This window comes from Oryza brachyantha, chromosome 10 (assembly GCF_000231095.2).
Source record: "Oryza brachyantha chromosome 10, ObraRS2, whole genome shotgun sequence".
NCBI classification, from domain to species: Eukaryota; Viridiplantae; Streptophyta; class Magnoliopsida; order Poales; family Poaceae; genus Oryza; species Oryza brachyantha.
The window spans coordinates 2,695,221-2,767,309 of record NC_023172.2 but is presented as its reverse complement, the minus strand read 5'-3'; the positions used below and the strand labels follow the sequence as shown (position 1 = coordinate 2,767,309).

At 43.0% G+C, this 72,089-nt stretch overlaps 2 protein-coding genes across 2 annotated transcripts; one reads left to right on the top strand and one right to left on the bottom strand.

Annotated features, from left to right (window-relative positions):
* The first annotated feature begins 44,464 nt into the window (after positions 1-44,464).
* On the top strand, positions 44,465-48,811 carry LOC102719802 (geraniol 8-hydroxylase-like). The gene is made up of 2 exons (XM_040528234.1): positions 44,465-45,364; positions 48,209-48,811. The coding sequence occupies exons 1-2, from the start codon at positions 44,465-44,467 to the stop codon at positions 48,809-48,811; spliced, it is 1,503 nt and encodes a 500-aa protein (XP_040384168.1).
* Positions 48,812-53,128: 4,317 nt separating this feature from the next.
* On the bottom strand, positions 53,129-55,214 carry LOC102719521 (9-cis-epoxycarotenoid dioxygenase NCED2, chloroplastic-like). Its single transcript, XM_006662156.2, has one exon. The coding sequence runs from the start codon at positions 55,212-55,214 to the stop codon at positions 53,496-53,498; it is 1,719 nt and encodes a 572-aa protein (XP_006662219.1). The 3' UTR covers positions 53,129-53,495.
* Positions 55,215-72,089: the final 16,875 nt, after the last annotated feature.

The window sequence follows — 72,089 nt, the reverse complement described above, 5'->3', positions numbered from 1 at the left end:
GAGTATAGGTCAACTAAATAAACTAAATTTTATTTTATGATGAAACCTAATTTATTTTATTAAACTATAGCTCACCCTAAATTAACTACGGGTTGACCCATGACCATCCATAATGCAGAAGCAGCATACGCCATCACACGACCCAACCAAACTCTAAATCCCAACTCAGGCTGTGTTCGGTAAGGGTACGAGTAACTTACCCGACGCGGAAAACACAGTTATAAATTAGTATATAATTAATTAATTATTAATTAGTAAAAAAATAAAATAGATTAATATGATTTTTTAAAACAACTTTTCTATAGAATTTTTTTAAAAAAATACACCGTTTAGCAGCTCGAAAAGCGTACGCGCGAAACCAAGACTAAGTTAACTTGTATTCCCCGGTGAACACGGCCTCAGTAAGCATGGGCGTGAGCACGCGACTGGTGGCAACACGATAGGCACGGTTGCATAGTGCACGCGGCCGCAATGGCGACGGCACGCGGTGACGAGGCATGACATTGCGCGGCGTGAGGCGATGGGCGGGCCGCGGTGCGAGGCGTGGATGGCGACGGCGCGAGCACAGCTGGGTGCGTGCGCGGGCATGGCCCTGGGACTAGCGGGAGAGAGACAGCGCCAGGTGAAAATGAAGAAAGAAGAAAAAGAACTTCTTTTCGAACCCAAATTAATAAAACTTCAAAAATCCGATTTCTTATACGAGAAATGATTTCTAGGAAAACGTCATGCAGTTTCAACCGGTGATAATTATTCGAGATGGTCACACAGTCAATTATTTATTTTCTCGGGAGTTGACAGCGTCCAAATTCGAGATGTTACAGTTACTAAACCAAACAGAAGAACATGGCCATCGTAGTGGCGTAGGAGGGGATCTGGCAATAAGTCATTGCCAAGAGTCAAACCCAAATCCCAACTCTCAACGAAATTGATATTTATTTATTGGAGTACCGTTGAACGTTGAACTGGAGACGAAGTATGACAGCAACACGCTAACTGATTGACGCAGATAAACAAAAACAGAAATATTTATTTATGTGAACGTTTGGTTTATATATTTACATGTCGTCGAAAACTTACAACTGTAGTGTATAAATGGTACGGCCTGACGGGCACTTTCTTTGCTTAACATGACCAAACATATCATGTGGCGTGTGATCATCTCAATGAATGCGAGTATTTCTCTTTGCATTCTCGTGTTGCCGATGCAAGTGCTATGTGCCATTGCTGCCGGCATCGGCGCCGGCAAGATTACCCGGCAGGTGCCGGCAGTATTCGTGTTGGGCGACTCACTGGTGGACGCCGGCAACAACAACAACTTGGCCGGCGAAAACGTTCCCAGGGCCAATATGCACTACTTTGGCATCGACGACCCAACCTCTCGCCCAACCGGGCGGTTCAGCAATGGCTACAACATTGCCGACTTCATAGGTACTCCTTGCAGTTGTAAATTGATAACCCTGTGTTAATTAGTTGATTCTTGATATAATGTGTACATAGACTTCTGTCAAGAGATGAAACAGCAGTGATACATGAATTGGTGGCTTGAACAAGTTGATTTGACTCACCAAAATAATCCATTGCTAATCCACAAGTCAAGAATAGTTTGGATCAACAAAGGAAGATCCAGAATAATTGTCAAGAGATCAGCAGATTCAAGAATAGCTTCAACTTGCATAAACTGAATAATCAACAGATCTACGATAATCATCATCATACATACAATCATCAACAACTCCAGATTCAAGATAATCAACAAATTCACAGCAGATGACTAGATCCAGTCGAAAGCTAGAAGGACAGGGGTCATAGAAATTTGTTGTCGAGATTATAAATTATACCTGAACAAGCTTTGCAATCGATCTGACTAAGAGAAAAGCTACAAGGGGACTTAGCTAGTTGTAGGAGAGCGGGCATAATCACCCTCTCCTCAAGGCTAAATCCAATAGGCCATGTTGCTAATGGATCTGACAGTCGATAACTTTTGGGCACCACAGTCATTGGCGCTGACGTCTAACATTTAGGCACCATAATCGTTGGCGCCGAGACCTTGCGCATAGTAGTTAAGAGATAAAAAGTACGAAGCTAATGTCATTGGTGCCGAGTACCACCTCGCTGCCAATGACCATGGTGCGGAGTAAAAAGATTAATTTTTTGTTGAAGTTTTTTAAAGGTCTATATATGATTTAAGTTTTCTAAAATGGCTATAAGGTAAAAAATTCAGGTCCTCTATCGTCGTTCGGTATGGAAGGAGGAGATGGAAGATGGCGGCAGCAGGTCGAGGAAAACAGGTGTAGAGGACGACGGCGTTGGCACTGATGCTGTCGATGATCACAAGCCAGTGCTCGTGTACCGTAGAAGAATGGAACTGAGACAAAAAGCGGTTAGGCCGAACGATGATGCCAGCTTGAAGTATTCCATATTAGCTTTCAATATTTCAATATATTCATAATCTTTACCATTGGCTATCCTAACAGGTTGCTATCGTTCTTTCTACGCACTCCCATAGAAAACCTCAATATTATATCCTAATTACTAGCGATATATTTATAATACAAATATTATTGATGTGACAAATACTAACGTGATTGATGTGACAAATAATAGCGTGAATAATTGTATTTGTGGCCTTGTGGGACAAGATATAAATACTATAAATACTTATATTTTTAAACTAATGTACTATATCATAATTTGGCCTACTTCTGTGATTAAACTGATGAGTCATTTGTTCTTTGATATAACTAACAAAATTGCAGCGAAGGCTGTGGGGTTCAACGAGAGTCCTCCAGCATACCTCTCGCTCGCGGCAAACAGCAACGCTCTCGTTTCGGCCGCTGTTAGTGGAGGAATCAACTATGCCTCTGGTGCAGCCGGCATTCTGGATTCCACTGTAAGTGTACTTCCTCAATAACTCACGTGGATATTTATGATCTTTTAATAACTACAACTATATTAGATATATGGCACTAAAAAAATACACAAGAAAAATCACTACGAAATAAATACACATTCCTAATAGTGTATGTCTGTAAATGTAAGGGTCCGTCTCCGGCGTATTCTACTAGCAATATAATTTCCTCAACACCGTTAATCTATTTTTATTGGACGACTGTGATTAAATTATACTACCAACAATATTAGATGGAGTAAAAATTTAAAGGGGTGATATCATCCTTTTTATTGTGATCTTTATTGCAAAAAAAACAAAATTACAACATACTACTAATCAATTAATTAACAAAGTACAACAATACTATTTTTAGTCAATGGTTGAGATTAGTTCTGCTAGTAGTGCAGTACTACCAGTAAAATGCACCGTAAAAGACCCTGTAGGTAATACTATCTTTGTTTTATAATGTAAGATGTTTGACTTTTTCTTTAACTCTTGATCATTTGTCTTATTCAAAAATTTAGTACAAATATAAAAAATAACAAGTCATGCTTAAAGTTCTTTTGATAATAAAATAAGTCACAAACGAAATAAATGATATTTTCATAGTTTTTTCAATAAGACAAATGGTCAAATATTACAAGCAAAAATGTCAAACATCTTACATTATAAAACGGAGGGAGTATTTCTTAGAAATCGTCAATTTTATATGGGTGATCGAGGACTCTTTAGTGATTATATCTGCTGAGGTAGTTCAAGTCATGATGAACAGCCATAGGATTAGTAGTGGCGTCACAAAACATTGCAATGATCCAACTACAACGACTAATTAGTGTATATCTATGCAGAGTGCAGGAAGAACCATTCCGTTGAGGAAGCAGGTGCAGTACTTGGAAAGCACCAAGGTTCAGATTGAGACCAAATTAGGGTCTCGTGCGACTGCCAACCTTATCTCCACGTCCTTTTATCTTCTCGAAATAGGCCAAAACGATCTGTCCGTGTTCAGCCAGAGCCAATCCCGGGATGGCGATGACGTCGCTGCGTTCTACGCTACTGTCATCTCCAACTACTCGGCCGTCATAACGGTGCCAATACTTCCACATCTTGACCTTTTTTACATTGACCGACCCTTTACTGTATTTTTAACATTTTAGTCTTTTTTTTGAAAATTTATTTTACATATAGACCAGTAAAAAATTTATTACACGAATGTACTTTTCGACCGCTGTCACTGTATATTATTGGTGCCGTTCTCTACCACGACGGCACTAATAACGTTGGCATGGTCAAAAAGGTCCAAAAGGATCAAAATATTAAAATTCCAGGACCCTTTACGACATCGACTATTGTTTAATATTTGTTGTAAATTAGACAGGGCAGCATGCTCTTCCATTTGCTTGTCCTCATCAATTCGGTCATGTATATCCAGATTTAATTTAGCAATTGTTGTACCAAGTTCTATTTGTTTATAGTTTTTTGGGATTTACATGCATCCTCTATCATTATAATAGTAATATTACAGTGTTTGATATATGGGTCCAATTCTTGTACGGGACCACATGTTAACTATATTAATATAATATGGATTCGTTTTTGGGTAACATTTAGAACTCAATTCGCACTGTGTGTGTGATGTATGCACATTAGGATCTCTACAAGATGGGCGCAAGAAAGTTTGCCGTAATCAATGTGAGTCCGATCGGATGCTTGCCAGTGGCGCGACTGCTCAACAACACGGGCGGGTGCATCGGCAGCCTGAACAAGCTGTCTCTTGGCCTCGACCACAGCATCAAGACCATGCTTGAAAACCTGAGCTGCAAGCTGCGTAGCCTGGCTTACTCCCTTGGCGACATCTACAGTCATACTCTGGCTACCTTACAAGACCCCAAGGCATTTGGTAAAATCTCATTCGGTTTTGGTATCTACATGTTGACAGTTCTATTTTCTCGTTCCTCTAAATCTTCAAAAAAAGTTCGAACTAGTGATTAATTAATTTATTTTCTTTAACATTTTCGACGCGTTGAGTGTGGCCGTAATGCCTGGATTATATTTCATTGTAAAAGAACATGGGGGTGATGGTTTGGATGTTTCATTGAAAAATCCAACCGGCATATTTATAAATAAAAAATAATTTATATACATATTACTAGCGATCTCAAAGTCAGGGCTGTAAAATAAACTTTGATAAAAATACTTTAAATCAACTCTAAATCTAATGTTCAAAATTTAAATTTTGCCTTATAAGCATAAGCACACGTAGATCGGTGGATTTGATTTTTATGTGGCTTTCATCTAATTAAAATCCAGGTACGTTTACCACGGTAGATTATCACATCATACCCTTGGCGCCATCTATGATCTATTTGGGATTGAATTACTTGTGCCTGTTTGTGGGTGCAGGGTACGTGGACATCGGCAGTGCGTGCTGTGGGAACGGGAGGCTGAACGCAGAAAGTGTGTGTCTGCCCAACTCCACACTCTGCACTAACCGTGACGGTTTCTTCTATTGGGACCGTGTACATCCCTCCGAAAGGGCTGCACGCCTCGCTACCGCTGCCTTCTATGACGGCCCGTCCCGTTTCACCACTCCCATCAACTTCAAGCAGCTCGCCGCTGCAAAAAAAAAAGGTAATATATATATATTAAATGAATATACGGAGAACCAGACAGAAAGTGTTATAATATGCGATAGAGATAGTAGCATGCAATATATAGCTGTCGAAACTATTGTCATTGTCATGTAGTGATTAGACTTTTGTGCCGTGTTTATTGTCTATGACATAATTGTTATTAGTGTTATATTTCACCGTCAACAATAATCATCAACATTTGTGGCAAACAAAAAGTTATCACTATGTTATTTGTTGTGGCTCGATTAGTTCTGACGACTGAGAATGTTATATATAATGAACAGCTATCAACTTTTGGGTGATGATAAAAAAAGCACACTCATCTGTTTCACACGTGCATATCTAAATAAGTGAAAGGGTAATCCTTTCTCGCAAAATCATTGTGCTGTACGTGCGTTTGAAAATATGGTATGTTCAATATTTCGTTTATACGCCGCGAGCCGTCAGATCCTCCAAATGGGAAAAAACCTCTTCCTGGTCCATCAAGATACTTCCATCAAGATGCTTTTGAAAAACAAGTTCTTCCATTACAGTACTAAAAAAAAAGAATCATGTTGAGAGAGACAAGGAACGACATAGAAAGAGACGCAGTCAACAAGGTGGAGGACCAAGATAACACGAAAGGAGACGCAGTCACCAAAGTGTAGTACTATCTATTAGATATGCATCGATGATGGGGAAACAAAAGAAAAAATATAGTATCATATAGATCCTAATACAAGTCGTTGATATCAAGTCAACACCGGCACGCCGGCGGCGAGCCCATCCAACCAATCAATGGCAGGCCGAGTCTCCGCTCGGTGGGGCGACCGTTCCATCGTTCAACGGCAAGATCGTTCCGGCCAATGGCAAGCCGGCGAAGACGGCGTCCATCCATGCGAGATCAAGGGACAGCACCATCCATCATCAACAGCCGGCGGTAAGATTGTTCAGACCCACAGTTCGATCAATGGCAAGACGACGACCATGCGTCATCAGTTTTTAGCACAAATTCAATGCATGTTTTCTTCAATTAATTAGCTATCTCTATTAGATTTTCTCCAATAATTAGTATTACATTAATTTCTTTTTAGACACCATATATCATTTATACAGATTAGATTAGATTATATTGGTTTCTTCTGGCTATAAAATCCCCAAATCCAAACAGCAGAAGCAGAGGAGCGATGACATCGATCAAACAACAAGACAACGCTGCATCAAGCAACCGACGTCTTCACCAAGTCTTCACGTCCGCCATCAACATGCATTAAAGTAACACCGCCGATGGTCTACATCAACATGGGAAAAACACGAGCCGCTTCGTCCACAACGATGGACATTAATCTCGCGTCCTCTGACAGAAATCTCTGCAAGACGTTTCATCGACGCCGGCACCGACCGCGTCATCTACGACGGGAAAAGACTGCATCAACCTGGCATCACTCCGGTGGTGACCTCCTTCACGACGTATGAAGTACAACCAAAAATTGGTGACCCGACGTCAACAGCGTTATCTGACATTTGCAAGATGACCCAAGGGTATTCCCTGACATATGTAAAGACGCTTCCAACGACATCGTCTGACATCTGCAAGGTGCCTCATCTATGATCGCAGATCCGTCTTTAATTTTTTTTCGCCTTCAGCTATATGCGGCTACATCAACTACCATATCTACAATGACCACGACTATTACATGATCGGCTACCTCGACATACATTACAATAAATCATCTTTGACAACTCCAGTCAAAAACATCCGTGTCATCGCTGTCGTCCATGACACTCCCGCTATGACTGCGGGAGGGAATAGAGGAGAGAGACAAGGAACGACACAGAAGGAGATGTGGTCACCAAGGTGGAGCACCAAAATGACACGGAAGGAGATGTGGTCACCAAAGTGAAGGACTATACATCAAAGATGCAATCGATGATGGAGAAACAAAGAAGAAAAACATGGTGAAACACAAGATTTTAAATTCACTCGCAATCGTTCGCTTTGCTCCCGGTACGACTGAGCGGGAATGTTAGAGATATAGATGTATACGGTTAGAGATAACAGAGTCCAATATAAACTCTAGAGATAAATATAAAATCCTAGAGAGATACGATAGAATATTTATCTTGTACTCCAAGTTTCCATCTTCTATGTACCCTATAAATACACCTATGAGCGTCAGTGCAATATACAGCAGATCATAATATTTCTCCCATCTAATATTTTTTACACTTCCCCATCCAACTGTATAGCGTCCAGGAGATATGGGGCCTACTGATAGCGTACAAGACTATTTCTGGGCTTTTGCATGTATATTTTTGTAACTACTAAATGGTCTCTTCTTTAATTTAAAATATAGATAGAAGTTTATTATCTCCGTTCAAATTTCATTAAATCTAAAAAAATACCAAGAATCCATTAAAAAAGTTTCTTTTGCTATTTCAATAGAGTTTGTGCATGTTTATTTATTTTTATGCTTTGTCGCTTAGATTCGGAGCCCGTCGAAGCGCCGGTTTACTTCAATATTATCGTAGAGATACCTCCAGGGGCTGAGCAAGGCAAGTGACACTCCTCTTGACCATATTGATTCCATTTGTTATGCAAATTCTCGCTTTATTTATTCAAACATGTATTGCTTTACTTAAATTATTTACTTTATTTATATTATGTTGTTTTTCGGGTTTGACGTATTATTATGTCGTTGCTTATCCATTTGTTATTCATGTTATATCCAGGGTAATTGAAGTAGAGTTAGGTCTAAACCATGCGTAGCCCTACTTAGAGCAAGTAGCACATGAAATCCCTTAATCACTGCTAGACTGAATTAGCGGTTAAGGATTCATTGGTTGGTCATTGTTAATTTCAACTAAAATACTGCTAAAGGTGGGTTGTGGGTGCATGGTTTTGTCGCACCCGTGACAATTAAGTACCGGTTCGCAGGAAACCCTGAAAGTAATTTAGTGCTAACCACAAGCCAAAATGGACAAGTTAGGATTTGAAGTGTAGCTTTGAACTATTTGATGTACCCATGCAAGGGTGGGCGTGATGGAGTATGGACGGGAAATCGTGGTGTAACGATGGCCTTTGCTGTTTTCGGATCCACCTAGGCACAAGAGGGGACTGCCCGACTTGGTGTAAAGGGTGAAACCTGAAGTGCGGTGCTATTGAATAGGGAGGGTTATGTGACGGGTCCTATGATAGTTTTCTTTTCGGTGTGTCATAGTGGCACATCGGCGCATGTTCAAGTGTAGTGGAATTGTATCTTGTGGGTACAGTAGTACACCTCTGATCAGAGTAAAATCTATTCGAATAGTCATGCCCACGATCACGGGCGAATAGTCAGATTCACTGTGATTAGTTGAACGTTAATGACCTGAGTAAACTGGTACTAGGTTGGGACTATTACAACGTGGTGTAGTGTTGAGTAATGGTTGGGTCTGTTGCAACATGGTGCAACGTTGAACAGTGTTAAAGATACTTTTAAACAATGTTGACATACTTTACCAAATGCTTTTACTTACTTCTTTATGCTTGATCTATTTAAATCTCTGTTTTTACTTAATTATTGCTTTGTGCAATTAACCCCATCCTATTCTTGAGATTACTTGCATTTATTTATTATCTCTTTTTCCGTGCTTCTTGTTGAGTATGTAGTTGTACTCAGCCTTGCGTTAATTTCCCCTTTAGAGGTAAAGTATGATTCAGATGGAGACGACTCTGAGGTTTGAAGCTGTCCGTCGTCAAGGTATTGACTGTGGTGTAAAGCCAAGTTGCGTTGAAACCCGTGCCTTTATTTCTTTTCCGCTACATGTCGTTAGACTTTAATTCTATTTTATGTTGTTTCTAAGAACTATGATGATGTAATCAACAATTGTTTATTTGTGTACCCTGGTTGGTGCTGGATGGGAATTTCAATACACAATAAGGTCCAGAAATTCGTGTGAAGAATTTTTGGGCGTGACACGCACCCACACGTCGTGTGCGGTGAGCAGGCAGCGGGGGCGAACAGGCGGTGGGGTCAAACATGGATTGGCGTGGACGAGACTTTCAACTTCTAGAATGAAAATAACAGATTGTGGGCCTAATTTTAGTTTTGCCAACTGAAATACACCAAACAATTGGAGATTGAGTATAATTTTTCTTGCCATATTATTTGAAAGCTCGCCAAAACATCAGATTTAGGAAACAAAATTTATTTAGCTCTTGAAGATGCTTTTAGAAACCATTCGAGCCCATCTACATTGCCAAATCGTTTTCTTTGGATACGAGACCATTGCATCCCAATTTTAAAGCTTGTCCAATTAAAGAACCAACCCGTTTGGCCCGTTTGGTCCCAAAGCAGGCCTAGGGGCAACCACCTCTATACGATTTGGAGGCTTTATCTGCATCGGACCTCTGTATGACCTAGAGAATTCTTCAGTCGTTCATCGATGAAACAACTGGTTTGGATATTTTCGTCTCCATTAGTCGACGACGCATGCGACGGCGAGGCGGAGGCGGTGACGCAGTTGGACGGCGACGACCGGCGTCTGGCGGCGAGATTGAACGGTGGCGGCGAACGGCGACAGCGTGGCGGTGATTCGAGCGAAGAGGGGAAAGTGGGCGACGGCGTGCGGCGGCTCGGGATTTATAGGGTGGCGGCGCCAGCTAGGGCGGGCGGAGGTTGGAGACCGAGTCGGGCACGACGTGGTCTCGGCGGCGGCGGTTGCAGCGGCGGCGGTTACGGCGGCGGCGCGGAGTCGGACTCGGCGCGGCGTGGCGCGGGCGCGGGCGACGGTCCCTGGCAGGTGGGCCCCACCTGTCAGTGGCGTGAGGGAGGAGGGAGGCGCGCGGACTCGCGGGTGCGGGCGACGCGGCGAGCTGGGCCGGGCGGCGGCCCAGGCGGGGCGCGCACGGAGAGGGGGAGGCCGGAGCCGGTCGGCTGGGCCGGCCGAGAGGAAGTGGGCTGGCTCGGCTGGGCCGGCCCGGGAAGGAAAAGAGAAAAAGAAAAAGGAAAAAGAAAAAGAAAAAGGAGGGAGGAAGATTGGACTTCGGCCCAATTTGAGAAGGAAGGGAAAAAGAAAGGAAAAATGAGGGAAAAAGGAAAACCCCACTTTTGTCGAGTTTTAGTTTAATTTATTTGGCCAAATTTTACACTTCTGCAATTTAAATTTAAATCCAGTTAGTCGATTTGGGAGCCTCGGTTTAATTAAATTAGGTTCTTTTAGAGGGATTCTTCCTGAGTTAATTAAGCCAATTGTTGTTTACGGATTTCTTTTTACGATTTTAGGCTTAGGACGAAACTCCGGGTGTGACAAACTTACCCCCTTAAACGGAATCTCGACCCCGAGATTCAGAGGCACTAGCGAAGAGGTGCGGATGGGCGGCCTTGAGCTCATCTTCTCTTTCCCATGTCGCTTCTTCTTCTGAGTGGTGACTCCACTGAACTCTACAGAATCTGATCACACGGTTCCGAGTCTTTCTTTCACTGGTTTCTAGAATCCGTGCTGGTTTCTCCACATACGTCAGATCTTCCTGTAGATCAATGTGTTCGGAGTTGGTCTGTTCTTCAGGCACACGGAGACACTTCTTGAGCTGCGACACATGGAACACGTCATGGATTCCGGCGATGTTAGCAGGGAGTTCTAACTGATAAGCAACTTCTCCCCTGCGTTCCACTATTCGGTATGGTCCCACGAAACGTGGTGCTAACTTTCCTTTGGTCTGAAACCGGTGTACTCCTTGCAAGGGTGTGACGTGGAGGTACATATAGTCTCCTGCTTCGAAGGCTAAGTCCCTTCGACGGTTATCTGCATAACTCTTATGTCTGGTTTGGGCCGTTTTCAACCTTTCACGGATTATTCTGACTTTTTCCTCCGCCTGACCCAAAACTTCAGTCCCAAAAACTTGTCGTTCTCCTATTTGATCCCAAAAGAGGGGTGTACGACACTTCTGCCCATACAATGCTTCAAAAGGTGCCATCTGCAGACTGGCTTGATAACTGTTGTTGTATGAGAACTCTGCATACGGTAGATTCTTGTCCCAAGTTCCACCAAAGTCGAGAGCGCAAGCTCTGAGCATGTCTTCAAGAATCTGGTTTACTCTTTCCGTCTGACCATCTGTCTGTGGATGATAAGCTGTACTGAAATTCAGTCGGGTTCCCAATTCTTCCTGTAGCTTCTGCCAAAACTTTGAAGTAAACTGACTTCCTCGGTCAGAAACGATCTTCTTCGGTACTCCATGTAGACACATGATCCTAGCCAAGTAAATCTCAGCTAATCTCTTCCCCGAGTAGGTAGTGTGAACTGGTATGAAATGAGCGACCTTCGTCAATCGATCAACAATTACCCAAATCGAGTCGTGACCGGCAGCGGTCCTTGGTAAACCAGTGATGAAATCCATCCCAATTTCTTCCCATTTCCATTATGGAATCTGAAGGGGTTGCAATAGTCCTGCTGGCCTTTGGTGTTCTGCTTTGACTTGTTGACAAACATCGCACAAGGCGACATATTCTGCAATTTCTCTCTTCATACTAACCCACCAAAACTTTTCTTTGAGATCCTGATACATCTTAGTACTCCCGGGGTGAATGGAGTACTGGGTTTCATGAGCTTCTTGGAGTATCAACTCTTTTAACTCCTTGTTATCTGGTACACACAACCTGTTTCCCATCCAGATTGTTCCATGTTCATCTTCTGAAAAATCCCGAGCTTTACCGACTCGCATATTTTTCTTTAGCTCGGCTATCTCCGGATCATTTGCTTGGGATTGGCGAACTTGATCCACCAAAGTGGGTTGCGCTTCTAGGGCTGCCACAAAACCTTCTTCGACTAAACCCAAATTTAGTCGTTCAAACTCCTGTTGTAGCTGCTCACAAACTTCCGTTGATACCGTAGCATTGCAGTAATTCTTCCGGCTCAAAGCATCTGCAACTACATTTGCTTTGCCTGGATGGTAATGGATACTTAAATCATAATCCTTGATCAATTCCAACCATCTTCGCTGGCGGAGGTTCAAATCCGGTTGTGTAAAGATATACTTTAAACTCTTATGATCTGTATACACTTCACACTTGTTACCGATTAAGTAGTGTCGCCAAATTTTTAGGGCATGCACTACAGCTGCTAGTTCCAAATCATGAGTCGGGTAGTTACCCTCATGTGGTCTCAACTGACGAGAGGCGTAAGCAACCACCTTTCCTTCTTGTATTAACACACATCCAATTCCTGATCTGGATGCATCACAGTAAACTTGGAAGTCTTTCATTTGAGCCGGCAAAACCAACACGGGTGCCGAAACCAACCTTTGCTTGAGCTCTACAAAACTCTTATCACACTCTTTTGACCATTTGAACTTCTCTTCCTTTTTCAACAACTGTGTCATTGGCTTGGCTATCTTTGAAAAATTCTCAATGAACCGGCGGTAATAGCCCGCAAGTCCTAAGAAACTCCTGATTTGGGAAACTGTCTTAGGCGGGGTCCACTTTGTTACTGACTCCACATTGCTGGGGAACACTGCTACACCTTGCGCATTGATCACATGGCCAAGGAACTTCACTTCACGCAGCCAGAAATCACACTTGCTGAACTTAGCATACAACTGGTGTTCTCTTAGCTTCTCTAGCACAATCCGCAAATGTTGCTCGTGCTCTTCTTCTAACCGGGAGTAGATAAGAATGTCATCAATGAAGACAACCACAAACTTATCCAGGTATTCCATGAACACCTTATTCATGAGATTCATGAAAAATGCCGGGGCATTAGTAAGTCCAAACGACATTACCGTACACTCATACAAGCCGTAGCGAGTAGTGAATGCCGTCTTGGGAATATCTTCTTCCCTAATTCTCAACTGGTGATACCCTGATCTCAAATCGATCTTGGAGAAAACTTTGGCTCCCTTCAACTGATCAAACAGATCATCAGTCCTTGGCAGAGGATACTTATTCTTGATGGTGACATCGTTCAAAGCACGATAGTCTACACACATTCTCTTAGTTTTGTCCTTCTTCTCAACAAAAATAACCGGGGCACCCCAAGGCGAGGTACTCGGTCGGATGTAACCTTTCTGAAGCTGTTCATCCACTTGCTTCTTCAGTTCAACCATCTCATTGGCGGCCATCCTGTAGGGTCTCTTATAGATCGGTGCAGTCCCTGGTACCAAATTGATACGGAACTCGATCTCTCTTTCTGGTGGCATCGTTGTGAGATCATCTGGAAACACCTCCGGATACTCACAAACCACTGGTATGTCTTCCAACTTCTTCGAATCTTTGACTATTTCCGAGGGTTGCTCTTCGGCTTCCATCTGATTCAAACAAGTCCTAATTGACACTGACTCTGGCGACTGATAAGTCACCACTTTACCACCTTCACTAGTCAAGGTGACTGTATGCTTGGCACAATCAATCACTCCTTGATGCTTGGTAAGCCAATCCATTCCCAAAATGACATCTAGGTCTTTAGATTCGAGAAGGATGAGATTGGCTAGAAAGGATGTCCCTTGGATTTCTATGGGCACATTAGGGCTATAAAGGTCTGAAAACATACTATGCCCTGGAGTACTAACCCGCATCAGGTTTCTTAACTTTTCCCTTCTTAACCCAAGCATTCCCACAAACTTTCTTGAAATAAAAGAGTGTGTAGCACCAGAATCAAAAAGTACTGTAACAGGTACGGAGTTGACAGGAAACGTACCCAGTATTACTTCTGGCACAGCCTGTGCTTCTTCGGCGGTGACATGATTCACACGAGCTTGTACAAACCTCTGTCCGCTGCGCTTCGGCTTCGGGCACTTGTCGGCAAAGTGACCTGGGTCGCCACAGTTGTAGCACACTCTAGGCTTTGCACCTGCATCCTTCCTAACTGGAGGAGGTTGAGCTGTTGGTGGAGGAGCGTTCTGTTGCCGGGGAGCTGGTGCAGGGAGAGCACGCTGAGGTGGAGCGCGTTGGGACGAGCCGCTGGAGAAGTTGTTGGGGTTGTATGGACGATGTTGGCGGACAATAAAGGTTGATTGCCCGTGTTGCTGATTCTGAGGATGGGGGCTGGTGTGGAACCGGGGCTTCTGAGGAGGCGGCTGGTTAGACCTGAACTGTGAAGCCTTCCTTTTCCTGTCCATCTGGAGGTGCTGGTCCTCTTGACGGATGGCCTTGTCCACTAGTCTTTCAAAGTCAGCATAGTCGCCCGAAAGCAACTGCTTCTTCAGCTCGTCATCCAAACATCCGAGGAATTTTTCTTGTCTTTCGGCGTCAGTGCGGACATCCTCGGGGGCATATCGCGCTAGGCGATTAAAGTCATGAAGGTACTCTGTCACTGCCTTGGTACCTTGCTGCAAAGCGCGGAACTCACGCTTCTTCTGGGTAACTATCCCGTCGGGGATATGGGCCTTGCGGAAGTTAAGGCAGAACTCCGCCCAAGTTACTTCCGTGGTAGCAGTGCGGGTAACCAGGAAATTATCCCACCAAGCAGAGGCGGGACCCATTAGTTGATGTGCGGCGAAAGAGACTTTCTCTTGGTCGGTGCACTGCAGTAGATTGAGGTTCTTCTCGATAGCATGGAGCCAATCACTTGCCTCCATGGGGTTGGTAGTGCTTGAAAAGGTCGGGGGACGAACACGGAGAAACTCTGGTAACTTGGACTGCACTGGGGGTGGTCCATGCTGTTGCTGGTTGTTCTGATTCTGGTTTAAAAGCTGCTGTAGCACTTGCTGATGTTGTTGCTGCTGCTGTTGCATCTGTTGCATCATCCAAGCAAGCATCTGTGTCTGGCTAGCAAGAATCTGAGCAAGTGACGGGTTCTCTGGTGGAGGCGGTGGGGGCGGTCCTCCGGTGCTGGGCGGGTCGGTGTCGCGGTTGTCGTGGCGGGTGTTCACCATCTGCAGGAGCGGGGGGAACAGAAAGAGAAAGAAGAAAAAGAAACGGCTAAGCAAACAGGGCTTTATTTAATTAATGAACTGTAATTGTCTTGCTTAAGAAACACACTTAAAAACCACACAACTCCTAGCGGTACAACCATAACCACACAACTACTGCTATGGTTCACCACTAGCCCCAAGCGAAGCAAACCTAACACACCAAAACTAGCACTCAACAACTAAGAGCGAAGCTAAAGGCGACGTCTAGGGCACGGAAGGAGAGCGACGATCGACGACCGGGGACGGATCTTCTTCCTCGTCTTCAGAGCGGCTCCTAGAGTTGCTGGGGAGACCATCTTCATCTTCACCAGAAGCGGACTCACTGTTGCTAGAGACTGCGACGATCCTGTTGCGGTTCCTTGCAGCGTTGAACAGGGAGACACCTTCCTCGGGCACTAGGGTCGGAGATGTTCGCACCATCTGCATCAGTGGTCTTGGTTCGTCCGGGGCACCGGGGTAAGACTGAACTCTTGGCGGCCCACGGGTTCGCTTCCTTGCCGTAGTGCGAAGCCTTGCACCACCGGGCTCTGGGAGTCCTTTGAGCCTGGCGTTCTCCTTCTTCAATCGGTCGACCTCATCTTGCAGGCGGACGATCTGAGTGAGCTTGGCGTCGTTCAAGGCCTTGGATGCTTCGTGAAGGTCGTGATGCATCTGGTCGAGGCCCTGCAGCACCGTGCACATCCTACCGAAGGTAGGGTCTTGCTCACTCCGGGCAGACCGAAACCTACTGACCATGGAATTGGGTTCACGACCAGGTTGATACCGGTAAGCCGAGTGCCGAAACGTCAGGTCGTGCCTGGCCCTGAGTGTTGTCATCAGACTGTAAGCAGCTTCCTGGCAGGCATGCTCATGCGAACCTCCAGCTCCTTCTACTTCCAAGATAGGGAGGAAACCGGGGATTCCATGTAGCTCCAATCTGACTCGGTGGGGAAACTCGCCTTCAAGAGGGTGGATCGTAGTGTACTCTGGCTCATAAGGGTATCCTGCCGTGAACGAGACTCTTGCCAACTCTGCCACGAATCCAGCCATTCCGTTTCCACGATGATACAAGGGGTAGTCAGCCATCTAAAGAACACAAGGATTTGGAATCAATAGATGCAAAATTTTATTTCAAGATAAATAAATCATAAAAGGAACAAAGTAAATAAAGTTTTACCCGTAAATCGATTTACTCATGCTTTTCCACCAAAGGGGTTTTGTCTTTTTAAATGACTCACGCTTTTGAAAAGCACTAACCCATTTTCAAAACACTCTAACTTTCGCAAACTATGCACAAACATGAAAAGCAGAGGGCTCTTAGGGTTTTCATTGGGCTGATCCTACGGTCAAAGGTGGCTCTGATACCAACTTGTCACGCCCAGAAATTCCTCACACGAATTTTTGAACTAAATTGTGTATTAAATCCCTGTCCAGGACCAGCCAGGGTACACAAAAAGACAATGTTGATTACATAACCATCGTTCTTAGAAACAACTGAAAATTACACTTATTCTAGCGGAAATGCAGCGGAAAGAAAAAGGTAGACTAGCTCCAACGGGTACGGCTCCAGTCCACAGGCAACGCTTCGACGGCGAATCAGCTCACACCTGAGAGGCACCTCCATCGGACTCAACTTCTAGCTCTAGTGGGGAAAGTTAAGCAAGGCTGAGTACAAACCACCGTACTCAACAAATAACACGAATGGGGGGAAATAAATGATGCATAGGGATTAACAAGGACAGGCTAGGGTTAGATGCGATAAAGCAGCAGTTAAACAAATAACAGAGATTAAAAGAATAAAGGTAATTAAATTCTGTAAAGCATAAGTAAATAACAGTTGTAAAGTACCACAACACTGTCCAACGTTACACCACGTTGCAACAGGCCCAACCACTACTCAACGTTACACCACGTTGCAGTAGTCCCGAGTGATAACCAATCTACTCAAGTTATTAAAGGTTCACTAACCACAGTGAAGCTGGGAGCTCGCCCGTAACCGTGGGCACGACTATTCGAATAGTTTATACTCTGATCAGAGGTGTACTACAGTACCCACAAGACACGACTCCACTACACTTGAACGTGCGCCGACATACCACCATGGTATACCGGAAAGAAGACCGTGATAGGACCCGTTACACAACCCTCCCTATTTAATCGTACCATACTTCAGGTTTCACCCCCTCCTTTACACCAAGTCGGGCAGTCCCCTCTTGTGCCTTGGTAGATCCAGAAGCAGCAGAGGCTTTCGTTACACCACGATTGCCCGTCCATACTTCATCACGCCCACCCTTGCCACGGTACGTCAAATAGTTCGAAGTCATGCTTCAAATCCCACCTTACCCATTTCGGCATGTGGTTAGCAGTTAATTACTTCCAGGGTTTCCCGTGAACCGGTCCTTAATTACCATGGGTGCGACTCTCAAAACTATGCACCCACAGCCCACCATTATCAATATTTTAGTTGACAGTAACCCGAACCGGGTAATGAATCAATATCTTAGCTATTCCAAACTAAGCATGATTTAATGTGATCCCATGAGCTACTTGTTCTAAGCACGGCTAAGCATTAACTTAGGCCTAACTCTAATCAAGTTACCCCTGGTCCAGCAATGAATAAAGTTGGATAAACAACGGCGTAGTAATAAGGTTTACCCGAAAATAACATACAGTAAATACTTTAATTAAAACAATGCATATTTGAATTAATTAAGCGGGGAATTTGCAATAATGGGTTCAATATGATCAAAGATGAGTGTCACTTGCCTTGCTCTGGCCCCTAGGGAACTTCGGCGACGATCTCGAAGTAAACTGGCTCTTCGGCAGGGTCCGAATCTAAGCGACAAAGCACAAAAATAAATAAACAGGCACAAACTCTACTGAAACAGCAAAAGAAACTATTTTTAATGGATTCTTGACAATTTTATGAATTTAATGAAATTTGAATGGCCTAAACGGAGACTAGATGAATTACTTATGAATTTTAGAAGTTTTCTGGGTTTTTAGCTAAACAGAAAAGTCCTAAATCAATTATTGCGCAATTAATGGGGCTACTGACGTCAGCGAGGAAAGAGGAGGCGCTGACGGGTGGGGTCCACTTGTCGGCGGGAGAGAGGGGAGAGGAGAGACTGACAGCTGGGTCCCACGGGTGGGCCCCGTCGGTCGGTGAGAGGGGAGCAGAGAGGGGAGCGGCTCGGGCGGACGGCGGCACTGGCGGAGGGAGCTGCGGGCGGCGCGGCAGCGGCCGAGGGACGGCGGCGCTGGCGGACGGCGGCGGCGCCAAGACGACAGCGATGCGGCGACGGCCGCGCACGAACCGGCGACGCAAGGGCACGGCCGAGAGGGGAGACGGTGGCCGGCCAACACGGCGGCGAGAGGTGGAGAAGGGTGCCAGCACCGGCGGCACAGCGACGGCGACGACGATGTGACAGCGACGACCGGCGTGTGGCGACGGCGCGTGGCGCGCGACCGAGGCAGCGACGCACGAGGCACAACCGGACAAAGCAGCGGCGACGGGCTGGCGACGACCGGGCGACGAGCGCGGACGCGGCTTGACGACGGCGTCACGAAGGCGACGACGACGGCAGCGAGCGGCGGTGAGGACGTGCTCCGCACGCGTCCGGCGTCGGCGTGCGGCTCGGCGGCGGTCGGTCAGGAAAGGAGAGAGGGGAAGAGGAAGGGGACTCTCACCGGCGGCGGCGACCGTGCGGACGAGTCGGCGAGATCGAGGCGGAGGTGGCGACGCGGGTAGGAGTGGAAGCTCGGTGGTGGCGGCAGAGATCGGTTGGCGACGGTGAGGAGGCCGGGCGCGACGGCGACCGAGCGGCGAAGGAATGCGCGGCGCTGGGGTGCGCACAGGCGACGACCGGCCGTCAGCAAGTCGGCGACGGCGAGGCGGAGGCGGTGACGCAGTTGGACGGCGACGACCGGCGGCTGGCGGCGAGATTGAACGGTGGCGGCGAACGGCGACAGCGCGGCGGCGACTCGAGCGAAGAGGGGAAAGTGGGCGACGGCGCGCGGCGGCTCGGGATTTATAGGGTGGCGGCGCCGACTAGGGCGGGCGGAGGTTGGAGACCGAGTCGGGCACGACACGGTCTCGGCGGCGGCGGTTGCGGCGGCGGCGGTTACGGCGGCGGCGCGGAGTCGGACTCGGCGCGGCGTGGCGCGGGCGCGGGCGACGGTCACTGGCAGGTGGGCCCCACCTGTCAGTGGCGCGAGGGAGGAGGGAGGCGCGAGGACTCGCGGGCGCGGGCGACGCGGCGAGCTTGGCCGGGCGGCGGCCCAGGCGGGGCGCGCGCGGAGAGGCGGAGGCCGGAGCTGGTCGGCTGGGCCGGCCGAGGGGAAGTGGGCCGGCTCGGCTGGGCCGGCCCGGGAAGGAAAAGAGAAAAAGAAAAAGGAAAAAGAAAAAGAAAAGGGAGGGAGGAAAATTGGACTTCGGCCCAATTTGAGAAGGAAGGGAAAAAGAAAGGAAAAAGGAGGGAAAAAGGAAAACCCCACTTTTGCCGAGTTTTAGGTTAATTTGTTTGGCCAAATTTTACACTTCTGCAATTTAAATTTAAATCCAGTTAGTTGATTTGCGAGCCTCGGTTTAATTAAATTAGGTTCTTTTAGAGGGATTCTTCCTGAGTTAATTAAGCCAATTGTTGTTTACGGATTTCTTTTTACGATTTTAGGCTTAGGACGAAACTCCGGGTGTGACATAGGCTGATATGGAAACAATCATTGTTGATCGTGTATAAGAACGGCAAGCACTAAAAACTGACATTCAAGTTGTTTATGAAGTTTTGCCGAAATCAAAGTTTCTTCAAAATGTCAGCCTTGAGTCATCCGCCCCAAAGAGAAGTGGCAAAACTGTTGTTGCTGCACTTGTGGAAGTGCTAAAAGTTAAACTTGAGGGAGATAAGCAACTTACATCAGATCGTAAAGAGACAGTTGATTATCAACAAGTTGAGTTGGACTCCTCGAAAAGAAGGCAGAAGAATCAGAAAAAGGAAGGACACAATAACTGGAGGAGATTGAATGTTGAAAGAAGTCATTAGATGAGACTAATACACTTCTTCGCCGTTTGATTGGCCTGGATACTACATTTGCTCCGTCTCAGTAAGGTTTGTTATCTCTATGTTGTCTTTCTCACCCAAGATACGAGATGGTTGTATTCTTTTGGTTGCTATGATTTTGAACATGGTGTGATTTAGACATGGCATTCATGGTGGATTGGATCTGTGTTGATGTTGTTGATGTGAGATGCTTTCAAGCTTCTACTGTTGTGATTTTGGATATATTTAACTAAATTAAACATGTCATTCTTGGTAAACTGGACCTGTGAGCTGGCTGTAGGCTTTTGCTGTTGTAATTGTGGATATACGATCTAGCTGAATACGTCAACCTGTGGACTCGTATTAATGTGGTTGAATATCATTGTGATATGTATTTACACTTGTGTAGATTTGAGTGTTGATTTTACTATATCTTTTAAATGTACTCGATTTTTACTGTGTGTTGTATTGGATATTATATGGGCTTGATTTTACTAGATGTAATATGAGTTATATATATATACTGGTTGGGCTTATATCAATTGTCTAGGTATTTATATGCATTTGATATGGGCTTGGCCCATTTGTTCTTTTATAATAATCCAAATGAATATAATGAACTTTGAACCAAAATTAGTATAAAGTGTCACATATGGGTCATGCGTAATTGGGTTTAGCCCATTAATAGTTTCTCACTCGTGCGCCTCGTCAGGCAATAAAACATTATGACGAATAAAATCATCACAATAAACTTGTCACGTCACATTTTTATGACATTTTCTATCCAACGTGGTGGTTGCATAGTCATCAAAGCTCGTTGAGTCATGATGTTTTATAGGCTCGTTAATGAGGAAAACTAGTTTCATAAACATAATCACCGTAGAAGATCGTCTCTAAATTAATGAAATTTTTTTTTGTCATAGAACATGGTTAGAGACACATGATAAGCGATGAACTAATTTTCATGTTTTGCGATGCAGATTGAATGTCATCTATCATCAAATTTCTTCTAGGTACTATAGTGCTAGTGATATTAGCCAATATAAAAGTGAATGTCCGAGGTTGAAGCCTACTGGAGCCTAAGAAACCGAGAGAATTCCTAACTCCAGGAGAATGGAGCCTATAGAAACAAAAACCTTGAGCTCCCCTTTGTAATTTTCTCCTTTATCAGTGAATTAGGCAATTCTTTTGTCTTTGTTTAAAAATATGTTTAGTAAGGAGAACGTGGGCTAATAAATGGCCTGGTAAACATGAAACATGCACTGGACGCTAAGAGGTCCACGTTTAGTCAAAGGCTCTGACATATATAGGAGTCTAGAACATGTTTTGTCAATGATTTGTGAGGAGAACGTGGGCTAATAAATCTCCTCACATTGCACGTACAGGAATTCGAGAATTTTCCAATTCTTTTCCATGTGTCGATAGTCGTGTAAGTTAGTTATACTCCAAAGTTATAGCAGCAGAAGTATTAGTCAGATCATTTACACTTCCATGTATGCTCCATACGCCATCGATTTTATTTTTTCACCAATGGATTTTTATTGTCGCACGTTTCATTCCTAGTGGAGTTACATTGATGTAATGCACTAAAAGGACACGCCTATCTTTAAGCCGTCCGTATATTATGAAATTTAAAAAAAAAACCCCACCCTATTTAACAGACGATCACAGCGTTTCTTCGCGAAAAGACGGCAGGGGTACGTGCTCTAATACCAAACCGACACCTCTAGCACTGATGTACGCCGCGTCTCTTCTATTCTTTAGCACTATTGATTACCTTGGTTTATGTGTCAAAGGATAAATTAAATATTTTGCAGACAAATAAATAGACAAGTCATTGTACAAGCTGTCTATTTAGTTGTCTGTGTGTATGAATAGACAACAACCGTCTACACTGTTGTACTTGTCCTAACAATCTAACATAGATCATCTCAAAATGCTGTTCACACTGTACTGAATATAGTTTAAAACTTCATTTGTGTGAGAAGGAACTAGCATAGCACAATTTAATTATTCATAGTAATCAAGTAGTGGGGAAATTTGTGAAGGATCCATACAATTTTATTTTATAGCTACGATTATTGAGAATTTGCATGAAAATACCGAAACGCAACCGTGGCTAATGGTCAAGCTCGAACAATAAGTCTATGCATACTCCAATTTTTAAGGTTTGATTTCTACTTTTCCTGCGGCAGGTTCAAAATTTTCAGCTTACGGCTAGTTCCGATAAGTTCAAAATATTGTTAAAATAACATAAGCCAAAGTAGTCGTGCGTACACCATTCTATTACCAGCAGAGGAATTATCCATCCTTCCCGCAATGAACCAATCGTGTAAGTTATTATAATTCACGCATATATAATTCTTTCACTTTGTGTAATACTGAACTTCAAAGTTGAATTAGGCCATGTTCGGCATCACCTCTTATTTAATTACCCAAATTCCTTGTTTTCACGCGCATGACGCCTAAACTACTAACCGATGTATATTTTACGAAAAAATTATATAGTAAAGTTACTTAAAAAACTCATATTAATTTATTTTTAAATTTTTATTAGTAATAATTAATTAATCATGTATTATCTGTTATTGCGTTTTTCGTGTCGGGTTAGTAATCATGAACGAACACGGTCTTAGTCTAATAAATTATGTCTGAAAGCTGTTGGGATAATGGCTAGCATTTATTACCACTATATCAGAATAGTGCAAAGCGCAATCCCATAATTAATTACAATTTATTCACATAGTCGCCATGTACAAAACAAATTCTTACTTGCGAAAACACAGCCACAAATCCAACATGCTTGTTGGGATACAAATCCGGTATACATATAGGATAAAACATCTTTTTTACTATGTAAACTAGGAAATAATGTCAACATAAGACAACAAATTGTTCCCACACAATGCACGAAGCAACCGAACCGGAGTTTGACTACGATTAGTTAATGAAAATTTTTGTCAGTCTGATCGAATGTTTGATCAGATGTTACATGTTGGAAAAGATTTTTGGACATGAATAAAAAAAACAAATTTTATAGCTCGTCTGAAAATTGTGACATAAATCTTTTAAGCCTAAATCCGTTATTAGCACGTATGGGTTACTGTAGCACTTGTGATTAATCATGGACTAATTAGGCTCAAAAGATTCGTCTCACGATTTCTCTTTTAATTATGTATTTTTTTATTTTTTATCTATGTTTAATGCTTTATTTATGTGTCTAAATATTTGATGTGATGTTTATAGAAAAAAAACTTTAGGAACTACACGGGCCAAACCCTATCTGTTGAACATCTCGCCAACGCAGAGGATCAACCATAGAAACTCAACCACCTGGTCTATGCAAGCCATGGATATTTACACCCAAACGGAACAACACCTCTATCCATATCCACATGTTTATGGATGAAATGGAAAGCACGGTTGTGCTAGCACCTGCGTACAACTGGAGTTTGTCTCATGTGCGAGGTGTAGATACAGATTACACGTGTCGTTTTCCACAGCCCTTACCCTATGAAAATGTAAAATTTCTAACTGAGCCTCATGTCCTGAAGCCAATTAGGAACTGTCGCCGCAAAAAAAAAACGACTTTTGTGGATGAAACCTCTCATCAGCCCGTCGTAAAAACTTATTATCAATGAATTAGGCTAATAATGACATTATTTTCTGCGGGCGACAAAGAAGCATGTATTGGAAAACTTATTATTACATGCGGACCTCTCAATGTGTTTGCCTGTGCTAATCCAAATTTCAGCATAATACATATTTGCATATGACTTTTGCATATGAAGTCAGATAAAGATAAACTTTATATGAAAATTGTTGCACTTTACTAGATCTAAAACTTTGTAATTGTAATGTTTTCCTTTATGTTTTCCAGGTCCAAATATTATCCATAATATTTCATGTATTTGTTACAAAGAAATTGTTGCACTTTACAAGATCTAAAACTTTGTAATTGTTAATTTGTTCCTTTAAGTTTTTTTACAGTTCCAAATATTATCTATAATATTTCATATATTTGTTACAAAATCTCATATCTACATTTTAATTGACCTGAAATGAATATCTGATCTATATAATAGTTGTAGAGCTCGTCCATATCTACAACTTTGGAATTTATTATATTTTCATTTAACATTGATTATAAATATTACAAGTTTAGAGCATCTGAAGTCAAAATAATAGCATCTTGCTTTTAAGCAACAAGTGCTTCATAGTGTGGCGGTGATGACAAGTGTGTAACTTTATAAGGTGATGGGTTCGAATGCTATAAACAACATATGTGTGTAACTAATAATATATGAGTCTGTGAGTGTGTCTAAGGTGCCTACTAAAAATAAAAATCTGCAAAAATAGATTTTGACTGTTTGCGAAGACATCATATGTACTAGTGTGCACTCGAATTCCTACACAAATGGGCCATATTCAGATCTCTATCCGAATGTACTATTATAACTCATTAAAGTAGATTTATGTATACCGAGCTGCAGCCCGAAAATATATATTTCAGTTCAAAGTGTAGACAACGATCCCTAGTAGGACTTATGAATTCACTAAGTGTAAATAAAAACAGTATGGGCTGAACGTCTAGTGAATATGTGAAACCCTTTTGTCGTATGATACTCTCTTCAAGCACATGGCAATGTATTTCCGTCATATGTTACGTGGCAGAGCTCCAGGATATTTCTCCAATTAACTCTGATGGACAAATCATATCTTCACCCGAGTACATGTTTCATGGCAAATACGAATAAACGACAACTAAGAAAAACCGAAAATAAGCTACAGGTTTAAGATTGAAAATTTAAATTTTAGCTTACAGACATAAGAAAAGGCAAAAATATGAGGCGTCATATCTATCAAATGGCCTATAGCAACATACAGTTCCTGTACAATTAGTATAGCAATAGCCGCATGCTGCTACAAAGGCAAAATTAAGTTTAAATACCCCCAGACCCCAGTTGTCACTCTAAGTTTGAGATTATACCCATAAAAGTATTTGTTGCAAATATTCCTCAAAATTTAGATTAGTTTGAGACTCCACAATTGTCCCCGCCCGCGCCTTTGTATGCTCTGTCCACACCTGTTATATGATAGAAGCACACCAATCTTGGTCAAGATGGCCCAAAACACATTTTTTTCCTTTGTAATGCAGTAACTATTGCACTGCGCTCATCTTGTCTAATTATATTTAATATGCCGAAGAGGCATTGCCAAGCCCCATAACGCCAGCGTAGTATTTCATAGGAGCGCTCTTGTGGGATATGCTGCCACAGAGATGGGCAATGAACAACAATTCACAACGATGTTCCGTCAAAAAAAAAAAACAATTCACAACGATGGGGAATATCAAATAAAGGTGAATTACAAGGGTTGTATTTGCAACAAATGGTGCAATTTGAAATATAGGAAAACATATGGGGGTCGTTATACAACTTTCCCAGATGCTACAAATGGCCTGATTCAAAGAACCACGTTGTCTAGACTGACTCACCGGCACGTGGTACAATGCATTTGCATGCCGAATTGGCTATTTCTAGCTACAGCCACTAGTTAGCTGGCTCTCGACGATGTCCACATACGTGCATAGGTATATACATAAGAATATACATAGGTGATGCATGTGCCATTTTATCTAAAGCTAATACATACATACATATACACACAGAGCATGACTAATACGTGCACCCCTTTAGTATAAGATACTCTACACCCGCTCTCCTCACCTGCAAGACCTCCCAATTAAGGCTTATCCCACCTCCCACCCTCTTTTCTAGGCCCAAAAATCACCCCCAATTAAAAGTTGGTCAAAGAGTTCACTCCGTAGATTAACCTCCTTATGGACTTTCCGTCATGTCTATCTAAGCCTACCTTTCGTCTCACAGGAATTCTGCAGTAACACAAAGATAAAAACTGCAGTAACACGATAACTAATTTACAGTAACAACGTCGAAACATACCCATAAGTAACTACTTTTTAAAGCATTTTTTCTAACAATGTGGTAGAAACGTTTTTAGAAAACAATATATGAGGTGAGAGATAAAGTTGTTTAAAGTTTAAAATCTTAAGAAATATACGATTTGTATTAGTATACACTAATACTATGGCAATAGTAATAGTAACACTATACATTCTTTGTAGCAAAAACATGTAACAATAACGTCATATTATTATAAAATATGTGTATTGTTACTGCATAATTACAATAACGTAGTGATATAAGTACAGAAACTGTGCGTTGTTACTATACAATTGTAGTAACATCATGATATAAGTAGAGCAACACCATAATCAAAGTGCGGTAACACGAGATGTGACTACATACTATTGCTACAATATAACTAATATATGTGGGATAGCTAAAATGTTGTGTTCCTAATATTTAAAGAACAATATCTCATGTGTCTTATATTATTTTTTAAAACAATTTTCACTACTGTGGTTAAAAGAAATATGAGTTAAAAAACTAGATCCATCATGATGTTGTTACTGCATTTTATAAGTCATGTTACTGTATTTTTATCTTCGTGTTACTATACTTTTCAGATAAACAGGACTAGACAAAGGTAGGATGTGAAGGAAGGTCAAATGATGGATTTGACCACCCGGGGAGGGCTTTGACCAGGCTAGTTTTGAGGTTTTGGGCCCTTCGAAAGAAGTGGGAGGTGGGTTTAAGGCTTATGAGGGGAGAGGGCAGAGAATAACTTATACTAAGGGTGCACATATTAGTTTTAATATATATAGAGAGAGTCTAGCTACGATGAGTTACAACTCACGGGTTGCTCCGTGAGTCGGGGTCCAAAAACATATCAAATCATCTCTAAATTTCGATTTATATGGCTCACTAGATTTTTCATATCAAAATCTTGTAGCACGCAAAATTTTTCCTTTTTGAAGATTTTTAAGTATTTTTTTGAGATTTCTAAAAGTCACTGTACTATATTAATAAAATAATCAATATGTTATGTATCACTTTTATAAATCTCAAAAAAATACTTAAAAATCTTCAAAAATGAAAAAATATTGCATGCTACAAGATTTTGATACAAAGAATCTAGTGAGCCATATAAATCGAAACTTATAGGTGATTTGATATATTTTTAGACCCCGACTCACAGAGCAACCCGTGAGTTGCAACTCACCGTAGCTATATATATATATATATATATATATATATATATATATATATATATATATATATATATATATATATATATATATATATATATATATATATATATATATATATATGATGCATTCCATGCCCGCCTGAACCCTTGGTGTGCAGGTTTAATTTATAACAGACACATTTAACAGCTCGTAATGCAACTCCGTTAACATACCAGCACAAATAGTATGAATGCCGGTATATAAAATATCTGGCACACGATGTGTGAGACATCAGTGTTGGTTCTCTAAATAAACAGGCATTGATGGGGAATTGGGATTTTGGAATTGAGCTGAGCCGATGTACAAAGCGCTAGCCTATCTCTTGCTCTCTGCTGTGTCCGATGGATAGGAGTTTTTATGTCCAATATCTGTCTGGATCGACGGAACAGGATGAGTTGGAGGTCAGCTAGGAAGATCAAGAGGTTTGACCGCCAGGCGGTAGTGGTTCCCATATACGCCTCAGAGCACAATGTCCATCTAACGCCCACAGACCACCCGATTGGCTACGTGGATCTCGGGTGCCACTCGGTCAGGCATAGATCCTCTGTAGTTACTGCTGTACAAATAGTAGTAATAGATGTCATCTTGGGTTATTACAAAGCAGTAACTGTAGGCAATCCCGTTGTACTTAATCTGGCCACAATAAACTTAGGGGCAGACGGATCCAGCCACAGCAGCCTGCTCCTCCTGCATGGCGTGGCAGTGGTTGCCTCCGCTCGGCCTCTCGGCCAGCCTCGCTCGGATACAAGGAAGACTTTGGAATATGAATTCGTAAAGACTTTTTCATGTTTTACGACCTAATTTAATGTTTAAAATTTTTAACCTAAAAATCTATAAAATATTATATTCAACTTATTTTAAATCCAATTTAAATTTTATATTAAAAAATGATGGATCCATTACCACGTTACCAGCCTTAGCCTCGCTCGGATACAAGGATGACATTTGGTGCAGTGATGTTCATGACTGCACATCCAGATTTAAGGCAACAGACTTTTTGTGTGCGCCTATGATCTTCTTCAATGCAATCATTATGTCATAAAATTTATGCCCTTTTAAATCTTAGCTACCCATGTAACTGCACCGGCTGGAGATTAGTAACACTGTTTTAAGTAAATGTTTTTACTTCAAGTTTATTTTCCCCTAAACTATATATATATATATATATATATATTATTTTCTCACATACTAGAGATTCTCCAAGTAGATTTTAGTAATATAAACGAGATTTTCATTTTAAAAAATCTATTAAATAAAATGGACAAAGTAATGCAGGATAAATGTCAATCAGAAAATAAAACTTTGTTTTAAGCTTGTTTTTTTTTGGATTTTGGATACATCACATAATTCACATGCATTATAAAGAATAAATAAAATTTTGAGATTAAAATTTAAGTGAAGAATAACTTAAACACACAACTCACTTTAATAAAATGAAATAGAAAAAGACATATATCCATTCCATACTAAAAGGGATAGCTAGAATTTAAAATAAGAATTTTAGTTTCTACCTACCCTAGTAAAATAAAAACCTACTATTAACTTTGCAATATACAAAACCCATATAAACTAAATAGAAAAACATCACTTATATTTTTAACGGTAAGACATAACTTATTCCATTCTATATAATTGTTGATTTATGTAAATCTGAATCGGTAAAACCAAGGAAAGTTCTAAAAGTCCATTAAAACCAACACAAGTTAATAAGAGACATATTTTTTTAAAAAAAAACTTGTTCATTTATTGTGAAGAAACACAATTTATTTAGTTACATTTAATACCACCGCCATGCATGTATTTCCTAGCTTTAGTGGGCTTAAACTGATTTAAGATGAATTAGTTACAAAATTTAGAAGTTTCTTAACTAAACCTGAAAATGAAATAACAATTTATTAACTGGCAACATTAAGGAAACCCGAAATCATTAACATGATTCAGAAGCACATCATGCGTCGATATATGGCCTTGTTTAGTTTCCAAAATTTTTTTCCAAAAACATCACATCGAATTTTTGGACACCTAGATAAAGCATTAAACATAGATGAATCAAAAAACTAATTGCACAGTGATGGAAGAAAATCTTGAGACGAATCATTTGAGTCTAATAAGTCCATGATTAGCCATAAGTGCTACAGTAACCAACATGTGGTAACAACGGATTAATTAGGCTCAAAAGATTCGTCTCGCGGTTTCTAGGCTAGCCGTGAAATTCGTTTTTTCATTCGTGTCCGAAAACCCCTCCCGACATCCGGTCAAACGTTTGATGTGATGTTTTTGTCAAAATATTTTGGCAACTAAACACCACCATAAAAAATGGAAGGACAACGAGATGTTACCCTGCGACAAAACGACACATTAAAGACTTACGCGGGAAACACTGTTCACTGGTACCGCTAAAGTAATCTCTACGACGGAGGCAAAACGACAGCCGGTATAACACGATAATCGATTCATGCACGAATACTAGGTTCACACGGCGGCATGTTAGCATTAGCAAATCAGCAACTGAAACAGATCTATCAAACAGAACCTTGTATACATAGATTCGCATGGGCAAACGTACGGGACGAACAGTAACTGCAACTCATTGCTTCTCTGCACGGCACGGCAACAGCAACCCGAACAAGCGGAACAAGAGGTTCGTTTGTCAAACGGCGGCAATGGCAGGCGATGGGAGCGACGGCGCATAGGGAATGGGCGGTGGCTGGTAACTGGGTGCACGGGCAAGGGCGGCAGCTAGAAATCGTGCGAAAAGGACTCCCACGGTGTAGTTTTTGCACCACAGACAAGCGGGATTATATTGGAACTTGGTGAGGACATGGGATATTATCCAACCAGTACTCTCCATATCCAACATGAAAGATATGGAAGGTGATGGATTGTTGAACTCAACGTATATTGTATTGCCACGTCGCCTGGCCTATATATACTCCGCGACATGGCAATACAATATGCATTGAGTACATTAATCCATCATGGTATCAAATTAGTTCTTTCTTTCTCGCTTCCGCTTCCTGCCACCAACGATGTTCACCAATGTCGCCATGGCTACCTCCTCGCCGAACGCCGCCGACACCGTCCTCGACGAGGCTATTCAGATCATCGTGGATGTCGTCCGGTCCTTGATCTAGCCAGCCACTGGTTTCCAGGTCGACGAGACCATGGTCACCGTTGTCGCCGACAACGCCGCCGACCACGCCTCGGTTGTCGTCCGCAAAGCTATCGCCCCTCTTCTTCACCGCGCTCCTTTCACCGGCAAAGATGACACCACTTCGTCCATTGTGGTTCCTGTGCCCACGTCGACCACGCTGCCTGTGGTGAGGCCCGTCACGCCTGTGGCACAACCTCCCCCACCTATCACTCATCTTCCAGTGGATCTTCTAGCGCTCCACTCGCGCCTGACTACGCACGGCACGCCACCGTCACCATAGACGTACGTGCCGCCGTCCTCGACGCTCGACGATGACTCCATCGCCACACTGCATGGCCAAGTTGTCGCTGTCCTCGATGTGAAGGCTCTTGTGCCTGTCACACTCGACCTTGCCGACGACAACTACACACGGTGGTATGGCCTCTTCCTCGTGGTTATCGGCAAATATGCCTTGACGGACCAAGTATTCTCCGACTTTCCTCGACTTGATCAAGCCATCTGGGCCCAGATGGGCTGTATGGTTCTTGCATGGCTCAACGACATGATCTCCCTTGACTTGCTCCAGGAGTGATGTCGCCCACGGCTTCCGCTCGCTCGGTCTAGCGCGACCTCGAGCTCCACTTCCTCGGCAATGGCAAACGTCGCGTCATTAACCTACGGCAGAACTCCATCACCTGCAGCAAGGCGACCTCTCCATCGGCGAGTACTGTCGCCATCTCAAGGCCCTCGCTGACAGCCTCGCCAAGGCGATCCTGTCAAAGATCGCTCCCTCATCCTCACTCTCCTTGGAGGTTTGAATGTCAAGTTTGATAATTTGCGCACACTCTTACCGCTGCGACAGCCCTTCCCTACCTTCGCCGAAGCCCGTGCGCAACTTCAATTGGACAAACTCACCCGAGCTCATCGTCCGACTGGCACCACCACTGCACTTCTCACCAACACCTCCGGCTTCGGCTACTCAAACAAGAACACGAAAAACTCTGGCAACTCCAACAAGAATCGCCATCGTGGTCGCAGCAACGGCGACGGCCGTTCTAGCGATGGCAACTCGAGCGCTAGCTCAAGCGACGGAAACACTGGGAGCGGTGGCTCCTCAACCGACAACCAGGCTGGTCAACGGCGACCGGCCTAGGCTTGGCCCATACCAACCGGCCTAGGCCTGGCCCGCACCGTATAATCCCTGGACAGGGACCATACAAATGTGGCCCGGACCAGCCGGCCAGGGCATTCTGGGCTTTCGACCTCCCTTTGCTGGGGCCACCTTCACTGGGCCGATCGGCGGCCCATCTCAGCCGTCCCACCCTCAGGCCGGCTACAACCCTAGGTTGACTGGCTATGGGGCTCCTCTCTCTATGATGCCGCCGTCCCCACAGGCCCTGCCATAGCCACTGCTTCAGTGGACCGGGCTTTCTTAGTAGGACAGACAGGTGTTGACCAGCGCATACAACACTACATTACTACCTATGCCCACCTCCAATGAATGGTACATGGACTTTTGGTGCATCCACTCACATGACATCCGACGTCGGTACCCTCTCCACCTCTCGTTCTCCTCTTCTCACACACCCTCACACATTGCTGTTGGGAATGGTTCTCTTCTACCCATCACTTCTATTGGTCGTGCTTATTTACATTACCCTAATCACTCTTTTGTTCTTGGTAATGTCTTTGTTTCTCCTGATATTATTAAAACTCTTATTTCTGCACGACGTTTTTCTCATGATAACTGGTGCTCTGTTGAACTTGACCCCTTTGGTATCTCTGTGAAGGAGTATCCAACCAAGACCAAGATTGTTAGGTGCAATAGCTCCAGTGACCTCTAACCCCTGCCAGCAAATGCTTACTCCTCGACGGCCTCCGCCCGTTCGTTTGTCGCTACTGTCTCCAACACCGATCTTTGGCATCGCCGTCTTGGACACTGCAGCAACGAGGCTTTCACTCACTTGGCTCAGGCTTCAGTTATTTCACCCGCTAAAAATACAACCATGCTTTGTCATGCTTGCCAACTTGGCCATCATATTCATGTTCCATTTTCTACTAGTGTTAGTAGAGATTCGACTAATTTTGCTTTAGTGCACTGTGATTGGTGGACATCCCCCATACCAACTATCTCTAGTTTTAAATATTATCGTGTTATTCTCAATGATTGTTCTCATTTTGTGTGGACCTTCCCTCTTCGCTTTAACTCCGAGACCTTTTCCACTTTATCACATTTTTTTGCCTTGGTGAAGATGCAGTTTGGCATCACCATTCGCAGTGTTCAGTGCGACAACGGCCATGAGTTCGACAACTTGTTCGCTCGATCCTTCTTTTTGACTAATGGCGTGACCCTTCGCATGTCCTCCCCTGTCACTTCTCAAAACGGTAAGGCTGAGTGCATGCTTCGTTCTCTAAACAGCATCATGCGCTCCCTTCTTTTTCAAGTGAGTATGCTTGCTCCGTATTAGGTCGAGGCCCTCCACACTGCCACTCATCTTATTAATTGTCATCCCACTAAAACTCTTAAACACCGCACCCCATTTTTTGCCCTCTATGGTGCTCACCCCTCTTACTCCCATCTCCGTGTGTTTGGTTGTAAGTGTTATCCTAATCTCTTCACCACCACACCCCACAAATTAGTCCCTCGCTCCACGTTGTGCGTTTTTCTTGGCTATCCACCATAAAGGCTGCCGGTGTCTTGATCTTGCCACTAACAAAGTCATCACATCTCGACATGTGGTGTTTGATGAGTCCTCGTTTCCTTCTGCTGAAATGACCCCTCATACTGCTAACAATGCTCTTAATGATTTGGATTTTTAGAGGATTTTGCAGCTGTGAGATCGAATTTGGCTATAGAGGGGGGGTGAATATAGCTAAATTGTAACTATCCCCAAAAACAAAATTCCAATTCGATCGCAAAACTCCAAAAATATCTCCGTGAAAATAAGAGAACAGGAATAGAGATATCAAAAAAAAAACAGAGCAGGAAATATCGACAAAAATTTAAATGCGGAAAGCGTAAAAATTTAAATGCGGGTAAATAAAATTTCATTTCACAAGTAAACTTCAAATTTCAGTTTTGAAGTTTACAAAGCTTGGTTCACAAGCTTAACAATAACAATTCATGAGAGTTATTGTCACATCTAGTCAACACAAGCTAGAGTAACAAACCACTCTCGAAAACATTTTTCATTCCATCACAAAGTTGCTCACTCAAGCAACTATCCCTCCCCTATTTATAGGGCTAATCCTCCATTGCAAAATGATCACAATACCCCTGAAACTTGGCGGCTACTTCAAGTCCTCACAGCCATCAGATCCAGATCCGACGCTCTGTATCAGGCCACGTAGCTTGCCATGTCTGATCCGTTGCACCGTAGAAGATCCAGGCTTCCAGCTAGACATAGCGTGAGCACGGGAGGATCGGATCGGCTCGGCTCCAGCCGCGAGCGCGCACTCCCGCGCTGCCCCTCGGGGCCTACTCGCCAGCGAACACCGAGCCAGCCGCTCCACGAGCCTCCGCTGCCGTCCGGCCCCTCTAGTCAGCCTCACGTGCACCGAGCCGCGCGTCGTTCATCCAACGCCTTTCACCCGCATGCACGCTTCCGATTTCTCTGCATGTTGCTTCTTTGCATGCATGCACAAGCATGAACCAATCAACGACCAGAGAATATCTCATGCATGGTTGTAGGCCCCACGTGCATGCATGTTGACTAAATCAAGCATGTTGACCATCAATCCAAGCCAGCCTCCGTATGTGTGCATGCATGCTAATCAAGCAATTAGATGCCATGCACTAACTAGTGCTTCTCCTCTCGCTTTGATTTTTCTTCGCAAAATCTGACGCTTCCGCACGATGTCTGTCCATTGCGTATGCGTCTATGTCCCACCTTGTCATTCGTCGCCCTCGACCGTGCTAGACCACAACTCCCCTGAGTTTGATCCCGGTCTGTCGTTGACTAAGGTTGACCTCAAGCACCTGCACACAACAATCTGAACCACCGTTTTGCGGGCACAGATTTCGCGACCTGACCTTTATTAGTCAACACACATGCTTGCCAATTTTCCATCACAATTAATCCAAACCACTCTTGGTTTTACAGCAGCTACCTTGCTGGCACCAATAGGTCATACTACACGTACCTCTACCGGCATTGTTCATGTTGTCGGATCGCCGACCGCTCCAGGGCCACGTGCTGGCCACCTGCCAGTGCTCTTGGGCCGCCTCCCGAGTCGTCCACCAGGCCGGTCGCTGCTGCTCCTAGCCCGTCTATCGGGCAGGCCAGCACTGGTGCGCCCATCGGGCCCACCGGGCCACCATTGTCTCCACTCGGATAGGCCACGTCTTCCACAAGCCAGGCCTGCTGTTTCCATGGGCCGCCAAGCCTGTGGCTTCCTGTGCTCCTACGGATTCAGCCGCCACAAGTATTCTGCCTCCATCGACCAGCTCCCCTACTCACACCCGCAGTGCGCATCGTCCCGGCGCCTATATGCCGACACGCCTTGGTGTCTCCCTGGTGGTCAACGGCCACCCCATGGTGACTCGTGGCAAGACTGGCTCCCATCCTCCCGCTGCCTGCTACAATCTCAACGTCGCCGCACTCTGCCTAGTTCCTTGCACGTACGTGCGGCCCTCGTTGATCCAAATTGGTGCACAACAATGGAGGAGGAGTTCACGACTCTCCTTATGAACCGCACCTGGGATCTTGTTCCCTGCCCAGCCGATGCCAACATTGTGACTGGTAAATGGATATTTCATCACAAGTTCCAATCTGACGGCTCCTTGGACAATTTATAAGGCTCGTTGGGTCTTACGCAACTTCACCTAGCGGCCTAACGTCGATTATGATGAGATTTTCAATCCCGTCATCAATCCCGCCATAGTTTGCACTGTTCTCAGCTTGGCTTTCATCCAGAATTGGCCTGTTCATCAATTGGATCTCAAAAATGCCTTTCTTCATGGCACCCTCCAAGAGAGTTTACTGCACTCAACCTGTTGGATTTGTTGATCCCACCAAACCTAACTTGCTTTGTCGGCTCAACAAATCTCTCTACGGCGTCAAGCAAGCTCCTTGTGCCTGGTAAGTCGGTTTGCCAGTTTAATCCTCACTCTCAGGTTCATTCAAGCCAAATCTGACACCTCGTTGTTCATTTACCACCGCGGTACCGACTTGGTGTACTTACTTCTCTATGTGGATGACATTGTTTTGACTGCGTCATCGGACTCCCTCCTCAGTTGGACTATTCAGGACTTGCAGTCCGAGTTCTCTATGAAGGACCCCGGTGATTTGCATCATTTTCTCGGCATCACTATTACTCGGCGATCTTCTAGATTACATCTTACCCAACGACAATACTGTCTAGAGATACTTGACTGTGTCGGCATGACGGACTGCAAGCCCTGTTCAATCCCTGTGGATACTAATGCCAAGTTGTCTGGCATCACTAGTGCTCCTATTGCTGATCCTACTAACTATCGTAGTTTGGCCAGCGCATTGCAGTATCTGACCATCACCTGGCCTGATATATCATATGCTCTCCAACAGGTTTGCCTCTACATGCATGATCCTCGGGAGCCCCATCTTGCTGCGCTCAAGCGGATCCTTCACTATATTCGAGGCACAGACGCATAGTTGACCTTGGTCTCCACATTCACCGATCCTCGATCAAGTTGACTGCTTACTTAGATGTTGATTGGGCTGGCTGCGTGGACACTCAGAAATCCACTTCTAGTTACGACGTATTCTTGGGTAACAACCAGTCACACCCCATGTTTCTATCCCAAGCCAAAATCAATAAACAAAATGGTTAAATAATAATTGGCTTAATTAACTCAAGAAAAGAATCCCCTCTAATGAATTAAATTAATTAAATCAAAGTTTGCCGAAACATTCTAAAATATCTTGGGAACAGCAAAATCTTTAACTGGATTTAAAGTTGAAATTCAAATTATAAAACTTGCCCCAGAAATGAATTTAAAAATTTACAAGGTGAGGTTTCCTCTCTTTTTTCTCTTTTCCCCAATTTCTCTTTTTTTCCTCCCTTTCTTTCAATCTTTTTCCCTTCCCTCTCCTTGAGCCAGTCCGTAGCCACGGCCTGCTCCCCTCTGCTCCTGCACACCCGCGCCAGCCCCTCCCCTTCGCCCGGCCCAGCCGCGGTCCACCTTCCCTCTCGGCGTCGCCATCATCTTGCGAGCCGCCGCCGCCCGCTAGGCGTCGCGCCGCTGTTATCGCCGCTCGCCGGTTAAGGCTGGCCGCCCCTCGCGCCGCCACCTGTTCCACCAGCTCAACACCGCCGTCATCCCGCCCCCCTTCTCTGTTTCCTCTCTCTGACTAACGGGTCCCACCCACTAGCCTCCCCTCCCTCTCTCTCCCCTCGGGCCCACCGGTCGGCCCCTATTTTCCTCCCCTCTCACAGACAGGTAGGGTCCACCTATCGGCGCCACCTCTCTCCTCACGGGCTAACGTTGACAACCTTATTAATTGCACAATAAATCATTTAAGGTTTTTCCTGTTTAGTTTAAAAACCCAGAAAACTTCTAATATTCATAACTAATTCTTCTAGTCTCCGTTTTAGTCCATTAAAATTTCATTAAACCCATAAAAATAGTTTCTTTTGCTATTTCAGTAGAGTTTGTGCATGTTTATTTATTTTTGTGCTTTGTCGCTTAGATTCGGAGCCCGTTAAAAGCGTTGGTTTACTTCGAGATCGTCGCAAAGGTTCCTCCAGGGACTGAGCAAGGCAAGTGACACTCCTCTCGACCATATTGATCCCATTTGTTAATTCAAATTCTCGCTTTATTTATTCAAGCGTGCATGGTTTTACTTAAAGTATTTACCGTATTTACATTATGTTATTTTCCAGGTTTAACCTATTATTATGCTATTGTTTATCCATTCATTATTCTTGCTATACCTAGGGTAATTGAAGTAGAGTTAGGCCTAGGCCATATTTAGCCTGCTCAGAACAAGTAGCACATGGGACCCTTAATCACTGCTAGACTGAATTAGCTGTTAGTGATCCAATGCTAGGTTAGGGTTAATTCAAACTAAAATACTGCTAATTGTGGGTTGTGGGTGTATGATTTTGAGAGTCACACCCATGGCAATTAAGGTCCGGTTCGCAACAAACCCTGTAAGTAATTTAGTGCTAAACACAAGCGAGAATGGGCAAGGTGGGATCTGAAGCGTAGCTTCGAACTATTTGACGTACCGAGGCAATGGTGGGCGTGGTGAAGTATGGATGAGAAATCGTGGTGTAAAGATGGCCTCTGCTGCTTTTGAATCCACATAGGCACAAGAGGGCATTGCCCGACTTAGTGTAAAGAAGGGGGTAAAACCTGAAGTGTTGTGCGATTGAATATGGAGGGTTATGTGACGGGTCCTATCACAGTTTCCTTTTCGATGTGTCATGGTGGCACGTTGGCACATGTTCAGGTGTAGTGGAACTTTGTCTTGTGGGTACAGTAGTACACCTCTTATCAGAATAAAATCTATTCGAATAGTCATGCCCACGGTCACGGGCGAACTGTCAGATTCACTGTGATTAATTGAATCTTAATGACTTGAGTAAACTAGCACCAGTTGGGACTACTGCAACGTGGTATAACATTGAGTGGTGGTTGGGCTTGTTGCAACGTGGTGTAACGTTGAACAATGTTGAGATACTTTACCGAATGCTTTTACTTACTTATCCATTCTTGTTATTCTATATAAATCTTTTTTTCCTTAATTGCTGCTTTGTGCAACTAACCCCAGCCTATCATTTGAGATTACTTGCAATCATTTATTACTCCTTTTCCGTGCTGCTTGTTGAGTATATGGTTGTACTCAACCTTGCGTTAATTCCCCCTTCAGAGGTAGAGTATGGTTCAGATGGAGGCAACTCTGAGGTTTGAAGCTGTCTGCCGTCAAGGTGTTGCCTCTGGTATGGAGCCAAGCTGCATTGAAGCTCGCGCCTTTATTTCTTTCCGCTGCATGTCCTAGACTTTATTTCTATTTAGTGTTGTTTCTAAGAACAATGGTGATGTAATCAACAATTGTTTATTTGTATACCCCTGTTGCTCCTAGACGAGGATTTTAATACATAATAAAGTTCTGAAATTCGTGTGAGAAATTTCTAGGCGTGAACCTTGTCTCATGGTCCTTCAAGCGCCAAAATACAGTCTCTCGATCAGTGCCGAGGGTACCGCGCTGTTGCAAATGTCGTCGCCGAGACTTCCTGGCTACGTCAACTCCTCCACGAGCTTCACGCCCCACCATCCTGATCCACCTTGGTGTACTGCGATAATGTCGATCAGTGGGGTCCATCTCTCGTCTAACCCAGTGCAACATCAATGCACGAAGCATGTTGAGATTGATCTGTATTTCGTTCGTAATCGGGTCGCTGCTGGAGCAGTTCGCGTCCTGCACATTCCCACCAGTTCCCAAGGGCTTGCCAACGTCCATCGTCTTCACAGAATTCTGGTCCAATCTCAACGTTCGGTCCGCCGACATTTCAACTGCGGGGGGTTGTTAGGTTGATTGATAGCTTTCCTGGTAACATTGATTGGTAGCTTTCTGCTTACAGTGATTTCTTCCTTTGTATACACCAGTCGACATCCTTCCATCCATCCTCCCGGTATACGTCTATAAATCGATCGAGTGCTATGGAAGGTGCTGGCCAATATGTAGTCCGTGACATGGCAATGCAATGTGCGTTGAGTTCATCAATACATCAGAAAGGAAAGAAATGAGACAAAAAGAAAAAGAAAGACCATAGGGAAGAAACAAGGGATGGAGTCTGACTGCTCGGAGAAAAAAGGAACATGCACGCGACGGAAGATTGTGTGTGGCATGGCTTGGGCTGGCTTCGGCCACGATTGTAGCTTGGCTAGCCTTCGGCCACACCACAAAACCTAGTTTTGCTGCATGGAAAAAAAACCATATGACTCATGATATAGTTGATCCTTCCGCTCCTTCTGTAATGCCTAGAGAATGTCCAACCCTTGTGCTCTAACCATAAACACTTCTGGTTCGGTTTGACGCAACATATTCTCCAACTCAAAATCATCGACCAGACCATCTATACAATGAGTGCAAATGGGACTGTCTCACCCCTTCATAGCTACTCTAACATCTTACGATTATATGCGGTACTGTGGAAACCATCTTCATACAAAGGAGTGATTTCATTATAACGAGACCAAACCTTGTAGTCTTTCATAAATCCCTACTTCACTAGATGCGACCTTGTTATGTCAATACATAATTAGACAATCTGATGCCTACAATCAACATATGGACAATGAATTTCCTTAGTCTTCTCTGTCAAAGCATTTTATACCTGTCCGAAGTGAACGAATTTCTTACAGATGCATGTAAAGACATTACATTTAGTTAATATTAAAATTATGATTTGTTAAATCCCTAATTTCAATATTCAACCAACAAATTAGTTGCCAGCAGTAACATAAAAGCGGGAAAAAAAAATTCGTTGTGTTTAGTTGTATTAAACGGTGCACTTCGAGTGAATGTCATGTTTCGTAGTGTCAAAAAAATCGTTTGATCATGTGAAACAGTGTATATCAACCAAAACGATGGGTATCGGTTGATACACTATATATGTTGCATTTTGCGGAGCGATGTGATCGTGGAAAACTTTGTTTTTCGTGGTGCCGAAAAGTTTTGCTGTGTAATTATTCAAAATGAAAACCGGTACTCAACTCTACGCTACGTTTATGTCTACTATGAAATTATTATAGAGTAGAAAACATAATACTAACTGTTTACACCTATATATATATGTGGAAATCTTTTTTTTTTGAGCAAGCCGTAGCTTCATATATTAGATATTAATGGCTTCACAATCAGCAATTACCAGATCAAATAAACTAGGTGGTGTAACATGCCACTCCACCACCTGGTTATCGGCAGAAACAAAACGAGCACACTCATGGGCTACCCTATTACAGTTTCTATTGGCAAAACTAAGGGTTAAAGAAACAAAACTAGCGCTGAGCTCTGCCATTTCCCTGAGAATGAAGGAAACCTCAGAGCGCTGTTTAACACGATCCTGACAAGCACTTGACAATCCGTCTCAAGCCAGAGATTGACCACCCTACGAGATTGTGCGAATAGCAGGCCATCCCTACATGCCAGCGCTTCCGCTATGAGTGCATTTGGTACAGATGCGTACCACTTCGATTTTCCTCCAATCATTTGCCCATGCTCGTCCCTTATCACTACTCCAGTATCAGCTACTAGTTCATCAGGATGAAAGCGTGCATCAACATTACATTTCATAACTCCAGAGGACGCGGCACGCCACCCTGAAGTTGAACGAATTAATTTGTTGTCGTTGTACCTTAGCCGGGTGATTAATCTGCCAAAGATCGAAAGCAATATCTATCGTCCAACGAGCTGCTAGGTGTACAGGCACAACATCTTCCCCATGCTTCCGCCTATTCCTCGAATGCCAGATGGACCACATCCTACAGAGGAACAAGGACGCTTCTTTCGGGCATACAACAGCTAGATCGATAATGCCCTTCGCCCAAGTTGAGGGGCAAAGGTTTGGTATTTTAACGCCAGTAAGTCCACCAAAACATCCTTGCCATTGTACACTCCAGCATCATATGTCTAATCGATTCACCAGCAGCTCCACATGTCTCACACCTAGCCAATTGCTCAACGTGCCTCCTATGTAGTTCTTGGTTTGTCGGGACGCAATGCAATGTCCCGTACAAACGCGCCTATAGTTAGCCGTCATGGTTTTACCAAAAGCGCGGCTCCGGTTGAGAAAAAAAAGCGGCATAATTAAATCGTTTTTTCTTTTGCTAGCAGCGGGTGCAGGAAACCAACAAACGAGCGACGTCCTAATGGGAGTGACTCTAGTATATTTTACTGTTGGTAGAATTTAATTCGTACTATTGATCTATTTTTATTGAACGACTATGATTAAATTACACTGCTAATAGTATTAGGTGCAGTAAAAATTTAAAGGGGTAATATCGTGCTTTTTATTATGATCTTTAATGCAAAAGGAAGAAAACAAAATTACGGAATATTGTTAATCAAGTAATTAACAAAATACGAAATATTTTTTCTCATAGTATAATATTACCAGTAAAATGCACCGGAGAGTTACCCGTACGTAATAGTACTCCATGCTTGCCAGGTGAGGATTCTGGACGCAGCATAAACATGCGGAAGGAAACTGAACGGAAGCATGCAGAGGAGCCTGTTCTTCGTGGCTTTTCCGCGGGCCAATCGACATGGAAAACAACCGAATGTATGCATGCCACATGGGTTAAGCAAGCCGTCGGCGGCGTCGGTGTACCTGGACGTGATAGCGTTTTTGGAGCCACTGCCAAGGCAGCAGTCGCCAGCCGGTGTATGTGGCTTGTTGGTAATTAATTAACATGGTGTAGCTATAGTTACGTGCCTAACCACTCGTGTAAACAGTGTGTTTTTTGTACCTTATTTCATAATTCGTTTCCCCTACGTAATTCACTAATTGACTGGCTGACTCTCCTTAAGTAATTGTATTATGCCGGAATGAATCAAGTTTTTTTTTCTAAATAAAATGAGCTGTACAATAATTGACGCGCCCCACGGCAATTCAATTGCTTAAATTCGTCGGTCCATATGAAAACGGTAAGTGCTTCCCATCGATCGATACTACACAAACCCTACATATATAACGACGATTGGTAAACCCTACATATATAAATAAATCTAACTAAGTTAAAACAACTAAGGAAGTGCTACTGAATAACGCACTTAATTTGTTGTTTGAAATATAGAGCATTTTCTTATCCTTGAGTAGGTAACATGAGCTACCTCTTTGTACCTTACATAATATAAAATATTAAATTTTACATAGAAAACAGTGGTACATTTTAATGATGGTAAAATTGCTTAAAAAATAAAACATGGTCACCGATGTTGAGGAAAGAATTCTCTACAGCCGTGATAAGCTTAATGGTGGCGAGATACATATCCAGGTCAAATGCCCTACTATAACCAAAAAAATAAAATACCAAATTTCCATGCAGATCAGCCCGGCAGAGTTTGTGCAACATTTCATTTTCTGTGACTAGCAAGCTAGCATCCACGTGGCTAACATGTGAATTTCAAAATATCGTAACTACGTACGCAGATCGAGTTGTTTAACGTGCATTTTGCAAATAGTTAACCAATCGAGAACAACACTCATACCAAAGTCTGGTCAATGAATTTCTATACACATTTGCTACTGACTCTACGTACGTACGTGGTTGCTTGCATGCATGAGCATCTGCTTTCCCTACAGTAATGCTGATTTGGTCCGATCCTATTATTCGTTAATGTACTTATAAATACTCGTTGCGATATAGGGAATATGTAATTATAAGCTCATGCAAAATTAAATTAAAAATAAAAAAATCTATCAAAGATTGGCCGTCACTGTTGAGCAAATCTAGTCTTGTCTAAAATATACACATTGTTGATGCGGGAGAGTATACGATATGTTTCTTTTGTAACTTAGACCCTGTTCAATCAGCTCAGCGGATAGGTTGAGTTCTACTTCCCCAGATAAAATAAGGTAACATTCGTAACTATATACTATATAATTAAATAATTAAGTACTACATCCGTTTTATATTATATGACTTTCTAGTCTTGACTAAATTCATAAAATATATATAATTTATATATATGTCAAGATTCATTAGCATCTTTATAAATCTAGGCAAGACTAAAAAATCTTACATTGTGAAACGGAGTGAGTAATAAGTAGCACAAATTTTAAAATTTAATTACTTTGATATTTTGAAGAATATCTGGTATTTTAATTTTCATTAATAGCGTTAGCAGGTCGGAAAACATGCTTACTCTAAATGATGGATTTGTTCACCCCACAATTCAAGTTAGGAAACAATCTAATTTGTTCGAAATGGTCAAACATTACGTTCTATCTGTTACCACATCTATCCTAAAATTATAATAATTTGACTACATACTTGCATGTATAGAGGGATAGCTAAAATCGTATATGAATGTTTTTATTGTAGAATTGAACGAATGCAGTAAACAATTGGAACACACTAATTATTAATTATCTTAGTTTTATATTATAATATATTTTCATACTACCTACATTTATATAGATACTAATTAATATACACATATATGTAAAACATTTTCATTGATCTGTGAACAAATATAACTAAACTAAAACAACCAAGTGCTAGTACTGAATGACGCGCTCTTTTCTTCCTTGAGAAAGAAAACAAGGTCGCCAGGAGAGAATTCTCTACAGCTGTGATAAGTTTAATGGTGGCGAGACACACATTAAGGTCAAATGCCCTACTATAAACCAAAACATAATACGAAATTTCCATGCAGATCAGCCCGGCAGAGTTTGTGCAACATTTCACTAATTTGCAGTGACTAGCTAGCTAGCATTCACGTAGCAAAAATGTACACGCGCACCACTGTCAACTCCATTCAAAATATCGTAACTACGCAGAGTTATTTCACGTGCATTTGCAAATAGCTAAGTTAACCAATCAAGAACACTCATATCAAAATCTGGTCAATGAATTTCTATACACATTTGCTACTGACTCTACGTACGTGGTTGCTTGCATGCATGAGCATCTGCTTTGCCCTACAGTAATGCTGATTTGGTCTATTTGTAAATGCACTTATAAATACTCTCTGCGATCTAGGTAATATGTAATTATAAGTTCGTGCAAATTTTGTCGAAATAGTTAAAGACACAAAATAATGGTCATCTTCGAGCTCTGCGCGGCGTCGCTTCCACTCGTCGTCCTCGCGTCCTACGCGCTACAGCCGGTCGCCGACGCACGGCGCCGCCTCCCGCCCGGCCCGAGGCCGCTTCCTGTCGTCGGCAACCTCCTCGACGTCGGTGACAGCCCGCACCGCGCCTTCGCTCGCCTCGCCGACAGCTATGGCCCGCTCATGTCCGTCCGGCTCGGGGCTGTCTACGCCGTCGTGGCGAGCTCGCCGGAGACAGCGCGCGAGATACTGCAGAAGAGGAACGGCGAGATGGCGTCCCGGCGCAGCCTCGACGCCTGGCGGGTCCTGGACCACCCGGCGAACTCGATGATCGCGCTGCCGGCGCGCGGCAAGTGGCGCGCCCTGAGGCAGCACACCGCCGCCGGGATGCTCGGGCCGAGGCGGCTCGCCGAGCAGCGCGCCGTGCGGGAGGAGGAGGTGCGCGACATGGCGCGCCGCGTAGCCGCCTTGGCCGATCAGGCCGACGACGGCGCCGCTGCCGCCACGGTGGCCGTGGCGCGCGAGGCGTCCGCCGCGATGATCGACGTGATCTGCCGCGCGATGTTCTCCGAGGAGCTCGACCCGGCGGTGGTGGCCGAGATCACGGACGTGACGGACGAGGCGGCGGTGCTGTCCGGCGCGCCGAACGTGTCCGACTTCTTCCCCGCTCTCGCCGCCGCCGACCTCCAGGGCATACGGCACCGGGCGGAGAAGCTGGTCACATGGCTGTACAGCATCGTCGACGAGCAGGTTGGACGGCGCAGGCGCAGCCGGGCCGCCGGCGAGGCGCGCAAGAACGACCTGCTCGATGTGTTCCTCGACAACGAGGGTGAGGTGCAAGAGGAAGGGTGGGCGATTAACCAGGACACCATTAGAGGTTTGTTCATGGTAAGCATGACGTACGGCAATACATCCTCTATCCCAATATAAAGGGTTTTTTTATTATCTTTGAAAAGTAACTCAAGTATCAATCATTTTAATAAAAATTTTTGGTACCTCAATATATCATATTTTTTATGTCAAAAAGATAACTTGAGATATTTTTTTAAGAATGATAAAAAAACTCCAATATAAATGATCATTTTGACGTCGCCAAGTTGGCCACACAAACCAAGCTCCACTGTCAGAGGGCACTTGAACTCCTCAAGTACGAGTTTGTGTTAAGTCAAACCACTTTTGTTTTGACCAAGTTTAAAAATGCACAAACATCAGTGATAAAACTATTTCCATACTATCAATCATCGACATCAAATCCATCACCAGTTTCACCTGAATTTTCTGTTGAACTTGCTTAGAGTGGAGGAAGTTTGAGTTATAACAAACCAAAGTGTATTATACCAAATATGAAACGGATCAGGATCAGGTTGAACTTGTATTGTACCAATACTATAACAAACCAATGTGTATTTCTACAAAACTATTTAAAAAATAATAATATTAGTGTTGTGCTATCAATAGAAATTTGAAAAATCTACTTTTATAATGCTTTTTAAATCATGGTGCATAGGAATATTACTAGTGCTACTAATCTTAATTAAATAAGATAAAGTACTAGTCACTTGCTGCCGTGTGTTTATACACCTGCAAGTACGCTGGTATGTGAACACACGTGCCTTCCGACTCCCGTGTGATAAGAAATACTCGTAGATACTATATAATATTTCGATAAAATATATGAATTAGAGACTGTTTTCCTCCAAACATGCGTGTTACAGGATGCGTAAACTGCACTTTGCTCCAAGCTATAGAAATTTCCCGGAATCTTATACAATCATAATGAAACTGCATAAAGCATAGTACAATTTAAAAGGTTTCATACAATTCATAATTTACTAGATTTTCATCTATCTATATGACAACCTATCGCAATGTGTAACTTATTTCAATCTATACGCTAGGTAAAAGTATATACTAAACTAACTGCAAAATGGAACCAGATAATGTGGCCAGCGCAAAGTGCAATTATTCTTATGCGGTAATTTTATCATTGTTGATAAAGTACCACTAGACACCAAATTTTACACACAAAATTTTCATACAGCAAGGTATAGAGTAACTAGTGGTGTCAAAATTTACATTAGAAGGTAGGGTACCGGCTGATATTTTTCATGAATGGTAAAATTGCTCCTCTTACAGGTATTAGAAGGCTGGAGATGAAACATTTGATGCTTAGGACAATACTTGGTCATACTTTGGCTATTAACAATTCATAAATATCTAGTTAATGAAGAAAAAAGGATAGCAAAGAGTTTCCTCGAAAATAAATACAACTCCATGTATCCTACCCAAAATAACTTTGTCTTACCAATATTATTTGTCTAGAAAGACTTTTTTTATGAGTAATCATTGTATTGGAGTTTGAGAAAATGGAGGATAAGTTCATTGGACTTTGAGAGAGTATGGGACAAGCTTATTAGAGTTCGGGAAAATCAAGGACATGTTTATTAGTGTTTTAACAAACTGAAGGACATTTTAGTCTGTTGTTAAATTACAATGCCTGTTATGTGGGAAGATGAAACGATTTGGACAGAGGTAGTATCATAGTACGACATACATATTATTAATATTTTAAGAAAACTGTTCTAATACAAATTTACTGATCAAAACAAGTTTCACATGCAACAAGATTTCGGCATTTTAAAAACTCGATCTGCAACATGCTAGAGGCAAAACACTATGGTTCCTAAAATTTTCTTCTAATGAAATCTAAATATTTTGAGGAAATAAATTTGCTTTGTCCGTCTTATTCCACTGGAGTTAATCAAGCCTTGTTTATTTTAATTAGATTTCATTTAAACATTAACAAATTATTTGGCATGCATGTTAAGACCCAACCTATAATGCAAGAAACTACACCAATTATCAGTCTATAAACAAAATAATATGCTTGTTTTAGTTATTAACATATATATGTCTGACGGAAATTATATTGAGGCTTTGTGTCAAAAAAATTTGCTCTTCACAAAATGAAACGCGCCTTAAAGGATAAGACGGTTGCTATTTCTGAAAAGAAAAGGAACTGTCCATCGGTTATTATTCAATCAAATGTCAAACTGTTCATTTTGTTTTTCTTACATTTCCCAGTGTAAGAATGGTCTTGGGTGATCGAGGTGATGGTTTGATATTGCCTAGCAACAAATTTTGTTTAAAATTTTGAATGTCAATCACTTACAAATCATATAACAAAACTCTCAGTTGCTTCAAGGAGTATAACCTATATAATTGGAGATTTTTAAATACAACTTAATAAAATCATATTTTGTGAGTAAGTAATTCAACTGTTCTTTAAAAGTTGATAGCGTTTTTTCCCCCTGCTGATAGGCTATTGAGGGTAAAACCTAAACTTTCAGAAGATCTTGTTGTATAAGTTATTACTCCCTCCAAATTTTTTAATTTGACGCGATTGACTTTTAGGCTTACGTTTGACCCTTCGTTTTATTCAAATTTTTTATCCAAATATAAAAAATTAAAAATCATACTTAAAATTATTTTAGTAATAAATCAAATCATTACAAAACAATCAATAATTATGTATTTTTTTTGAATTAGACGAAGATTTGAACATAGATCTAAAAGTCAACTATATCAACTAGAAAACAAAGAGGGAGTCCTACCAAGTTATTTTATATCATTATTTTTATTTATTTGTGCTGCATCTCCGAGGCCATATATATAAATCTTTACTATCTGATTTCTGAATCCACATTTATTTTTATTAATACCCTTTTTCAGGAGTTAGTCCTTGGTGGATCATCAGTCCCAACTACAGTCGAGTGGGCAATGGCCGAGTTGCTGCAGAGTCCACAGACAATGAAGAAAGCACAAGAGGAGCTCCGGACTGTTCTTCATAATAAGCCTCACATGGAGGAATCTGACATCGCCCAGCTCCCATACCTTCAAGCTGTTGTGAATGAAACCCTAAGACTCCATCCTCCAGTGCCATTTGCTTCGGGTCTAGCTGAAGAAACCCTAGAACTGCATGGCTACAACGTGCCCAAAGGAGCATCTGCATTTGTGAACATCTGGGCAATCTGCAGAAATGCAGAGGTATGGGATGAGCCGGACAAGTTCATGCCTGAGAGGTTCCTGCAAAACGAGATCGACTTCTCAGGCACAGACTTTGAGTTCATCCCTTTCAGCACGGGGAGACGCATATGCCCTGGGCTAAACCTTTCGAGCAAACTGGTTCCTCTGATGCTTGCCTCGCTGCTCCATGAGTTCGATTGGACATTGCCTGAAGATGCTGGGAGGAATGGTATCGATATGTCTGAAAAGTTTGGGTTGGTGTTGTCCATGGCTGCGCCACTGCGTGCTGCACCCAAGAAAGCACTATAGGAGAAACACACATCAATATTTGTCTGGGCTGTGGTTCAACTGTCAGTTCTATCGTTTGGGTTGTATACTTGTATCAAGCACAAGGAAAGTAACTCATTAACGATTAAAAATAATTTATAGATAAATTTTTTATATACCTGTTGTTAATGATATAAAAGAAAAGGCTATAAAATAAATTATAAACCTTAAAACTAATTCAAGCTCAAGTTTTAAAATTTTAAATTTTAGCTTATAAGTATGCCCCGCTGTCTAAAAAAAATCGACCCCTAGCTTCCTAATTAACAAAGAATTAAAGAGTTAGCCAAATAACCAAAATACTCACCATTAATAGAAAAATGATGCCGACAGCAAAATTTCTTAATATGCAAACTAAGGGTAGTTAAGAGTGAATAAGTTAATTTATTTTAAAACAAAATTAAAACTCCAGGTGTTGAGTTAGTTTAGGACGGAGTGAATAAGCAAACTAAAAAGATGATTTGCATGAATTTCTGTATATATACACGGTGTACTGTAAGGTGTTCTTCATAATATCTGAAAATCTCAACTCACTTTACGAATTTAGGTCTTCGGCCCAAAAATATCGGTTGACTAGCCGCCAGTCAACAAAGTGCACTGTTTCTGCTGAGTTTCATTTCCAGACGACAACAAAGATACAGTATACTCAAACACAAATACTACCAAGGGGTATACCGTTGGAATAGCTATTACCTTTGTTTCAACGTATTACTGTGTTCGTCCTTAGTAAAACTTCATTTTTTTTTTCTCTGACCCACGTCTTATCTTAAAAAATATTAAAAAACTCAAAAAAAAACAGTCACGCGTACATTACTAGTCATAGTTTATCATCTAATAACAATAAAAATATTAGTCAAAAAAATCAAATAAGACGAATAGTGAAATATTATATTTAAAAACTGAATAATAAAATTATTTTGACGGAGAGAGTACTATTTATTGGTTGTTTAGCATACATTAAGTAAATGTCACGAGATTCCACTTCAACGGTCAATTTATGTCTATTGAATTAATTGGATTTACTTTCCAAATATCTGATTAGCTATATATCTAAAAACTGAATAATAAAATTCCTCCATTTTTACTTTGAAATCCTTTATATCTTATTCTAATAATTAAGTTCTACCTCAAAATTTTATAAAATTTTAGCTTCAACCCAATTTAAAACCAACCGTTAAATTTGATTTTTAAAAAAGTTGTGCCGATTACCAGCCCTATCCACAAGCAAAATTTACCACTCAATTCAAATGTGAAACGAAATTTTACTACCGGGGGCTATGAATTCCTTCCTTCAGTGTCACTTTCTCCTCGTTTTTCCCAATTTCTTCTGGGCTTTCCAAGTTTCCAGTGGTCTGCTATGGTAACTAGCGGTTTCGCCCCTCGCTCAAGGACACAATGGTTGATCGGTCTGTGTCTCTGCTTAGCCCGGTTACATGGTGGACCGAGGCCACGCTCTTCTCCTTGTCTAACTCATCTAAATTCTCTTGTTTTTCATGTATCCTAAACTGCTAATATGCTTTTATTGAGGATTTGCTACAAAAAAAGTTGCTTAAAAATTAATTTAATTTAATTTATATTTTTTATAATTAATAATTAATTAATTATGTGCTGATCTATTATAATACTACTGAACACGGCCCGAGAAATGAAGCTAGAGCGGCACATCTGCAACAGTGGCGTGATTGGTGGCTTCCTGACGCATAGGACGAAAGAGAATCTTGAAATATGATGCTACAGTAACATTTGGCCTCCCCGCTGGAGATTTTGTGCCTGTTTGTATCCTGAGATTTATTTAGTTTCTTGTCAAATCAGATGTTTGACATTAATTAGGAGTATTAATATAGACCGATAACAAAACTAATTGCATAAAGAAAGGCTATTTCATTAGACATTTTTTAAGCCGAATTAAACCACAATTAGCTAATACTTACTGTAGCATCGCATTCGCTAATCATGGACTAATTAGGCTTAATAGATTCGTCTTGCGAAATAGTCCAAAGTATGAGGTGGGTTTTTTTAATAGTCTCTATTTAATATTTCTAATTAGTGTCCAAATATTGGATGTCACAGGGACTTAAAAAAAGCCGGGAGGAAACAAGCGTGCCCAAATCATACCCGTGACTGCGAAGCAGGACCAGATCGATCCATGTATCTAATGGTGAGCCCAGATGTTTCAACTTTTTGTCTCATGTTATCCGCGTGTTGGCTTGGTGAATTGTTCAAATGTACTTTCTTTTAACAAAAATGTTTTGTTGGAACATTGCCTTAAAAATCATTTATATCTATTTTTAGGCTTTTAAACTAATATTTAATTAATCATGCGTCAATAAGCTGCTTTGGCTTGCATGCCATGGGATGGTTAACTCTTTAACCTAGCATAGCCCAAACCTGATGCGCCACCATCCTACCTTGCATCAGGAGAAAAGAAATTGAGAAAACATAGGAAGGCGGGACACAAAGGAGGAAAGTGCAAAAATCTCATGACCAAGTGGCAATTTGTAAAAACCAACCTCAACCAATAAGTGAAATTTCTCATGATAAAAATAGCTATTTGGTCAACCTCAACCAATGAATACACCGTATTAATGGTGAATAGTGGAAGAGAGCGAAAGGGTAGACTAAGATATCCCTGCATAGGGCAAGAAAGTGGAGAGAAGTTTTTCTTTCTAAACTACTAAATTATGTGCTTCTGCAAAAAGTTTATATAAGAATTTGGTTCATAACTTATATTAATATTAAGTCAGTCATATGCTAATTGCTTGCCGCATTTTTCGTATCTTCCTCCTTGCGAGGCCTACTCTCAAACTCATCCTAATAGGGCTAGCGAGAATAAACCAAGGACTCGGAATATTTTAGTATTTTATACTTTCCAAGGAATATTTTAATTTTATACTAAATTGGATAAAACGCCATATGGTCTCGTACAATGGGAGATATTGAGATTTGCGGAACCAACAAATATAACAAATACGACTAAAAGGGGAGCCAGCTTTACTTGAGCTAACAAATATAGCATGGATATACATTAATGTTTCACTCGTTTTAAACCGATGTTTCAACACAATCAAATGCAAATTAGTGGCACATTGCAGGGGAAAGGAGGGAAATCTCAGCTAGTTACAATCATGCATATGAGAGAATAAAATATGAAACAAATTAAAGAACAATAACAATACATCTATTTGATTTATCTATGTGGTGGAGGAGGGAACACAATTACACAAATGCAACACTACTGAGCTCATCGATTTGTTGGGATTTTATGTGCTCGTGGGCAGGGATTGCAGAACGGCTTACACCAGAAGAACTCGCTGCTGCAAGTACTAATTCTGTTGTTGCAAATGCCATCTCCCATAGCAAAATTCCGAGATGGTACATGCGAGGCGGGATTAGACAAAGGATGGTTTCACAATAGCATGGAACAGATACACCATGGACTCCAAGTTGTCGAGAATGCAATGAGGTTTCAACACAGTGTGAGACGGCTTTGCAACAACTGCCTGCCGCCAGCTACGATTTATAGTTGGCATTAGTGACGAACATCTTTTTTTTTCGTCACTAAGCCACCCCTGCCCACAATAAACGTCATAAACCAAGATCACATAATAACGAATAGCTCGAATGTCATGAGGAATTCGCCATAGAATACTATATTTGATGTAGTGAAAGGAAATAAAATCGAAACATATATCTATCTGCAAAGCAGCAAAATGTTAGAATAATCTAAGCAAAATCAAAACATAACTGATGACAGCTAGCTATTTATGATTTACATGACATAAGAGGTTGTCGATAAAATGGCCAGCCAAGCAAGAGCCAATTACAAGGCTATTGACCCACAGTTCAATCACACTGAAGGAGTTATATGTCTTGTTTTGTATATTGTAGATAGCTTAGCAGGAATTTTGATAAGGGACAATAAACCATAAGAAAGTATATTCATAAGCTTCCCAACCAGTACTCATGAGACCAAGTCTTCTTGATCAATGGTTAAGTCCGTTTCATGTTGGTGTTTTCACAAGTACCAAATTCAAAACTTGTGGAACTTATATGTATGGTCCAAAAGTAGCATGGTTGCTTGGGAGAACACTTGAAGAAGGCCATGGATTTGTCCTCAATTAAAATCATATATAACCTAAGCATTCCATTTGCTTGGTATCCTTTTTCTCGCTTATACAAGAGTTGACTAAATGATAATATGTACTATACAATAAGTAAATTTTATGGTGGAAAGTATATACCTTTATTTTCTTACGGTATAACATATGTATAGTCATATCTGAGATGGTGCTTCATGGGGACCAGACATTTTGCAACTAAAGCATGCATATGTTTCGGCAGGTTAATAGAGGAATGTTTCATTCGAACGAGGTGGAATGTGTGAGAGACAATAGGATCAGACAACATTGGATGCAACCCGATGTTTTGCACGCGGTCAGGTGCCTGATATGTAAGGGCTTGCCCTATAATTAATCCCTTCTCACATGTATGGTTATCCATGAGGATAAAATAAATGGACCTAGACCATGGAAGAATTTATGCTCAATCTTCCATAGTTCATCTTCCTTTTGCAATAATTCATATGTAATGGAGAATGGATACATATAACGATATTTGTTGTACTATAATTCTAAAGGGGTTACAGTGATTTTGGTATATATGAATATGATTATTGATGCAGCGCAAGTAGCTCGGCTTGTGTGACAAAGAGACCATGGAAGCCATAGGGGACACGACTAGGCAACTGCACCTCAGCAACAATGTCTAGCTCTGGAGACCTCGCATCCATCACGACAAATCGACTCTCTGCGGTGACTTCATCATGTGTGTAGCACAACACATAGCCGCTATCCTCATTGCCATCTCCGTTGATGTTGTCAGGCACGAAAAATGGCTCCCCGGCAAAGCACCAAGGACCAAAGTCTCGTCGTGCAACCGTGCAGTCACCGGTACCAACGCAATCAAAGTCAAGCTTTCTTATCCCAGAAATCCTTGGCATCGGGCCACTGACACCAAAGTACCCATAGCGGTTCTGCCGGCCAACATAGCCCTGGTGAACCACACCAAACTCGAGGCTCTCTGGTGATAGTGCGGTGCACGACACATCACCGGTGTTGAGGTTTATGCGTAGCATGTCAACACGAGCATGTAAGAGCTCCATGTTTCCTAGCATGTGGTCAATGGATAGGTTGTTGGGTGCCACCAGCACAATCTCCTCACCGTCGGCCTCGTCCCATGCATTTGTTGTGTGCATCAAATTGAATCCCGGGACATCGAACCACCTCATCTCTGACTCATCCTTGGCATACCTTGGGAGCACACCAATACGTGGTGCCTTGGAATGGTCCAATCCAACAAATGAGCCACCACCTAGCACCATGTTCATCGGCTTCATAACGAGCTGTGTCTCTGGGAAGATGGCATACCGCTCTGTGATCGCAAAGTCATGCATCACTGATGGTTGTTGCGAGGAGAAGATCGGCACATCACTGGACTTGTTGCCAGCCATGTCGAACCAGAAGTATGTGATGAAGGGCTGGAGCATACTATATCGGAAAGCAAATAACTCCCCGGTCACTGGGTCTTTCTTTGGGTGCGCTGTCATTCCAATGATGAGCTGATTGTCAAAATCGCTTCGGCCAAGCGTGGTCACCTCTCCAGTGGCTGGGTTGATACCCATTGCATATGGAAGATCAGATTCCCATAGTGCATACAGCCGTTTAGTGAAGAAAGTGATGCTGGTGTTAGCCAGCCCAAAGCCCCTACTCATGTCTATTTGCCCCGTTAGCGATCTAGCAGTCATGACCACCGCACGGGCCAGGCCAGCCACCCCTTGGAGGCCAGCGAAATAGTTGGGAAACAACGCTGCTCCGGCCTCACGCTCCAGGAGATACTTGTTCGTACGCACGTAGCGCGAGCAAAGCACGGGCTCCGGCAGCAGTGTCGACGAGGGAGAGGGGAGAAGGAGGGAGTGGAGCATGCCGTCGCCGTCGAAGAGATGGTACGTCCGCTCGAGGTGGCGGTGCTGCGGGTTAGGCCCGTTGCGGATGTACGCGCCGCCGGCGAGGCATGGCGGGATGGATCCACGCACGACGGGGCAGCGCGTCGGTGGCAGCTCAGGAACAGGGGCGAAGTTGCCGGACAGCACGCGACTAGGGTCGACTGATGGTCGCAGCTCCGGTGGATCTAGGAACCTGTCGATTACCCTGTCCAGGCCATCGTAGATCAAGACTGGCAGCGAAGGTGCAGTTTCGCGGCGCTTGTGAAGAGGCCAGCTGCAGGGCTGTGCACCACCATTAGCTGTGGCAGCAGGGCACAGATAGGACATGTTCCTCTTCAGCTGCCATGAAGCAGGAGTGCTTAATGCAGCTGAGTAGGCACCAGTCATGGCGAGAACAGTGATCGATGCGATGAATGGACTGGAAGGATGTGATGAATGCATGGGGTGGTAGGAGTATACACATGCAAGGTTTCAATATAGCTGGTATATATAATATATGGATAGTATCATCACCAGTGAAGTTTACTCATTATTGTTGACAACGAAGTAGCAACTGTCAACCAATCTTTTGAAATTTTGGTTGCAATTAAGTACTATAAGTGCCCTCAACATAAAAAAGAAATGAATTAATCTGCTGGAGGCTATACCTTTATATGTGTCACATGGTCCAAGACCATATCTTATAATGGGCTCATATATATAAAAAAACTTATTGAGGTTGGACCGTATTCATTAATAAAGTACATTGAATTAAATAAAAAATGAGTCTGATTGATTAAGACGAGCATGTAGGTGGAAATATTAGGGTCTCCTTTGATCGTAGGAAACATATAAGATTTCCCATACAAAATATCCTATTAGGGCCTTTCAAACAGAAGATTGGAACGTTAATGATCCTTTAATTTCCTATGAGGTTGTCCAACCACATGAAAACTTTTCTTTAACTGTATATCTCTACTCTAATTCTTGTGCTTTTCGTTGTTCATTCAAACGAACATTCTTGTATTTTTTTTCTTATGCTTTTCAATCATCTGTTTTATAGAAGTACTCCTATTAAAATCTCAAATTGTTTCTATCATGTATTTGAGACGGGCTCTAAATAGAGATGATTCATATGAAAGAGTTGTTAAACAAGTTGCTACTCCCTCCGTTTCATATTGTAAGTCTTTCTAGCCTTGTCTAGATTTATATGAATATTAATGAATCTAGACATATATATAAATTATATATATTTATCAATTGATGAATTTAAACAGGGCTACAAAGTCTTATAATATGAAATGGAGGTAGTATATTTTAAGACAAAATTGATCTTCGTAGTGATAGCTCAGGGATCACCTGGAGGATTTAGTGAAAAAATCTCGTTTGGTTCCTTCCACTTGTCATACGAACAGTGCAGCATTTGTTCCCATGTATTTCCTGATTCCAACATGTGAATCATCACTATCTAATCAAACAAGCCCCCGTACATTTACTTCAATCGAAAACAAAAGCTGTCGACAGCAATGGTATACCAAATTGCGTACCTTATTTTTCTAGTTAATCTAAATAGAGATCATGAAGAGAATTAAGTCGCTCTTACTAAATTGAACTATTTCTTCCCTATTATATATAAAAAAAACTATTTCATCTGTGTACACAGAACAGCCCAACATACTCAGGAATCACATGTGCATGTGTCGGTTCGTCGAAATCCAGCATACATATTTTCTAGTTCTATTGAGTCGATTTTTCAAAAGCTTGTACAATAATAGAGATATTTTCTTTCTTGTAGTGCATTTGTCTCTGGGTAGCAACCGAACATGGAAAGAAGAGAAAGATTATCCCTTGCGCTCGCCCATCCTTGAGTAAGTATTTTATGTTTAAGGAACTAACCACGTGTCACACTCCAAGTTTTCCCCTAGAATAAATAGTAAAAGAAAAAGGAATTAAAGAAGTTATTTTATTTAAGTCAAAAGTTATGTAAATAAAAATAAATCATTGAATAATAAGATTAAATGGCCATGAGTAGTTTTCCGTATTAGTTGTGCCAAACTATATTAACAGATTTTTTAGCGGAATTTTCAGATCATGCTAAATAACTTTAAACGATTAAAAAGTCGTTCGAAGTAAATTAAATTAAGAGAAAATTTGGTCTATAGCACTACTTAAATATCATGAAATCACATCAAATTTTCTTCTTCGTTCAATACCATAGTATGTTGTGATTATCTTTGGTTTATAGCATAACTGTCACTTTACATATTACTGATGCTACATTGGACAAGAATACCCTTCGTGTCCTCATCTCCCCATCCCGAACACCCCCAAACCAAAATCCCAAAATCTACATCTACCGTGTTCATCAGGCTACATAAGGTTGCGACTTTCTAGGATTCTTTTCCTAAAAGTTAATCAGATCCTAGGGCACTCACGAAGTCGCTAGTCCTCGTTGGCCCCGTTAGTTTCCCCCCTTATCAACCCTAGATTCTCTCGCTTTTCGTACGCATGTATCCCGAACTGTTAAATGATATATTTTTTTGAAAATTTTATATATAGAAATTGCTTTAAAATTAATATTAATTTATTTTTCTATCTTTTATAATTTATAATTAATTAGTCATATATTAATTTATTACTGTATTTTTCACGCCGGTTAATAACCACCTCCCCCCGGATGCTTGTCTTGCACCAAATCATGCTCACAACTCACACGTGCATAAATACAGCAAAAAAAAACTCAATTACCTTGGCTATCGATTGATTCAAGCCATCATCTGGAGCTTGTTAGCTGCAGCATCATCGCCAAGAGAGGAAATCTAACCCAGCTACCTACTCCTGCACGGCTGCACCCTTAAGCACCGACCCTGTGCATTGGCCTATCGATCCTTTCGGGAGCGAGAAACATGCATTGGCATATCTCTTACTTCGTCAACCCACCCCGTGATCACCGCCACCATTCTCGCCATTCCATGGGTGTTCTCAGAACAAACTCCTCTAACTTAAGTTAGATTGACTGACATATGGGTCCATAGAGAATGGGTTTACTGTCAGCCACTCACGTCCCTCTGACTTAAGTCAGAGGAGGAGCCGCTTACGAGTGTTTCCTAGTCTTATCTATCACCATTGATGGACTCGTCGTTGTTGTGACGGACCATACTGCTATTGTCTACTCTCCAAATCATGACAATAATGGCTATGTCTACTCTGCAATCTCTATAGTGCATGGTACGGGTGCTACTGGTTGGTGGGTGTACGAAGTACTGATCCAAGATTGCAAGGTATGCAGCTCTATATGGATCATTATATAGGTGTACAGTAGATTTATGTTGCTTTAATTGTCTGTATCAAAATGTCATGTTACTTGTTTTCAACCCATCTAAGGGCCCAACTGTTTGTTAAATGCAAACAAGGAACATGTCAACATAGCACAGGAACACTGTATTGTACCTATTACAAAGCAGAGTATATCGTCTCACATAGATAATTCATAGTTTGCTTTCTCTGCATATACATAGATCTCGTGGTTCACAGATTCTGAACACCTAGTGATGAGGTGGATTTCAATTATACCTACGGCCAGGGAGAGTGTATAAAATAGCTAGGTCACGTTCATAATTCATATTCTCTCGTTTTTTCGTATGGTTTCCGAAGGCAGGTGGCGATGAGCGAAGGGATGTGGCAACAGCGAGGAAAAGGCAGTGGAGAGCGCACGTGCAGATGGCAATGGGCGAAGGGAAGTGACATACGGTAATTACAGGCGCAGAGCGACATCGGAGATGCTTTTAGACAAAGGCTAATAATATAGCCAACAAGCTGGGTATAAGGCTTCTTGTATTCTTGTTTAAGCTCACTCATATAGTAGTTAAATCTTTATCATTAATGAAGGATCCATATATCTCTCACATAATTTCTTGATTCTTGTGTCCAAGCTAACTATAAGATTACAGCACACTACTCATCTCTCTCCTTCCCTTACTCCTCCATATAACCATTTAGCCAGCTTGTAGCCTGCTATTATATTTGCTCTTAGAGCAAGTTTAATATTATAGCCAACTATTAGCTCTAATTCATCTATAGCCAATTTAATACTCCTCCGTTTCACAATGTAAGACTTTATAACTTTGCCTAGATTCATATGGACGTTAATGAATCTAGAAATATATATATATATTATATACATTCATCGATTGATGAATTTAGGTAAGCCTAGAAAGTCTTACAATATGAAACGGTGGTAGTAGCCGATACATACAATAGTTAGCTACAAAACATCAATACATGGCCCCACATGTCATACATACATTTTGTCTTGGAGCCTGTGTGCAGCTGGCTATAAATTAATAGTCCACCTCTTTTCCCTCTTCCCTATTATCTCTTTAAAATATACTTATAGCTGGCTTATAACCCTTATGCGTACGTTCACGCATCTAGCGAGCACACGAATCTATCGGTGCTTTTTTTTTCCTTTTTAATGTTTTCTTTTCCTTTTGTTTTCGGCCTACAAAGCCAGCGTGCATGGAGTGGGTATTGGCTTAGATGCGTCGGTTTAATTCAAAAACCATGTTCCGCCTGACTGGATTTTTTTATATTATGATTTTAAAGTTTATATATGTAATATTCGTATGTATAAAGAATTATATATAGAGAACTTGTAAGTATAAAGATTTTTATATCTGAGTTAGCACACTGTATAAATTTTTATATATAAATAATTTTATACATGGAGATCATATGTGAAAGGATTTCTATATACGAGTTTGCATGTAAAGTTTACATGTATAATATTTGAGCATATATATATTACATTATATTATATATATATATTATATATATATACACACAGTGACGCTACACAGCGCGCCATAAAGAAGATGCGCGCTATGAAACAACTTAGCGTGTCACATAGGGATCAACCAACCATCCTACACATCAGCCCACACCCTCCCACCACCACCACCCCAACAAAGCTATTATAGTTAAAAAATAGCTGACATATAAGAGCGTTTGAGTAAAAAATAATTTATATATTGTGAGGTGTTTACTACGATACACTGTGGAGTTAAAATTTAACTGATGACAATACGAAAGGAATGTGTGCGTTTACTAGTTGAGGAGTTAAAAATTAACTGATGACAACGTGAAAGAGATATGTGCGTTTACTGGTTGACGTTGTTAAAAATTAACTCAAATGCTGTCATACCCGGAGTTTATCCCAAGCCTAAATTCGTAAATAATAATTGGCTTAATTAACTTAATCCCTTTAAAGAATTAATTTAATTAAATCAAAGTTCCAAATTAATTAACAGGATTTAAACTTAAATTACGGAGTATAAAAAATTGCCCAAAAATTAATCTAAAACTCGGCAAAAGTGGGGCTTTCCTTTTTTCCTCCTTTTTCTTTCTTTTTCCCTTCCCCTCAAATTGGGACGAAGTCCAATTTTCCTCCCTTCACTTTTTCTTTTTCCTTTTTCTTTTTCCCTTCTTCCTTCCCGGGTTGGCCCAGCCGAGCCGGCCCATCTCTCCTCCCCCTCCAGGCTGGCCCAGCCGAGCCGGCCTTCCCCCACGCGCACGTACCCCGCCTGGGCCACAAGGCGCCTCGGCCCATCTCTCCGTCGCTGCTGCCGGCCCACTCGCCTGCTCGGCCGCTCGCCCGCGCGCAAAGTCTGCTGTCACCTCCCTCGCGCCACTGACAAGCGGGGCCCGCCTGTCAGCGACCAGTCCGGGCGCCGACCAAGTCTGCCTCCGCCCCGCCTTCGCCGCGCCGACGCAACTGCTGCCGCCGAGTCCGCCTCGTCGTCGACTTGGTCTCCAACTACCTCGCTGCCCTAGCCGGCCTCTCCCCCCTATAAAACCCCCTTGCACGAGCACCGCCGCCGCCCTTTCCCCGTCCGCCCAAACCGTCGCCGCGCCCTCCTCCTCCTCCGTCGCCGCAGTCGATCTCACCGCTCGCGCTTCGCCACCCTTGCCGTCGGCCGTCACCCCGTGTCCCCCCGTCTCGCCAACTTGCCACCGTCGTTGTCACGCCCAGAAATTCCTTACACGAATTTCTGAACTTAATTGTGTATTAAAATCCCTGTCCAGCACCAGCCAGGGTACACAAAAAGACAATGTCGATTACATAACCATCGTTCTTAGAAACAACTAAAAATAATACTTATTCTAACGAAAATGCAGCGGAACGAAAAGTGGACTAGCTCCAGCGGGTACGGCTCCAGTCCACAGGCAAAGCTTCGACGGTAGACCAGCTCACTCCTGAGAGTCTTCTCCACCAGACTCAACTTCTAACTCTGAAGGAGAAAAGGGGCAAGGCTGAGTACAAACCACTGTACTCAACAAGTAACACGGAAAAGAGGACAATAAAAGATGCATAGGGATTATCAAGGGCAGGCTAGGGTTAGTTGCAATAAAGCAGCAGTTAAACAAATAACAGAGATTAAAATAAATAAAGGTGATTTAATAAATTAAAGGATAAGTAAATAACAGTTGTAAAATACCACAACATTGTCCTACGTCACACCACGTTGCAACAGGCCCAACCACTACTCAACGTTACACCATGTTGCAGTAGTCCCGAGTGAAAACCAGTTTACTCAAGTTATTAAAGGTTCACTAATCACAGTGAAGCTAGGAGTTCGCCCGTAACCGTGGGCACGGCTATTCGAATAGGTTATACTCTGATCAGAGGTGTACTACTGTACCCACAAGACACGGCTCCACTACACTTGAACGTGCGCCGACATACCACCATGGTATACCTGAAGGGAGACCGTGATAGGACCCGTCACATAACCCTCCCTATTTAATTGCACCGCACTTCAGGTTTCACCCCCTCCTTTACACCAAGTCGGGCAGTCCCCTCTTATGCCTTGGTAGATCCGGAAGTAGCAGAGACTTTCGTTACACCACGATTGCCCGTCCATACTCCATCACGCCTACCCTTGCCTTGGTACGTCAAATAGTTCGAAGCCATGCTTCACATCTCACCTTACCCATTTCGCCATGTGGTTAGCACTTAATTACTTCTAGGGTTTCCTGTGAACCGGTCCTTAATTGCCATGGGTGCGACTCGCAAAACCATGCACCCACAGCCCACCATTATCAATATTTTAGTTGGCATTAACTCGAACCGGGTAATGAATCATTATTACAGCTATTCAGAACTAAGCATGATTAAATGTGATCCCATGAGCTACTTGTTCTAAGCACGGCTAAGCATTAACCTAGGCCTAACTCTAATCAAGTTACCCCTGGTCTAGCATGGATAAAGTTGGATTATCAACGGCTTAATAATAAGGTTTACTTGAAAAATAAATACAGTAAATATTTTAATTAAAACAATGCATGTTTGAATAAATAAAGCGGGGAATTTTCAATAATAGGTTCAATATGATCAAAGATGAGTGCCACTTGCCTTGCTCTGGCCCCTGGGGTACTTCGGCGACGATCTCGAAGTAAACCGGCTCTTCGATGGGGTCCGAATCTAAGCAACAAAGCGCAAAAATAAATAATACAGGCACAAAATCTACTAAAACAGTAAAAGGAAGTATTTTTAATGGATTCTTGACGATTTATGAACTTAATGAAATTTGAATGGACCTAAACGCAGACTAGATGAATTACTATGAATTTTAGAAGTTTTCTGGGTTTTTAAACTAAACAGAAAAATCCTAAATCAATTATTGCGCAATTAATGGGGCTGCTGACGTCAGCGAGGAGAGAGGAGGCGCTGATGGCTGACAGGTGGGGGCCACCTGTCGGTGGGAGAGAGGGGAGAGGAAAGGTTGATGGCTGGGCCCCACAAGACGAGAGAGAGGAGGGCCGGCCGACGACTGGTGAGTGGGACCCACTCGTCCGTGGCCTAGAGCAGAGGAGGAGGGGGAGGCGGCCTCGGCCGAGAGGGGAAGGCGATGCAGGCGACGAGCGAGCGATGGTGGCGGGCGGCGACGGCCAGACGTGACGAGCGCGGCGGCGATGGCGCGACCGGCGGCGACGACGGAGATGGCGGCCGCACCAAGAGGAGGGCAACGGAGGACGGCGCCGGCACGGGGAGGAGGCGGCGATAATGCGCCGGGCCCGGCGGTGCTCCGGCGGCGGCGGGCCACCACGGCGACAGCGAGGCGACGAGGACGGCGGGCGGAATTGCGACGGCGACGCCCAAGGCGCGCACGCGCGCGACGGCGACGGCGGCCTCAGCGACATCCTGCGGAGAGGGGAAGAGGAGGAGAGGGGAGTGGCGACAGCTCACCGGCGACCGAGGCGGTGGCGGCAAGTCAGCGAGGGCGGCGAACGCCGGATGATGGCCAGCGGCAAGGACGGCGAGGCGCAGACGGCAAGATCGATCGGCGGCGACGGATCTCGGGCGCGGCGGTGGCATGCGGGAACGAGTGCGGCGGCGCGTGGCGGAGGGGTTTTATAGGGGGCGGCCGGCTAGGGCGGAGGTGGTTGGAGAGGCCGAGTCGGCCACGGCGGCGGAAAAGGGCGGCGGCGGTTGCGGGCACGGTGGCGGCGACCCGGCGGACTCGGACTCGGCCAGCCCGGGCACAGGCACGGTCGCTGACAGGTGGGCCCCGCCTGTCAGCGGCGCAAAGGAGGAGGGAGGTGGCGACGGACTTTGCAGCCGAAGGGCGCGGCGCGCTGGGCCAAGGCGGCCCGACCGGGAGGGAGGAGGCGCGCGCGCGCGGGAGAGGAGGCGGCCGGTCGGCTGGGCCGGCCTGGTGGGAGAGGTGGGCCGGCTCGGCTAGGCCGGCTCTGGGAGGAAGAGGGGAAAAAGAAAAAGGAAAAGGAAAAAGAGAGAGGAGGAAAATTGGACTTCGGCCCAATTTGAGAAGGAAGGGAAAAAGAAAGGAAAAGAGGAGGGGAACAAGGAAAGCCCCACTTTTGTCGAGTTTTAAATTAATTTGCTTGGCCAAATTTTATACTTCTTCAATTTGAGTTTAAATCCAGTTAATCGATTTGCGAACCTCGATTTAACTAAATTAATTTCTTTTAGAGGGATTTTTCCTGAGTTAATTAAGCCAATTGTTATTTACGGATTTCTTTTTTACGATTTTAGGCTTGGGACAAAACTCCGGGTGTGACAGTCGTCCCTGTCACCAGTGAGCTGACGCCGCTCTCCCTTTCTCTCCTTTTCCTCTCCGGGGGCCGTCGCCGAGGTCGTCGTCGCTGCCGCGCACGTGCGGGCCTGGGTCCTCGCCGTTATCCCTCCGCTCGCCGACACCCTCGCCTCGCCATCGCTGACGCAACCCCATCAACGCCGGAGCGCCGCCTCCCTCCTGCCGCGCCGCCAACATCGTCCTCCCCAAGCCACCGCCATCCTCCCCGCGTCACCGCCGTCAGGTCATCGCCGTTCGCTGCCGCCCACCGGTTCGCGCCGCTCGTCGCCGGTCGCCGCTCGCCGCCGGTTCCTACGTCGCTCCCGAGCGTCGCTGCCTCACCCCACTGTTCGGCCGAAGCCATTCCCTCCTCTCTCTGTTCTGTGCAACCGACATGTGGGGCATGCGCGTCAGCCGGTCAACCCCTCTCCTCTCTCCCTCTCGCGCTGACCAGTGGGCCCGACGTGTCAGCCCCTCCTCCCCTCTCTCCCTCACTGATAGGTGGACCCCACCTGTCGGCGCGCCTCCTCTCTCCTCGCTGACGTCAGCAGCCCTATTAATTGCGCAAAATAGATTTAGGACTTTTCTGTTTAGCTAAAAAACTCATAAAACTTCTAAAATTCATATCTAATTCATCTAGTCTCCGTTTAGGCCTATTCAAATTTCATTAAATTCATAAAATTGTCAATAATCCATTAAAAATAGTTTTTTTACTGTTTCAGTAGAGTTTGTGTCTGTTTTATTTATTTTTGTGCTTTGTCGCTTAGATTCGAACCCCGCCGAAGAGCCGGTTTATTTCGAGATCGTCGCTGCAGTTCCCCAACGACCAGAGCAAGGCAAGTGGCACTCATCTTTGATCATATTGAACCTATTATTGCAAATTCCCCGTTTTATTTATTCAAATATGCATTGTTTTAATTAAAGTATTTATTGTATTTATTTTTCGGGTAATCCTTATTATTATACCGTTGTTTATCCAACTTTATTCATGTTGTACAAGGGGTAACTTGATTAGAGTTAGGCCTAGGTTAATACTTAGCCATGCTTAGAACAAGTAGCTCATGGGATCACACTTAATCATTACTAGTTTTGAATAGCTGTTAATTATGATTCATCACCCGGTTCGGGTTAATGTCAACTAAAATATTGATAATGGTGGGCTTTGGGTGCATGGTTTTGAGAGTCGCACCCATGGCAATTAAGAACCGGTTCACGGGAAACCCTGAAAGTAATTTAGTGCTAACCACATGCCGAAATGGGTAAGGTGGGATCTGGAGGATGGCTTCGAACTATTTGACGTACCAAGGCAAGGGTAGGTGTGATAGAGTATGGACAGACAATCGTGGTGTAACGAAAGCCTCTGCTACCTCTGGATCTACCAAGGCACAACAGAGGACTGCCCGACTTGGAGTAAAGGAGGGGGTGAAACCTGAAGTGCGGTGCGATTAAATAGGGAGGGTTATGTGACGAGTCCTATCATGGTCTCCTTTCCGATATGCCATGGTGGTATGTCAGCGCACATTCAAGTGTAGTGGAGTCGTATCTTGTGGGTACAGTAGTACACCTCTGATCAGAGTAAATCTATTCGAATAGCCGTGCTCACTGTTAAGGGCGAAATCTCAGCTTCACTGTGATTAGTGAACCTTTAATGACTTGGGTAAACTGGCTTTCACTTGGGACTACTGCAACGTGGTGTAACGTTGAGTAGTGGCTGGGCCTGTCACAATGTGGTGTAACGTTGGACAGTGTTGTGGTATTTTACAACTGTTGTTTATCCTTTAATGTATTTAATTACCTTTGTTCAATTTAATCTCTGTTATTTATTTAATTGCTGCTTTATTGCAACTAACCCTAGCCTATCCTTGATGACCCTTATGCATCATTTATTACCCTCTTGTCTGTGCTGCTTATTGAGTACGGTGGTTTGTACTCAGCCTTGCTCAATTTCTCCCTCCAGAGTTAGAAGTGGAATCCGATGAAGGTGACTCTCAGGAGTGAGCAGGTCTGTCGTCGAAGTTTTGCCTGTGGACTGGAGTTGTACCCGCTGGAGCTAGTCTACCCTATCTTCCCGCTGCATTTTCGTTAGAATAAGTGTTATTTTAAGTTGTTTCTAAGAACGATGGTTATGTAATCAACATTGTCTATTTGTGTACCCTGGCTGGTCCTAGACAAAGATTTGAATACACCATTAAGTTCAGAAATTCGTGTGAGAAATTTTTGAGCGTGACAAATGCCTAGCATGTGTTGTATTGTTCGATAAGTTAAACTTTAACTGCATAGCATAATAGCATGATGTGCGTTCACTGGCTTGTATTCATGCTTCAGTAAGTAAAAATTTAACTGAAAAGAGTCAAACTTAACTCATTTTATTCAGGGCACCCCGCAAGTAATTTAAAAAGTTAAAATTTAACTGTATCTGTGGGGTGGTTGCTCTATAGGTGGGTGGTGTGGGGTCTGGTTTAGTTGTGGTGTGTCACGCGTTGTTTATTACGTACGCTAAGAGCGTTCTATAGTAGTTGTATATATATATATACATACATATATATATATATATATGTAGTTTGTATGTGTAACACTTGTATGTGTACAAAGTTGCTTTGTATAAGTCTTTTTTGGAAAAAGAACTGTTTGTTGGGCCCAAAACACGTAAAATCTCATAGAAAGATAAAACGGTTAGTTGCACGTGAGATAAATAAATAAGCTATAACAAGAATTATGATTAGCCCATTTAAAATAACGGCATGGGAAATTCCCAAATTGGATATTTATTATGTGATTATAGACAGTAACGGATTTGGCATGTGGGCTGGATAGGGGTCTTGAGCCCCCACTACCAGCGCCAATCCCTCTAAGCCCCTCCTACAAATTTATTCCATGTGTTGTATGGATGTCAGGGTTGGAGTGTCTTTAGTTCATGTGTTTTGGCTGGAAGGGCGGCTGGAGTTTGAAGATGAAGTGATTTGGACCACTGCGAAAAGAAGCCCACAAGACCAGTAGCCAGCCCACTCAGAACACAACCCTCAACATCTAGCCGTTCGTTTCCATCCATTCATATCCAGACCGTCCATTTATCAATTCTCAATCCACACCTCCTCCTCCCCACCCCAATAACCTAATCCCTACTCTTAGATTCCTAGGCGACGCAACTGCAAGTAGGAAGCGGCAGCGGTCGCTCACAGTCGTCGACAGGAGGGGCTGGCTACTAGCGGGCCGCGCCGGCGACGGATGGACGAGTGTGCGTTGCACTTAGGCGGGCAGCGGCAGGCAGAGCGGCAACCGGCATGGAGGCCAGCAGAGGGCAGCAGGCTGGGCGACTTCTAGCCTGGCGGTCCGGTGAGCCGCTACTAGCCCCTAGCGACGCAAGCTGCAATCGGCCGGGCCGGTGTATGGCGTCTGTGGCATCAATGTATAGGAGGAGAAACAGATGGCCAGTAAACGAACTCTTGAAGAATTTTGTTGAATTGTTCACCCCTTATTGTTTTTTTCTGGATTCGTCCCTGATTGTAGACATTTTGATCTATTTATACAGAGTAAGACGTGCATGAACGCTCGCATAAGAGCCCTACCAGGGAGATGGACAGGGGAGGTGGTGGATTGCGTTGCTGGCCAGTGATCTGCCTAACTGTCTCCCTAGTCCCTCCATCGAAAAATTAGTGACTTTTTTGAGTTCCAAAGATATCCTAAAATAAGGAATCATTTGGAGTATAATTCTCTCACCTACCACCTCCCATTTAAATTTCTTTATATTTTACTCTCGACTGCCCACCCACTCATTAGACTACCTTGGTCATTTTCCCTCATAATTGTCCTCCCTCAAATAAAGTGGTCACTTATTTTGTGACGATGGAAGTATACAGTTCATCGGTTGTAAGATGAGTTTATAAAACCAGAATTCTGGGATGTGATTTGTTTGCAATATAATCCAAATCCATATAGAAATATGAATTTAATATTAGTAATTTAATTCTGGGTGAGAGTTGTTACTTGGGTTGTGAATGAACTACTTGGTGGCGGCGGCGTGACAACGCGGTTGGATTGGTCACGAGTTCATCTTTAATTCCTCTTTTCTCTTGTGAAATCTCGACTGAGATGAGTAGCGCTAACAGACGGGTTGCTTTGGCACGTCTCAATCCCAATCAGTTTCATGATGTACTTAACTCTCTTCGCTAACATATAAATTTTATGTAGTAGTTCTCATTTGAGGGCCATGTGATGTGCCACTTCCTAATGAACGGGTCAAACTATTCAACTAGCGCCATCTCTTTCTTTTCGCTTTTATTTATGCTTGTAAACCAAAAGTAAATTTTTGACCTTAAATTTAGAATTGATTTTGGGAGTTCTGTGGACACACCGAGTATTATAACATCCAATGTCCAACGTGACCACCACATACTACTGAAGCAGTGGGATCCATACACGTATAAATAGCCACTCGTCCTCTATGTGTCCATGATCACGGTTGACAACCTTCTGTTATAATAACTAAAATGCCGAGTAGTGAGCGCAAGACATGACCGTAACATAGCATGCCAGCCTACTCCGTCATATGCCCATCAGCTACTCCCAGGTGGCGATCAAAAGCATACCTCTGTGACTCGATCTAAAGCACTATCCCCGATTATCTCAAGCGATCAAAACCCGTTACTCATAATTAGCTAGTCCCCAGGAAAGCGACTACCCTCACACTTTCATCGCAAGCAATTGGAACATCGTCACAAGTGCATAATTAATGATAAAGTACAGCAAGGTCTATAACACAAGATAGGGTCCGAGGTCCCAACATACAACACATAAATAGCAGCGCAAGTCTCACAAAGTAACCATAAGCATAACACAAAAGCCGGTGGCGCTAAACCCCACTAGGGCAACCGACCGGGCAAGAGCCAAGCTGCAAGAGAAGGGATCACTCACTGCCCTCGCCACCCTCGGCAGAGCAGTGACCACACAAGAAGCACAACTCATACCCGGAATCCTCACCTGAAAATGCAGACACCAAGTACAAGATTGTACTCGCAAGTCTTACCCAAAATTATATACATAAGGGAGAGGAGAGTATGCAAGGTTTACCTTAACTTAAGCCGTCTAGGTTCAATATTTCCATAAAGTTAATTTTATTGAGTAAATAATAGTTAAAGAGGTTAAGTAATAGTAAATATAGAATCATTTTAACTTATAGACAACAAGTATATAATTCTGAAATGCATAAGCAAAGGAGCACAAACGACGCTCTCACCAACAAGAGACTACCAAAGTCCACACAAACAGGGCACATCACGCCAATATCACCATCAAACATAAACCCATCCATATTAATCCGCATTTAATGCTAACATAACTGACTAATCAAGCAATGTCCATAACCGACGACGCGGCTATTCGAATAGATTATACTCTGATCAGAGCTGTACAACTGTACCCACACGAAATGAATAAGGATCAAAACCTACACACCACGTCGAGTGTGGTACGCAAGTGATACACGCTCATTATATGTCTTTCCTAATCCCACCCCAACCACCTATACCACACCGGGGTTCCCGACGGCACAGTCACGTGCGTGTGTGGTGTGACCAAGGCGGGCGCGCCATGCGGGAGGCACATCAGGCCAATATAGGCACTCGAGGCCCTCCAAAGGGCTACATGCCCTCACGTCTCTCCAACTTGGTATAAATGATCACAGTAGAACTTATAAAGAAGTGTGCTTGAACAAATGTCAAAATGTTCGGTCCTTAACGACCCAGACTGGGCTACTTGCATTAGGGGAAACCAACCTCCCTTCATCGCCCTATCTCCCATCCAAGTCCAACATATTTCATTAACCATTATTTAGTGTAAGTGCTCAAGTTTTATGCCTAGTACTACGAGTTGTCCACATACCACAGTTAATAGCTTTGTCCAACCATATTGTTCGATTAGCACTAAGCATTGCTAAGCATTAATGGATAAAACAACCCTAACACTCCTGTACAGTGGTGATACGGTATAAGGTCAGCAATATAACAGGGAATAAATGCATAATTAGGATCTACCCTTCACCCAAAACCGACATTTTTAACATCTAAGCAACACATGCATATATATAGGTATGGGTTTGCAACCAAAATATTCATAGAGAAAACACAGGTTCTATATGCTTAGGTGCTTGTCTTGCTACTGAGGATAGTTGCTATCCTCCTCTGGATATAGCTCGTTACTCTCCGGATTCTCCCAATCTATCGAAAAGAAGCAATATGCGTATAAGAGCCAAATAAACATGCACATGAAAAATGATCAATAAATCATGAAATAAATATAGTGGGTAAAACACAAGTTAACTTGAATTTAGGTGAAAGAATCAGCATAATAACATGTATGGTTTAGGAGCTAAAAAGTAAATCCTATAAGCTGAAATGTGCAGTTTTCAGCAATTAAACTAGTACCACTTAGTGCATTAGAACCAACTTGCAAACCAAACAAATATTTTACCAAGGAGATTATTTTTAGATGAAAGTACACTACTCACTGGTCCTAAGAAAATTTATTTCACAACCATTTGTATTGGTATGCTTTAGTTATGAATTTTCCATGTTCAAACATCATGAGTGTTTTTAATAGTGTACATAGAGCTATTCCCACTTTCAAAGGTATTAACCGTCCAGAAGTTAGCACTTTTTATTACACAACATTAAAGAGCTCTATTTTATGAATCTATAGGAATTTTCCAAGCTCAGCTCATGGAAGATTATTAAACAGCAACATAGGAAATGAGTAGGAGGGAGATGAAGGGGTTTTCTCTCCCCTCCCCCTTATGTCCTGAGGTGGGAGCACACCCCAAGGGTGTGTTGTGGGGCTAAAAAGGCACCCAAAGTCAATGACAAGTGGGCTCAAGTCGTTGTTATCTATGAGAGTGAGAGAGGTGGGTGAAAAACTAGCTACAGCAATGGAGCGGACAACCTATAGAACATTGAGCAATGGAGCGGACAACCTATAGAACATTGCTGTAAATGTTCAACATGGAGAGAACTCAAAAATAGGCACCATGAATGGCAAGAAAGCTCACCAAAATTGAGGAAAACAAATTGATGCCGATGCTACCCTACACCAAGCAGCAAGCTCCTTCTCTTTTCTTCTCGATCTCGCTCAGCAATATATGCATGTGCAAGCTATTTGGATGGATGGAAAACCCGAAATCTTGGGGATCTTATGGTGTGATATGCAGGGCTTGATTCTTGCATTTTTATGAAAATTTGGGGAGGGACAAATGAGGGAGCCCACCTCATGGAATAATATTAAACAGCAATACAGGAAATAAATTGGAGGGAGATGAACGTGTTTTCTCTACCCCTCCCCATTAAGTCCTGAGGTGGGAGAAACTCAAAAGGGTGTGTTGTGGGGCTAAAAAGGCACCCAAAGTTACTAACAAGTGGGCCTAAGTCGTGGCTATCTATGAGGGTGAGAGAGCTGGGTGAAAAACTAGCTGGAGCAATGTAGTGGACAACCTATATAACAATGCTATAGATGTTCAACGTGGAGGAAACTCAAAAATAGGCACCATGTATGACAAGGAAGCTCACCAAAATGGAGGAAAACAAACTGCACTGGCTGCTGCCATACACCAAGCAGCAAGCTCCTTCTCTTTTCTTCTCGATCTCTCTCAGCAATCTATGCATGTGCAAGCTATTTTGATGGATGAAAAGCTTAGAATCTTGGTGATCTTGTGGAGTGACATGCAGGGAATGATTCTACCATTTTTACGAAGATTTCGGGAGGGCAAAATGAGGAGAGAGCTCAGTTCATGGAAGAAGAGAAAGCAACAACTCAGGAATTGAATGGGAGGGAGATGAAAGGATTTTCTCTGCCCCTCACCCTTAAGTCCTGAGGTGGGAGCACACCCTAGGGTGTATTGTGGGGCTAAAGAGGCACCCAAAGTCAGTGACAACTAGGCCCAAGTTGTGACTGTCTATGAGGGTGAGAGAGGTGGGTGAAAAACTAGCTGCATTAATGAAGTGGACAACCTATATAACATTGCTATAGATGTTCATCATGGAACGAACTCAAAAATAGGCACCATGCATGACAAGGAAGCTCATCAAAATGGAGGAAAACAAACTATTGCTGCTGCTGCCTTGCACTAAGCAGCAAGCTCATTCTCTTTTCTTCTCGATCTCCCTCAGCAATCTATGCATGTGCAAGGTATTTAAATGGATGG

Coding starts and splice junctions, on each gene's coding strand:
- LOC102719802 (XM_040528234.1), top strand. CDS start 44,465: ATGGTCATCTTCGAGCTCTGCGCGGCGTCGCTTCCACTCGTCGTCCTC. Junction 45,365..48,208: donor CCATTAGAGGTTTGTTCATG/GTAAGCATGACG, acceptor ACCCTTTTTCAG/GAGTTAGTCCTTGGTGGATC.
- LOC102719521 (XM_006662156.2), bottom strand. CDS start 55,214: ATGACTGGTGCCTACTCAGCTGCATTAAGCACTCCTGCTTCATGGCAG.